Source organism: Callospermophilus lateralis, chromosome 4 (genome assembly GCF_048772815.1).
Source record: "Callospermophilus lateralis isolate mCalLat2 chromosome 4, mCalLat2.hap1, whole genome shotgun sequence".
NCBI lineage: Eukaryota > Metazoa > Chordata > Mammalia > Rodentia > Sciuridae > Callospermophilus > Callospermophilus lateralis.
The window spans coordinates 161,702,738-161,772,088 of record NC_135308.1 but is presented as its reverse complement, the minus strand read 5'-3'; the positions used below and the strand labels follow the sequence as shown (position 1 = coordinate 161,772,088).

Sequence of the window (69,351 nt, the reverse complement as noted above, 5' to 3'; positions counted from 1 at the left end):
GTCTCCACCACCGTCCCAGCCCCCTCCCACGAACACCCAGTAACAACCCTTTGGTTCCTGATTCTCGTCCCATTCCTACCCCCGCCCCTGACAGCAGTGTAGGTGGCAGTGGACTCAGGCCCGGAGCGCCACCAAAAGACTCCACAGTCTCTCGGGGTGGCAGGACCCCGGACGAGGCGGGATTCAGCCCTTCACTGGCGGCCGTTGGCCACTGGTGATTGGAATAACTGGAGAAAGCAGAAAGCTAAGTTCTCGGAAACCCATCCTCCGGGACAGCGCTCTCTACCCGCAGCCCCCTGGGACGACCACGGATAGCGGCCGCACACCCTCCGCGACAGAGGGAGGGTTAGGGTTAGGGAGGTCAGAGACCCTGGGGATGGCGTCGGCCCCGACTGACCCAGATGTAATGAACAGCGCCTTTCCCCTGAGCCGCCCAGACAGGACCATGGGACTGCATACAGCTGGAGGCAGGCAGATCGGAACCTGCCCATTTGGCCCGGGTCTACAGAGTTCATCAGGGTTAGGAGGGATGTCCAGGCGGCTGTTAGAGAGGCTGCTGGAGGCCTTTAGACATTCCACCCCCCTCAATCCAGAAACGGAGGAAAACCAGCGGTAGTAGTGATGCCTTTGTAAAGCAGTCAGCGCCAGACATTAGAAGAAAGTTACAGAAGCTGGGCGATTTGGAAGGGGAAACCTTGCAGGACTTGCTGGCCACAGCCCAGAAAGTGTACAACAAGCGGGACTGGCCAGAAGACAAGTGAAGGTGACGGGGGAGATGAGTCCTGGTAACAGCAATAAGCGGCAGCGACACCCTCCCCCCACCAAAGGACCGCCAGAGGGTAAGAGGAGCCCTGCGGGAGGAAGGCAGGATCTGCAAAAGAATCAGAGTGCCTATTGCAAGGGAATAGGTCTAGGGGCCAAGGAGAGGGGAGGCGCCTTTGCCCCATTCTAAGCATGAACAACCCAGATAGTGACTAGGAGAATTGGGGTTCGGCTCCCCTCCTCGAACCCAGGGTAACTCTTAAGGTGGAGGGGACTCTGATAGACCTTCTAGTGGACGCTGGAGCTCAGCATTCCGTCCTGTTGAAACTCCAAGGAAAGGTACCAGGAAAGACATCCTGGGTACAGGCAGCTACTGGAATGAGCCAATATTCATGGACTACCCGAAGGACAGTGGACCTAGGCATGGGCAGGGTATCCCACCCGTTCATGGTGATTCCAGAATGCCCCCACCCCTTGTTGGGAATAGACTTACTTACCAAAATGCCCCATCCAGGTATTAGCTCTTGCCCTGGAGGATGAATACTGGCTTCACCAGCAGCTGGTGCCCATTAATGAAAACATACATTACTGGCTGCAGTCCTACCCTGAGGGGCTGGCAAAGCACAGGCCTGCAATCTTCATTGAGTTAGAACCTGCGCAGACCCAGTCGGGGTTTGACATTACCCAGTGTCCACGGAAGCCGGAGTGGGGATAATACCCCTCATCCGGTGTCTGTTGGAATTGGGGGTGCTGAGACCCTGGCAGTCGGCCTGGAACACTCCTTTGCTGCCAGTCCGCAAGCCCCGGTCAGATGACTGTCGGCCAGTACAAGACCTGAAGGAAGTAAACAAGAGGGTGATGGACATCCACCCAACTGTCCCCAACCCACACACCCTCCTGAATGCACTTCCACCAGAATGGCAGTGGTACCCTGTCCTGGACCTGAAGGATGCGTTCTTCAGCCTGCCCCGGCACCCAAAAGCCAGAAATTGTCTGCCTTTGAGTGGACAGAGGTTGAGAAAGGCATCCGCCGACAACCAATCTGGACAAGACTCCCCCAAGGATTCAAGGACTCTCCAACCATCTTCGATGAGGCGCTGCATGAGGACTTGGTGAGTTCAGAACAGAACACCCTGACTTCACCCTTTTGCAGTATGTTGATGACTTGCTGATTGCCACCAAGACCAGAGAGGAATGCATGCCGGGGCCTAAGGCCTTACTCAGAGCCTGGGAGGCCTGGGTTATCGTGCTTCAGCTAAAAAGGCCCAAATCTGGAAGCCAGAGGTAACTTACCTGAGCTACTTGATAAAGGAAGGACAATGGTGGCTCACGCAAGCTAGAAAAGAGACTGTGCTAAAAATTCCGAGGCCTTGGGGCTGGGGATGTGGTTGGGGCTGGGGATGTGGCTCAAGCGGTAGCGCGCTCGCCTGGCATGCGTGCGGCCCGGGTTCGATCCTCAGCACCACATACAAACAAAGATGTTGTGTCCGCCGAGAACTAAAAAAAAAATAAATATTAAAAAATTCTCTCTCTTTCTCCCTCCCCCACTCTCTGTCTCTCCCACTCTCTCTTAAAAAAAAAAAAAAATTCCGAGGCCCCAGACCCCGCGTCAGGTGAGGGAATTCCTGGGGTCGGCAGGTTTCTGTAGGTCGTGGGTCCCTAGCTTTGCTGAGCTTGCCAAGCCCCTCTGTGAAGCCACTAAGAAGGGCAACAGTTTCAGTTGAACATGGATCAGTCTTTTAACCAAATTAAGACTGCCTTGCTGTCAGCCCCTGCCCTTGGACTCCCTGATGTCACTAAGCCCTTTCTCCTGTACATTGCGGAGCACAAGGGGGTTGCCAAGGGAGTCCTGACCCAGTATCTGGGCCCATGGAAGAGGCCGGTGGTGTAACTGTCGAAGAGGCTAATCCTGTGGGGGCCGGATGCCCACCTTGTCTGAGGATGATTGCAGCCACCTCCCTGATGGTGAAAGACGCAGATGAGCTGACAGGGGACAAGAACTGTACGTCACCACACCCCACACAGTTCAAGGGGTGCTGAGGCAGTCACTGGGTCGACGGCTCAGCAACACCAGACCTCCTCACTTCCAGGGTTTGCTACTTGACCCTCTCAGAATCAATTTCCAGACACCCTCAGCACTCAACTCCTCCACCCTGTTACCGGACCCAGACTTGGAGACACCTCTGCATGATTGCGCAGGAATTTTGGCTCAGGCTCGCGGCATTCGGCATTTGAGAGGACCTTAAGGATCAGCCTTTACCTGATGCTGACCTCTTGTTGTCCAGGTGATAAGCCTGGAGCTTATTGACCTCTGTGGTTCACGGATGGAAGCAGCTTTATCTGAGCTGGTCAGTGGTATGCGGGTGCAGCGGTAGTGACTGAGACTCAGGTGATCTGGGCTCAGCCTGTACTAGCTGGGACTTCCACCCAGAGAGCCCAGTTAGTGACACTGACCTAAGCATTAACGCTGGGTAAGGACAAGAAGCTGACTGTGTACACTGACAGCCGCTCTGCATTTGCCACGGCCCACATACATGGAGCCATCTGTAAGGAAAGGGGGATCCTGACTGCAGAAGGGCAGGCTATTAAAAACAAAGAAGAAATACTAGCCCTAATTATTGCCCTGTGGCTGCCAAAGAAATGAGCCATTGTCCACTGTCCAGGGCATCAGAATCCCAAAGACCCTGTAGCCAGAGGTAAAAACCTGACTGACAAGACAGCCTGGGAAGTTGCCCTTCACAGGGATCCTGTCTTAGTAACCAACCTTCCAGACCCAGGACCCAGACAGCTACCAGACCATCCCCAATATACTAAAGAAGACCTGGACTGGATTCATAAATTACCCAAGAATGGTACCGGGTGGTGGAAGACCGAGTCACACTGCCTGAAAGAATGGGAGAACAGCTATTGCTAAAAATGCACCAGACCACTCACATGGGCACTAAAAGATGCAAGACCTGGTAAGACACACCAAAATAAAGATTAAAGATGCAAATTCTAAGATTGATCGGATTGTAGCTAGTTGCAAAGCCTGCCAGCTGAGAAATGCAACCCAGGACAGAGAGGTGATGAGCCTGGAGCTTATTGGGAAGTGGATTTCACTGAGGTAAAACCAGGAAAATATGGTTATAAATATCTGTTAGTTTTTATAGATACTTTTTCAGGATGGGTTGAAGCATTTCCCACCAAGCATGAGACAGCACTGATGGTGGCAAAGAAGCTACTAGAAGACATGCTGCCCAGGTATGGCCTCCCAGTAATGATAGAGTCAGACAGTGGACCAGCTTTTGTTTCCAAGGTAATTCAGAGTTTGGCTAATGTTTTGGGGACCAATTGGAAACTACATTGCGCATATAGACCCCAAAGTTCAGGACATGTAGAGAGGATGAATAGACTCTAAAAGAGACCCTAACTGAATTGTCCATGGAGACTGGCAGTGACTGGGTGGCTCTCCTTCCCTATGCCCTGTGTAGAGTGCAGAACTCTCCTTACAAAATAGGACTTCTCCCTTTTGGAATAGCGCCCCCTTTGATTCCCAATTTACAGTCTGACTGACTTGCTGAATTTGATGATTACCAGCTTTTGCAATCCCTCAGGGCCCTGCGGCAGGCCCACCAAGATGTGTGGCCACAACTGAAGGTCCTCTATGAGGCTGGACCACCTCTGGAACCTCACCGCTTCAGGCCAGGAGCCTGGGTGTTCGTGGAGAATTGATCATGTCTATGGCAGTGCCTAACGTTAAGGATTGTCATTTTCTTGATTAAGAACCTAAGAACGGGGGCTGAGGCTGTGGCTCAGTGGTAGAGCACTCGCCTTGTACATGCGAGACCCTGGGTTCGATCCTCAGCACCACATAAAAATATATGAATAAAATAAAGGTATTGTGTCCAACTACAACTAAAAAATAAATATTAAAAATAGAACCTAAGAACCTATAGAATGAAATTGTATGGAGTAATTTGAGTGAATAAAGCGTTGAAAGGGGCAGAAGTGTGTGGACATTCTTTATTTCCCCCCTCGACTGCATATGTTGTGATTTTGCCCCCTCATGACACCTGAAAAGACCAAAGAGTGTTGAGGCCTAAGGCCTGACTGTGAGAACCCAAGCAACCCCCTAGCATCAACCAGTCAGCGTGAGACAGAGAAGATATCTGGAATGCCAGGCGACCCCCCCGTAGTCTCAGTGATTGATAACATGTTAGGAAACCGTGTAGCTGAGAATGTACATTTGCAACTCCTCGCAGCTTAAACCAATCAGTTTAAATGTATCCACCCCTTGTACTAACCAATCACACTTACCCGACTTGTTCCCGCCAAGGAGTGTGCTCATCAATGTTAAGAATTGTTTGATTTTCCCGCGGTAGGGAATGATTTGCTGTGTGATATTAGAGTATCTCCAAAAACCTATAAAATCTCACTGAACAAAGGACCGGGACTCACTCCTCAGAACCGCTGCATCAGAAAGGGTTGTGAGTCCAGGCTCGAGTTGCAATAAAGACTCTTTTGTGCTTGCATCAGATTCAGCTCCTGGAAGTTTTTCAGGGTCCCTAAAATCCAGCATTACACCAGCCCTATTTATTTATTTATTTTGGTATCAGGGGCACTCGACCACTGAGCCACACCCCCAGCCCTGTTTTGTATTTTATTTAGAGACAGGGTCTCAGTGAGTTACTTAGCACCTCACTTTTGCTGAGGCTGGCTTTGAACTTGTGATCCTCCTACCTCAGCCTCCTGAGCCACTGGGATCACAGGCGTGGCCACCATGCCCTGCCCTTTTCATTCTTTCATTCTGAGACCCGGCTAAACTGCTGAAGCTGGCCTCACACTTGAGAGCCTCCTCCTTCAGTCGCTGTACCTGGCCTCTTCTTTTCTAAGAGGAGCTAAGCCCAGAGACAGGGCTAATGCCTGCCTAAGTCAGAGGCAATGCAGGGACAGAGAGTTAGTGCCTGGGCCTCAGGAGAGAGAAAACAAGAGGCAGACCCAGGACAGGCACTGCCGAGGGCCTCAGAGGAACTTGAGGCGGCTCTGGTGTGATGTGGGACAGATGAGGCTGGACCCCCCCCCCCCCGGGATTATCAGGAAGCACGTTTATTTAAGCTGCAGCCGTCCACAGGGGATGGTGCCTACACCTCTGGACCTTGGGTCTGGAAATCCTTTTAAATTTATGCCCAGTGGTGGGGTTTGTATTCTAGTGGGTGGTTACATGGCAGGTACCATTTGTCCCATATTCTTAGGCTACACAGAGGCTTCACAGGTTTTTACCTCAAACACAGAACAGTAATTTTTGTACAGCGACACGCTCAACAGCAGACCTAGGTTTTACAGGAAAGTGAAGCCTGGCCTCAGCTGAAAACCACTCGGAACTGTCTGCAAACTCCGGTGAAACCCTGTTGAGACTCTTTGTAAAATCTTGCTGATAAGAACCTTAATTGTGTGGAATGTCCCTGCAAAACTTAATTAGGACTCTTTTTTTTAACATCTTTATTTATTTTTATTTTTTTTAGAGAGAGAGAGAGAGAGAATTTTTTAATATTTATTTTTTAGTTTTCGGCGGACACAACATCTTTGTTTGTATGTGGTGCTGAGGATCGAACCCGGGCTGCACGCATGCCAGGCGAGCGCGCTACCGCTTGAGCCACATCCCCAGCCTAGGACTCTTTGATGGAGAAGGGGTTCCTGGTAGCTGCATCAGAAAGCACTAGATTTCCACTGGAAGAGAAAGGTGAATTCAGGGGCTGGGGATAGAATGCTCAGTGGGTAGAGTGCTTGCCTTACATGCACAAGGCCCTGGGTTCAATCTCAGGTGAAAAACCAGCCTCTACCTCAGAGCAAAGCCTGTCCAAGGAAGGAGGCATGATCCTTGTCCTTGGAAAGACCCACAGAACACTCCTAGGCACATACCCACCCTGCTGAGTTGTTTATCTACAAATAACAGGAGAGATCTGAGGAGCCAGGTGGGTCCCTGACTCAATCAGGCTAGGTGAGGACCCATAGCAACTCCCGAGCAACCATCTCTCAACATGAGACAGGGAAAGTACCTGGGATGCCAGATGACCCTCCCAGTAGTTTATGGTGGTTGATAACATGTTGGGAAACCATGTAGTTCAGCACGTACACCCCTCTTGGCTTAAACCAGTCAGTTCAAATGAATCCCCCTCTTGTACTAACCAATCATCCCTACCCAACTTGTTCCCGCCAGTGAATGTGCTAATCATGTTTTAGAGTTGTTTTATGATTTTCCCGCGGTGTGTGATGATTTGCTAAGAGATGCTATGATGTATGTGGGGCTCCCTGCCTTCCTCAAAGAATGTATAAAACTGCTGCAAACCCTGGGCTCGGGGCCTCTCAGCATCACCAGTTGCTCTGTGTGCGCAGGGAGGACGGAGCTAGCTCGCAAGAAACACCTCTTTGCTGCTTACATCGATCTTGGTCTCTGGTGGTCTTTGGGGGGTCCCGAATTCGAGCATAACACCTGCCTTGGTTCTGGACCTGGTCACTGCCGTCTGAATGAGTGTGCATCTGCTGGACGTAAAGCCACCTGCCCAGAGATGGGATGAAGGCCCTTGGTCCCTCCCACTGGCCCTGCATCTCAGGGAAGGGGCTGGGGTCAGGGTGCCATCTGAGCCCAGGATGAGGCCCTGACCACACCTTTGTTGGTATTTGAATCTCTCTTGGCAAACCGCCCAGGATCCAGCTGCAGACACCAGCCATTGTGTTAAGTCTCTTCTGTGAGGCACATGTTAAGTCCTGCCATGTGCCAGAGAGCAGGTGGCCTCTGCCCTGGCAGAGCTCCCTGAGCAAGCTGGGCACTGTGGTGAGCTGAGGCAGGGAGGACTGCTGGACCCTGAGCCGCCCTAGGGAGCCCCAACCTCTTTATGAAGTGCCATCCATGGTCACACTGGTCACTGCCTGTGGCCCCAGGAGCCAAGCAAGACTCTCAGAGGTCCAGCTGTGCAAGCTGACATTAAATACCAGCCACTGAGCTCTGCACCTGGTGTTTCTGTAAAGGTCAGGCGAGCGTCAGAGGAAGAGACCACCAAGAGACTATCTCATGCAACAGCAAAGGGTTTATTGACCAGCGTGCTGGGGCTCAGAGCTCACTTGAATAGAGCAAAGAAAGAGAGAGAGAGCCCTGAGAACAGCTTAAGCAGAGCTTATATACTTTTCTTGGAGAGGGCAGGGAGAGAAGTTACATTCTGCAGTTTGGCAGTTGGGGACAGCACATTCTGGGAACAAGATTAGCGAACAGTTTGCAGTTGGGGGCAGCACATTTTGGGAACAAGATTAGCAAACAGTTCTTAAGATTTCAACAGTGTTTTGTTAAGCATACAGAAAAACAGAGTGACAAGTACCTGTTTTATTAACCTTTCATTTCCATCTCTCAGTGACAGGGGGACATCTCAGTGGGAATGAAGTCCCTGGATTGTCTTAAAACACGACTGTTACTTAGGCACAAGTCACACCCTGGATGGGGGCTTCTCATTTCCAATTCTATAGTGTTTCTCCCCAGGACCCTGTGGGCCTCTGGGCAGAAACCGTCCACGTATGGGCCAGTCCCCCTCTGTCCTGGCTCCAGGCCACTCCATGCCTAAGCAGTGCTTCCAGGCATTGTGACCTCAGAATGCCCCCAGGTTTCCCTGCAGCCCTGGCTGAGGACCACTGTGGAATTCCCCCCAGAACTCAGTTCTCATCTCAGCCTCCTCTGAGTATCATCCAGGGCGTGGAGCCCTGTGGAAAGGACTTTCTATTTCCTCCCTTTTGTTTGAAGTCGGGGTCTGGCTGAATGCAGTGACGCTGCCTGTATTCCCCATAGGGAGCCCAGTCACCTTAACCCTCTGTGGGCACGTGATGGGCCCCTCATGCCTCCTTGGTCTGAGGGAAGTCCCTCCACTGACCCCAGACAGCCTGTCCCCCAGCAGGCCCAGTGGCCATCCCCAGGACCAGGTCCATTCCACCAGCTTGGCTGGCCCAGGGCCTGCTCAGGGCTCTGCTGTGTGGAGGGCTTCAGGAATCAAGAGGCACTAGGTGACCAGTGGATTTTCTGAGCCATTGTTCACCAAGACCCGCCTCCACACAGGGCTGGGCTCCGTGTGAGGTGGGCCAAGTGTGGAGGGAATGTGCCAGTCCCCATTCTTGCAGTGTCCCAAGGCTTGGGGACGGTGAAGACTGCTGGGCCCTGCTGCAGCCAGGGATGGGTGGAAGCAGCCTGAAGCCAGATGTGCAGGCGGCAGCTGGCCTGTGAAGGGAGCAGGCCTCGCAGGCAGCCTCCTGGGCACGGCCTGCTGCCCTCTGGTGGGGTGCACTGCCTGGCATGAGCACCAAGGTGCCAGCCCAGGGTCACAGCTGCATTGGTGAAGAGAGGCTGCAGCCACATGCCTGTGTCAGAGGCTCAGCCAGGTCCCTGTCCTCGGATGGTCTGTGGGAGATGCTGTAGTATGAACCTCGCCCAAGAGGCCCCTTCCCATCCCATTTCCTCCTTCAGGGAAGTCTAAGATCAGCTGCCCCAGGTCCCTGCCACCGCGGAGAAGTCATGGCCACACCGAGACCCTACAGCGGGTCTCCTCCATCAGTCACCCTGTGCCATCGCCACTCCAGCACCAGCTCTTCCGCTGGAGGCCTGCCCTTCAGGGTCCCACTCATCCCTGCAGGCATCTCCCTTGTCTCCTTCATGTCCCTGAAGCCTTTAGTGGCTTTTTTTTTTTTTTTTTGTAGTTGTAGATGCACAGAATGTCTTTATGTATTTGTATGTGGTGCTGAGAATGGAACCCAGTGCCTCACGCGTGCTAGGCAAGCGCTCCGCCCCTGAGCCACAGCCATAGTCCCCTTTGTGGCTTATTTACATGTGCATTTTATTTAGATGGGAAGCAGGTCACTGTCTGCACCACACCCCCCAGAACCTGTGAGGGCCTGGCACAATAGCACCCCAGTGTGGAACTGCCTGCACATCCGTCGGGCAAGGTCAGTGTCCCCAATTCCTGCACAGAGAAGCAGCCAGGGCCACCGCCTTCAGCAAAAGCAGCTTCCAGTCTCCTTGGAAGAGCTCCTGGCTCCTCAGGGAAAAGGCGCAGGCGCCCCAGCCAAGTCCCTCCAGTTCAGGAGGAAGCCAGTGCGGGGCAGTTGTCAGGGGCTGGCCTTGCCATGCGGACTCCAGCGGATTCCCATTCCCTGGGTGTCCACATCCACACTGGGCGAGTCCTGGGCGCACTGCCAAGTCTCTACCCTTGCGGGGACAGGCGTGCCCTGGCTGGAACTGTAGGCAGATGCTGCGGTGCAGGTGCAGGATCTGGGGAACAGGGCTCATCTGGGGAAGCTCTGAGGCTCTGCAGAGGAGGCCCCACACAACCGGTGGGGGTTGGAGGGGCCCGGGGGTGCCGTCAGGGGCTTCTGCTGGATGGGCTTGCAGGGGTGTGCAGGGAGGCACTCCAGCCCTGGGCAGGAGGGGACAGAAGGGGCCTGGAGCGGAGGAGGGTGTCTGGGAGCACTGCTGGAGAGCAGGGCCCTGGAGGGCCGCGGTCTGGCTCAGTGCAGCCTGGGAATGTTAGTAGGAGTGGAAAGGTGGACACAGCCCGAGTGGAAGGGGACCCTGGTAGAGCCTGGACCAGGGACTATGGCAGGTACCTAGTCCAAATAGTGGGAAGCTGCCCCCAACCCTTGGCCCAGGCCCTACTTGCCCACAGAGCTCTCCTGGTGCAGCACCCCCAGGAAGTGGACACAGGTGGAGAGATGACCGACATCCCCACTGTGAGGCCTGGAGAGCCCCCAAAATTATCCCAACAGTGCATCTCAGGCAGCACTAGGGAGGGGGACAGATTCTGAGCACCTGAGACAGCAGTGGGGTCCTCAGGAACATGGAGGAGGCAAGGATAAGGCCACCCCTCCTCCTGCCACCAAGCTCAGCCTCCAGGGAAAGAGGGGCCCAAGATGATGCCACAGAGCCCCGGACAGGACCAGAAAGACCAGAAACTGGCTGGAAACCAACATTTTATTGAACTCTGTCTCCTCTACCCTTCAGAAATCTAGGCCAATAGATTCCGCTGTGGTCATCACAGACAGGGGTGTGACCAGCACTCCCCCCGCTGCCTACCAGACACAGCCTGCATGCCAGGAAGGCTTCCTCCGGGACAGGCTGCCCCCGAGAGGGCCAGGGTCAGGAGGAGAGCAGGCCAGCCAGGCCGCCAAATGGGCAGTTACCTGGTAACCACCCCAGAGGTCTGGTAAGTTCATTTCTTACAAAAACAACAGAAACTCCAGTACAAAACCTCAGCAGTGTCCCAGCACTATCTTGAGTTTAAATATAAAAAAGGACAGAACCCACAGGGGCCAGCCACCTCCAGGATGGGTTCAAAGGGCGAGGGCCAGCCCCGCCCCGCGCAGGCCTCACTGGAGCCGCAGGTACAGGGCCCTGCTCAGCCACAGGCCCAGCAGCAGCAGCACGGGCAGCAGCTCCCGGCAGGCCCGGGCAGGAGGCACCTGGGGACCGAGAGAGGACAGTGAGGGCCCAAGAAGGTAGGGGACCTCACCTCAGAAAGTGGGCGGCTAGGACAGGGTGAGATCAGACAGGGCAGGCGTTCAGCAGGGACAGGGGAGCAAGGAAGTGGCCCTGAGTCAGGGCAGAGATGGGGCAGCATCTGCCAGAGGACAGCTCTCCTGGCAGAGGGGCAGGAGCACAGTCCTGTCAGCCGGGCCCAAGGTTCCCGGGGCTGCTGGGCCCGGGGAGGTGTGGAAACAGGTGAAACCTAAGGCGACGGGGAGGGGGCGCCTGCAGCACACCAGGGGTGCGTCCAGGGGGCTCCAGGCCACTCCCACGGGCAGAGGGCCAGCTGCGCCTGCAGCCTCTTGGCTCTTACCCGGGTGCTGGGTGCCGCGGGTCTCCAGAACCACATGTTCTCCTTGAGGCTGGCGAGGCCCTGGGTCAAGCTTCTGAGCACACCCGTGACTCTCGCCTGGCTGTAGCTGAGAGCAAGGCTGTAAGACACGGGGAGCGAAGCAGGCTTCAGGGACTCCGTCCCTGTGGAGGGCCTGTCCCCTCCCCACCCCACTGACACCCGGACTCCCCCTGGCACCTCTGTGAAGGACAGTGTCCGTCTCCCCACAGCTATTTCTGGTTCATAGATTTGTTCAGATCTCCTAGTTCCTCCCACCTGCCGGCTAGTGCTCTGCTTGGCTGGTCGCAGGGAACCCAAACCTGGGCCCTGCAGGCCCTCGGCCAGTTACTGCCCCACTTGTCCTCCCCAGGGAGCCGGCCGAAGAGCCAGGCCTGGGTGCACATGCAGCCTGCCCTGGCCTGCAACTCAGGACTCTGGATGAAGACCAACGGGGGGCGGGGTTCTGCGTGGTGCTCTGCCAGGCCGGGAGAGGCAGGGGCAGGTCAGAGAGAGCCAGGGGCCCCTGGGCAGGCAGGGAAGCCGAGGGTTTGGGGTCTGCTTAGGAGTGTCAAGGCCATTTCCTTCCAGAACTTGGGGTCCAGCCGTGTGTAAGGTTCTGGGCCTCTACCTGCCTGTCCAGGGTCCCTCCCCAGGTGAAGTCCTGGGCAAGACATGGGCTGCTTACCTGTGCATGGCCATCCCAGGCAGCTGTGCCAGTTGGAGGCCCCGAAAACACAGATCCATCTCATCCCCAATGCAGGCCAGTCGCAGGGCCACCTGGTTACTGTGGAGAGGGAACAGGTGGGCAGGGTGTGGTACTGGAGTAGCCCAGAGCAAGGCAAGAGCAGGGGTCAGATTTGGGACCAGCAGCAAACTTTCCTGCGTCCCTCCATCTACAGGCAGACTCTGAAGTCACACCATTTTAAAATCCACCTCCAGGGGTGGGTGGCCAGTGTCAGTAAGTGGGGTGCCCAGGGGGCCTGCTCCCGCCCTCCAATCCTGCGCCATCTGCAGGGAGCCTCCAGCACCCAAGAATGCTGAACACCCAGAATGTCAGTACCCACTCTGAGTGTCCCGGGAAAGTCCCAGCAGGGCGCAGCTCATGGGCTTTGGTGAGTAATAGTGGCCAGCATGGATGGACAGGTTTGGGGGTGCCTTGAGACCCCCTCAATTGCTGAGGCTGGCTTCCCACAGGGACTTCAACTTACCCTCCTCCTGAGACTAGGGGCTCAGAGACCTCTCCCCTGGTCCCCAATGCTGAAACCACCCCTATACCATTGTCCCTCTCAAAATGAAGGAGCTAATAGTCCCCTGCCTGGGCCCTCCACTCTCTAAACCAAATTCTGGACTGAAATAGTGCAGGCAGGTGCAAGCCTGCGTCATGCATGTGCACTGCTCAGACTAACAACCAGTCCCCTTCCAGGTGCACCCTTCTCCCCAGGCTTGGCCCACATCCCACCCTGGTGACTCGGGAGCTCTGCCCGGAAGTCCCAGGCAGATCCACCTAACCCTGGCCACCTGCACCACCTGACGACCTGTCTAACGTCCCCCAGTCTGTTCTCCTGGAGGGCGAGCTCCCACTTCTGTCCTGCTAACGTGATGCATCTGAGAAGCAGGATCCCTAAGGTCAGGATCTTGAGGACTAATAAGAACCTTGGAGCAAGAGGAAACATCCAGAACCCTGGAGCTGAACTCCTGCCTGTGCGCTGGCAGTGGCTGTCCTCCAGCTTGGGGGAGGTGACTGAGGGCTGAGCCTCAGTGCCTCTTCAGTTCCTGGGAGGTAAGGCTGCAGCGCCCCCTGCTGGGGGAGCCCATGAGCCTGGCAGATGCGGACGCTGGACCCAGCTGGGCTGGCAAGGCTGGTCCTGAGACCCTGGAGGCCGTGTCAGTCCCAGGAGAGCCCCTCTTCCAGCCTCAGTGGTTCCTTAACAAATCACTGCCCTAACTGCCAGGGCTGGGGGCTGCTCGGCTGGGGCACCTTGGGATGGCTGGCAGGTCCAGCAGGCCTCCTGGCCAGCTCCCTAAGATGAAACGCTTGAGCTCTCTCGTGGCCAGCGCCACAGTCCACCGTGGGACCTGGAACATGCTGGGTGCCAAAGGGTCCTCCTGTGGGTGGGGATGAGCACCGGGGACCTCAGTGGCGGCAGGGTGCAGACATCACTCACTACCTAGGGAGCGTCCTCTCTGGACCTGCCTGGAGGCCCTCTGCAGAGGGTGCCTGCCTCACAGGTGCCTGCTCTTCCAACCCATCCCCAAAGGTCACCGACCAGTGGGCCCTTGGGACCTACCTGCCCTGAACCACGGGGTGCAGGCGTCCCCCGAGACCGAGGACCTCCTCTCCCGCGGGAAGGGTCATGCAGGAAGCACCTGCAGCCAGCAGGGGTCCAGGTCTGTACCGGAGGAGGCTCCTGGAGACGGGTCTTGCCTCTGACATCTCTTCTCTGGGGAAGGAGACGGAGTGTCACTGACCCCTGGAACTGCGAGGGCTCGGAGCCCCAGGTCCCAAAGCAGGCTCTCTGGCCTACTGAGGGCTTTGAGCCCCAGGCCTGGAGCCTCGGGGCAGCCGCAGAGGCCTAGTGTCTGGCCTCCTGCCTCCTCCTGCCCCCTAGTGAGCCACAGGAACTTGAGTTCCTTTTCCAAGGGGGGTCATGGAAATCAGAGCGCCCTCCCCCAAAGCAGCCCTAAGACCTGGGAAGGTGGCTCTGTCCCCTAAAGACCTCAGGTCTGCGAGGAAGGACTGCCACGCAGAGCCTGCTAGGTCTCCTGGATCGGCTGCCATGAGAGCACAGAGACTGTACCCTGTGTCCACCCCTGCTCTGCCCGGCTGTCCAGCCACAGGCCCACGCGTAAACATGGAGTTTCCTGTGGGTTCTTGGCTTTGACTTTCGCTTTGGGTGCTGGGGGTTGGCCCAGGCCCAGGCATGTCAGGTAAGTGCCCCGGAGCTGCAGAGCCAGCCCTCCCTGGGGCTTGGGTCTTCGTGTCTGAAGGTCCCGTGTCATTTGTCTCAACCTCGATTAGACCAATACACGCCGCCGTCCTACTGACCGGACTTCTGTTAGGAGGGCAGGCTGTGGTGAGGACCACAGGGGAGGAAAAGGGTCCTGCCTTTCTGCCCCTGCTGGACTCCCTCCCAGGCCTCCTCCCCCTACCCTTCTGATCTGCTAAGGTCACCATCAGCCTCCCCCAGCAGCAGTTCCCACAGCTGGAAAACCCAGGCGCCTGCTGTCACTCTGTTGGGATGGACACCTACTTTTTGAAGTCTGCTGTTTCTCTGAGCAATAAAAGCAAATGAACGCAGGGACCCTGCCCTGGCTTCCGGGCCTTTTCTTCCACTACTGGGTCCTCTGAGTTGCTCAGTGCCTCGTCTTTGCTGAGACTGATATTGAACTCGTGATCCTCCTGCCTCAGCCTCCTGAGCCGCTGGGATAACAGGCGTGTACCGTGGCGCACAGCTCCAGGCCTTCTCTAAACCAGTCCTCACATGAAGTTTCACAACCTCCTCCCAGCTCCCCTGGCAGAGCTGCTGTTCAGCTCTTGGCCTGCTCAGCCCTTGGCCTGCTCAAGCACTCCCACTCCCCCTAGTGGCCTCGCACACGCACTCCCCCAGGCCACCACAACTCTGCAGGGCCTCCCTCTGCAGCATCCGTCCCTTGTAGCCAGTGCTGGCCCCGTGACCCAGCCTGGCCACTGCGAAGTGGGAGGTAGGGCTTGAAAGAAAGGGAGCAAACCCAGCCAGGGCAGCTCCGGGCTCTGCTGCTTGAACACAGGAGCGAGGGCTGGCGCTGCAGCAGTCAGCCCAGGAGAGCAGAACAGGAGGTAGAGAAAGCAGAGCCTGCGGCCTTGTGGAGCAGCTGCAAGAGTGACAGTCACTGTCAGCCCCTCTATGCCCAAGACAAAAATTGCAGTATTGGGTGGGTGCTTGAGTGGCGCTCCCTGGGCAGTCGGGAGGAGGGGGTAAAGGAATCCCTTTCAAGCACTCTGAGGAGCTGGTATCCACCATGACCTTCCTGCAGATCAAACTTTATCCAAAATGTTTTAGATTTGGGATTTTTTTTTCTTTCAGATTTGGAACATTTGCACATATGTAAGGAGGTATCTTGGAGCTAGCACCCGAGGCAAATCAAGAAATTGGTTCATTTCTCATGTGTACCTTATGCACATAGGCTGAAGTTAATTTTACACAAAATGTTGTTCATGGGGCAAAGCTTGTGTGTGCTGACTTGTGGAGTCACACTGGTGCCCAAGGGTTGAGTTTTGGAGCATTCTGGATTTCAAATTCTCAGACTGCAGATGCTCATCCTGTTATTTTCTTACAATAACAAAAATAATTAATTAATTCCTCACATCTGCTGGCCCTAGAGAGCTCACAGAGCACCTTCTCACTCTCTCCTTTGATTTTTTGGTTCAAGGAAGAACTGGAGATTGGAAAAGTTCATGACTCAGAGCGGGGTGTGGTGGTGCTCACCTTTAACCCCAGAAATTTGGGAGGCTGAGGCAGGAGGATCACAAGTTTGAGGCCAGCCTAGCAAGATCATCTCAAAATAAGAAAGGGCTGAGGATGTAACTCAAGAACAGAGCACCCTGGGTTCAATCCCCAGTACACACACACACACACACACACACACACACACACACATACACATACACCACATACACACACACAGAGTTCATGACTCAGCTAAGAAGGGATAGAGCTCTAGTCTCCTGCCCCCTATGCCAGATGGATTGATGTTCCTCAGACTGCAGGTTCCATGCACAGGGCAACTGGACCCCTGGACCCCTGGACCCCTGGACCCCTGGGGATGCCTGAGGCCAAACACAAAGAGTGCTCCCTCCTTGCTCTGGGCGACATAGGGAAGGGAGAAGCTGGAACAGCAGCACTCACTGGGCAGGGGTCAGAGCAGAGCCCTAAGTCTGGGCCCCTCTGGGTGTCTCAGGACTGATCTAGACAGTGACTCTCAACAGGCAGCCCAGGAGAGGGCAGCACGTGGTGACAGCAGCGCCACGGACAGGCTCAGGGTGTGGCGTGTCTTAGGCCTTGAGAGGGAAACCCTATCATCGTTCTTCCTTTTAGGACTGGAGAAACACAACAATCCCCCCCACCCCCGCAGGGGTGGGGGTGCACACCAGTCAGCCAGGCTGCTCAGGAGGCCGGGGTAGGAGGATCACAAGTGCAAAGCCAGCCTCAGCAACTCAGCGAGGCCCTAAGCAACTGAGGGAGACCCTGTCTCAAAACAAAAAGATGAAAAGGGGCTGGGGATGTGGCTCGGTGGTTAAACACCCCCGGGTTTCATCCCTGGTACCAAAAAAAAAAAAAAAAAAAAAGAAAAGAAAACAGAGCAGAAATGCCCAGAATTTCTGTCAATAGAGACGGTGTTTCCCAAGAGGAAGATAGAGAGGAGCTTCCACCTGACCCGGGGGGAGTCTGACATGCAGCAGGAGCCGGCTGGAGGCGACAGGCGCACGGCACACAGCTGCCACAGAGGGCCCCGCACTGGCACCTGCACCTGTCAGGCAACACCTTCGCCTGCGGCCGAGGTCAGGTTTGCCAGGTCCCTCAGCGCCAGGGCAGGGCCACACCTGCAGAGCACACCTGCAGGCCAGGCGTTGACAGTCACTGGGTTGGAGCAGCCCCCAGACCCTCGGGCAGGAGCTGGGAGGGTCCCCAGTGGCCTCTGTATGCCCAACACAGGCTCTGTCCCAGGTGCACACCGCTAGAGCTCGGCCAGTCGAAACCAGCGAGGGACACGGAGACCATCTGCAGGGCAAAGGTGTCCAACAACGCTCTAGAAAGCGCTTGGGGGGACAAAGCGGCCGAGGCTTGAAGCCACTCTCGGGGACCAGATGGCCAGAGACGCCCTTCAACACTGTTTCATTCAGATCTTGCACCTCTGCACAGGATGTGGCAAAACCCCTTTCCCAGGCCGAACTTGGACTTCACAGAAGCCGCCCACGACACTGGCCGGCAGCCCAGAGGCCCCTTTGGATGAGGACACCATCCTTGGCCCCTGGCCCCCTGGGGATGCCTGAGGCCAAACGCAGGCCGCTCTGTCCATTCTCCCTACTGTGGGCTCCTTCAAAAGGCGGGAGAGGGGAGGGGCTGCCACGCTCACACCAAAGGCAGGAGGGGACAGGTCCGGAGCTCTGGTCACCCAGCGTGGCCTGCAGGACTCCAGCTTCAGCAGGCGAGTGGGAAAAATGACACCACAAGTGACAGGCCAGGGGTCCTCGCCCCCAGGCCACCTCGAACAGGTTCACAGACAGGAGCACTAATGCAGGGAACCAAGGAGAGCCACGGGCACCCGCTGACGGCACCGTGAAGTCGGCGGCCACTGACTCAAGATCTGGGCACAAAAGTCAACAGGCTCCCACACGCCAACCCGAAAATGAGACATCTCCACCAGGAGGACGGAGAAACAGGTTCTAGGTTGGAGATTAATCTATTGAGGACGCATAAAACTTTTTAGGCAGAAAAATGTAAAAGCCTATTAAAGGACATGAAAGGCCCAGATACACAGAGGTGGACCGAGATGGTCTGGGTAGGACGGTGAGAAGCACAGAGAGTACACATGTGTTCAGTGGCCTTTAAGGAATATGTCCAGAGCCCCGGCTGCCCCCCAAGCTCCAGGCGGAAGGGGGGGTGACCATGCAAATGGCCATTTCCCTGGGAAAACAGCTTCAGCCCTCATTTGCATTGGCCTCCCCCCAGCCTCCAGAAACCTCCAAGTGACTCCAGAGGCCTGCTGTCCCCTGCTGCCCCCCTGCTCCCTCCCCAGGATACATGTTCCTGGAGACCCTAAGTCCCAGCCTCTTCCCTGCCCTGTGGGCAAGCACCACAGTAGTCAGTCCCATGCTGGACACATGGCCTTGGCCTTGACCTTGACCCACTGTCCTATCATCCCCCTACTCAGCAGACATCCCCAGACCCCCTCCAGCACCTGATGGGAGGATGTCCAGCCACTGGGGTCTGCTGTTGTCAGGAGTCCACGGAGAGCAGGTAGGTCTGCCAGGGGCGGCCACCCACAGCCCCAGGGGGCGGATCTGTCCTGTGCAGCGCCCACTGTCTGCCTTCCTTCTGAGGGGGCCTGTGACAGCCACCCGTCTCACCTTGGGCTAACATCCCAATCCCACCCCTCAGCCCTCCTGTCCTGGGCCCGTTTCCCTATCTATTGCTAAATGGGGATGACGGTGCTCAAATCCTGGCTGGGGTCTGAGCACCCGCTATGGTCAGGCAAGGAGTGAGAAAGAAGCCGCGGCTATGAATTAGCTCATTAAATACCCAATAGAGGGCCTTACCCACCACCTTTTGCAATTCAGGATATTGAACCCAGAGGCACTTCGCCACTGAGCTACATCCCCAGCACTTTTTATTTCTTATTTATAGACAGGGTCTCCCTAAGTTGCCCAGGCTGGCCTCAAACTTTAGATTCTCCTGCCTCAGCCTCCCAAGTAGATGGGATCACGGGTGAGCGCCATGGCATGTGACAGAATCCCTGTCAGTGGGCCCGATTCAGAGCCAGTGACTAACAGGAAGTATCACTTGAATCTTTGGCCCCCAGTTCAGTTTCGCGCAGAGCAGACTTGTGTTGTTGAGTGAATAAAGGAGAGCATAGCCTTCCCAGGGGACCCAGAGTGAGGTCACAATATCTGCAGATCCAGGAAACTTGACTAAGTTTTAGCACCTGGGTTTTTTTTTCTCCCCCAGAAAATTTGCAAATGAGTAGTTGAAAACTCTTCTTTGGTGAAAGAAGACACACCTGCCCAGGTCCCCACCCAGGCTGCCGCCCATACTGAGCCTCCTACAAACAAAGTCCACCTCCAGTTGAGAGCCCCATTTTACCCAAGGAGGCGAGGCTCGAATCCAATGGGCGCAGATCAGAGGGCCACACCCACAGCCTCGAGGGTACCAGGGGGCTGGAGGGGCGGGGAGGGCAGGCTCCCGACAAAGCAGCCTGCACACCAGCTCTGCCACTGGCTCATCTCCCTCCCCGCAGCGAGTGCAGATCTGTCCTGGGCAGCCCCCAGCAGGTGTTCGGGGATGAGCTCTGGTGGAGACCCCAGAGGACACCCACCAGTTCCATCAAAGCCCAGAGGAGGACCTGCTGCTTCCCACCTCACAGATCCAGAAACTGAGAGCAGAAGGGCGCAGCCTGGGACCCCGGTCCCTGTTCTTCTCCATCAGAGCTCCCTGCAAAACCCCTCCAAGCCTGGCCCTGGACCATGAGGCTGCGGTGCCACAAAGTGCCTGAGAGGAGCTCAACTCAAGCAGACAGACAGACAGACCTGAGCCACCCCTACCCCACGCACCTCCTATAAACAAACGGCACTGCCTCTAGGACTGCTGAGAGGAAGACACACTGTCACCCCCTCTGCCACCTGGCTCCTTAAAACCTGGGTGACTTGGAAGGGGATGGGAGGACCCCCACGTAGCCAGGGTCCCAAGCTCCAGAGTGAACAGGCGGTCAACCTGACAACCAGTAGCCCAAGTCGCGCTCTGCCTCACACACTCTGGTTCCTAGGAAGGTGTCCTGTATCCCATTCACACCCGGCACGTACCTAGCAGCCCTGAGAAAGGGCTGTGCCCAGGCCGTGGAGGGAGATGGCGAGACAGCCCCAGGGGCAGAGCAGAGGGCAGCACAGGCTGCTTCTACTTGTGCAGAGGACTCCATCAGGCCCTCCTATAAGCAAAGCCAGGATGCACGGCCCATCTCTCAAAACAGGAAGAGGAGGGACATTGAATTTTTACCATATCTGCTTTTGTGATCTTGACTTTTTAGGAATGCACGTGGCTGGCTACTGGACACAAAAAAATATTTGTTAATGGCTTGAATTCATCTCCAACAGAGCTGTCTGCCTGGAAGGTTTATTTTAGGGAACAAAGGCCAGTCCCCCTCCCGCCCCACTGGAGTCTCCTCTAGCAGGCACCTGCAGGTGTCCTCTGCAGCCTGTCTGGGAGGGGACAGGGTTCACAGATAGAGAAAAGGAAGGAAGAGAGGAAGGGAGGAGAGAAAGGCAGTTCTGTGCCAGGGGTAGGCCTCATTCAGGAACTTGCAAGTGGTGGTTGGGAGGGGCCCTGGGAGGTGCAGCCATCTGGCCTGGCCACCCTGCAGCCTCCCTGGACCCCCGCAGTGGGGATGCTCAGGGACACCCTGTTTCCTTTCAACTTCCAACTCCAGTTTCCAGTCCTCTCCAGAAGAGGTCCACCCTGTGTCGGGATGGGGGACTCGGGAGGGCCACGCCATCACGCCACCCCCAAAGCATCTTGGCCCAGCGACGTGGCTTGGACCCAGCCTTGACCCCCCCAAAGTCTCCTCCTGAGCCCCGACATGCTACCGTGTGCACTGAATTCAAGGCACAGTGACGCCTCTGATGCACACGAGATGGGGCTCAGGCACTCGGGCTCTGGCCTAATTGTCCTGTGCCCTGGCTGCCTCCTCTGTGACCTGGACCTTCTGAGGTGGCCATGGCAGCCGGAGGGAAGACACAAACACGAGCGAAACCCGAAACGGACACCAAGCAAATCAGCAAATCAGTGTGGGCGCATCTTCCCCTGAGGCTGAGGGGCTGGGAGGGGAAGGCCGGGGCCTCAGGGAGGCCAGGTGCACAAGGCCATGTCTCTCACTGGTCACGTGAGTCCTCCGTATAAGAAGGGAAAGGCGTGGGAGAAAGATCTGGAAGGAAACGGTGAGTGGTTCCCTTCTGAAAGGACCTGAGGTGGGTTCTTGGTGGGAAGCCATTAGTTCTGCCCAGGGACAACCAGGACAGCTGGACCCGTGGGCCAGCACAACCCTGTGATTTAAGACAAATTCCCCAGCCCAGTTGGGTGCCTCCTCCTTCATTTACTGAAACAAGAGCCTAGTGAGATGATATTCTGTGTCCTTCCTGCTCCAGCCTCTAGGAAAATGGCCCAGTGGGGCCCGGGTGTCGCCCAGAAGGGCACTCACCCAGCTTGTGCAGGCCCGCGGGTCCCCCCGGGTTGTAGAGGAAATATACCAAATTCATGATCATCTTGACGAGTTTGAAGTGACCCCAGGAAAGGGGAACTCTGCTTTTCTACCCCCCTCAGAGATGGGCAGTAGGACTTGGCAGAGGACCCCACCTGGGTCTGCAGTTTTAAGTTTCGAGAGCAGCTTCTGAAATGTTGGGGTCAGGGAGTGAGGACTGTCCTGGGTCTCACCCCAGCCCCCTGCACACCTTTACCTCCCAGCCCCTTTAAATCTATTTCGTTTTACATTTTTGGTGCTGGGGATTGAACCCAGGGGCTCTTCCCACTGAGCCACATCCCCAGCCCTCTCTCGTCTTTCCCCATATTTTTAATTGGTGCATGACAGTTGTCCATCAATAGTGGGCCAGGCGCAGTGGCGCACACCTGTAATGCCACACCCCACAGGGATCAGGGGCCCTGCTGGTACCTGAGTGGCCAGAAGTCTCTTCGTCCCTGCATCAGGCTCTTAGCCTGGGTGGCCCCATTGAATGCCTACCTGTCTGTCTGCCCAGCAGTGGGACCCTGCCCCGCCCTGCAGAACAAGGACTTGGCAGAGGGAGACAGTTCTCTGCAAAGCAGCAAGAGTGAGGGAGGGAACTGAGGATATAGCTCAGTTGATAGAGTGGCTGGGACTGGGGGTAGCGTAGCTCGCCTGGCATGCGTGCGGCCCGGGTTCGATCCTCAGCACCACGTACAAACAAAGATGTTGTGTCCACCGAAAACTAAAAAAATAAATATTAAAAAAAGAAAGAAAAAAAAAAAAAAGAATGAGGGAGGGGACCGAACGTGCCAGCTCACAGGGACAGGAACTCCCGCGTGGGTCCCTGGATGGACACACGCCCCGATACATGTCCCGCCTCAGGCTCACCTTCTGTGAAGGGCAGGAGGGAGCGCCCCCTGGCAAATGCAGCTCGAGGAGCACCCATGGCAGGCAGCCAATGTCCCAGAACAGCGAGGTCAACGTCCTCATGGCCTGGACAGGGGCCACTTTAGTCTCCTCCAAACCCAGCAGCTGGCTTTGCCCTCACACACCGAATGTCACCTATTTTTTTGCAGTACCAGGGATTGAACCCAGGTGTTCTCATACAACCAAGCTACAACCCAGCCCCTCTAAATCTATTTTATATTTTATATTTTTGGTGCTGGGGATTGAACCCAGGGGCACTTCCCACTGAGCTACATTCCCAGCCCTTTCTATTTTTCCCCCATATTTTTAATTGGTACATTATAGTTTATATTAATAGTGAGCCAGGTGCAGTGGCACACACCTGTAATCCCAGCAACTTGGGAGGCTGAGGCAGGAGGATCACAGTTTCAGTAACTTAGTGAGGCCCTGTCTCTAAAAAAACAAAAACAAAAACATAATAGTAGTGGGATCCACTGTTAAATATTCACACCTATTGCAACATGACATTATAGTTTGGCCAATATCATTACCCATATTTCCCCTTTCCTCTACTGATCTTCTTTCAGTTTTTTATGAGATTCCCACACCTTTCTTTTCTCCTCTCTGAAATCCACACAGGGGAGAAAACATACAACTCTTCACTTTCTGAGTTTGGCTTATTTTGAGTAACACAATATTCAAGTTCCATTTTCCTACAAATGACATAAGTTACTTCTTCTTTGTGGCTGAGTAAAACTCCATTGTGTATATATCCACATTTTCTTCATCCATTATCCACTGATGGACACCCAGGCTGGTCCTACAGTTGTGACCTGTGCTGCTATAAACACAGGTGTGCACGTGTCACTATAGCATGTGTTGACTTTAATTCTTTAGGATAAATACGGAAGGGCAGGATAGCCCAGCCCTTAAAAAAAAAAAAAAAAAAATATATATATATATATATATATATATATATATATATATATATATTTTGTGTATATATATATATATATATATATATACACACACACACACACACACACACACCAGGGATTGCACTCAACCACTGAGCCACACTCCCAGCCCTATTTTGTATTTTATTTAGAGACAGGGTCTCACTGTGTTGCTTAGCACCTCACTTTTGCTGAGGCTGGGTTTAAACTCTCGATTCTCCTGCCTCAGCCTCCTGAGCTGCTGGGATTACAGGTGTCTGCCACTGTGCCTGGCTCAGCTCTTTTTTTTATCTTGAGACAAGGTCTTATTAAGTTGCTGAGGTTGGCCTCAAACTTGCAATCCTTCTGTCTCAGCCTCTGGAGCAGCTGGGATTATAGGCACATGCCACCACTCAGGTGCCACCAACAGGCAGCAAATGTCCTCGTTTGTGTGGGGGGAATCATCCGGCATTCTCAATCTGACTATTCCCATCACAGGGCCCCTCTACCAACCCCGCAGACTCAGTCCTCCCCTGCACTTCCTCTCTGTCTGGGTGTCAAATTTTCTCTCATCCCCAGAAAAACAGGTTTGCCCTGCAGGGCCCAGAGGGTGTTTTGTATTGTCACATCCTAATATTGACACTAGGAAAATCAGCTGCCCGATCCTCTCAGGGCCCGCCCTGTCCCCGGCCACCTTGCCTGCCCCTCTCCTGCCTGCCGTAGGGCCAACCAGGAGCTTGCACTACAGACTCATTGGCCCACACTCTGTGTTTCTCCAGACCCAGCCCCAGCCAACCAGTGGCAGGACAAAGGAGAGGCGAGGAAGCGGCCACTCAGGTCCAGTCCAGACCCACTGCTGGCCTCCTGGTGGCCACCAACAGTAAAACCCGAGCGCCATTGGGGACTTCCTCAAAACCGCTCAGAATTGTTCTGGCCAGAGAAAAACAGTGGGAATCTCGTGGGATCCAGTTAAGTCCGCTGCAGGGGAAGCAAGAAGCCATTAACTGTCCACAAATTTCAATTTCACTAACAGGATGCTTTCCAGGGAGAGGGGAGAACACCGCCGGCCACAGCAGGGTCGGCTTCAAGCACACCGGGCCTCCAGCCCCCCACCGCCACTCACTGCCTGGAGAGGGACTGTCAGGGATTGTCCCTGGCTTCTCTGGCAGCTCAGTGGATCCAGAGGTCCCGTCACATTTGTACCCACCAACCCGGGGAGCTAGCAGACTCGCAGCCCCCGACCTGCTCCAGGACTCATCACAGGGGTCCAGGCCCTCAGAGACAGTAAAACAAGGCCTGTGGACAGAGGTGCTGGGAGGGGAGGCTGCCCCTGGACACAGGGCAGTCAGGGAGGACTGCTCACAGGAGGTGGCAACCGGGCAGAGAGAGCAAAGAGTGAGGAGCCAGCACCCACAGGGACTGGGGAAGTGGGCCACTCCAGGGATCTGTCTTAAGCCTCACACTATCCCGTGGGAGGACACGGGATCGACTGAGGCTGGGGGTGAAGCTCAGTGGTCCACACTTGCCTGGCAGCACGAGGCCCTGGGTTCAGTCCCGGCTCTGAGGGGGGAAATCAACTAGAACCACATCTTAGAAGTTTGGTTAAATGGGTTTGTCACCGGGAAAAGCACACTCTGAACTTTCAGGCGTAAGCTGAGAGCCCTGGAAGCCGCCCCCCAGCTGTGTGAGGCATCAAGCCAACTCAAGGGGCAGATGGAGAACTGGGCAGATCCAACCCACCAGGCTCTGCAGAAGCCACAGCTGAGGTCCTGAGGGTGACGGTGCTGTGGCTGGATTCAATGAGTGTCCCCCAAAGCCTTCAGGCACCTAAATTCCGTTCCATCCTGAGCTGGTAAAGGGCAGAAACTTGGTCTGAGCCTGGTGTTAAGAGGCGGGGCCTGGGAGGTGACATGGTTAGGGTAGTCAGGGTGGCACCCCATGACCGAATCCCAGAGAGAGAAACCAGAAGAGATATTGATGGCCACTTGGGGGTCTCGGCACTGGTTGTCCTCAGGAGCCTGCCGGCACGGCGGCCATCCCAGATGCAGCTCTCTACCACATAGCCCCACAACTGGAGCCCAAACAAACCTCTTCTTGATAACAATGCCTTTATTTTTATTCACTTATTTTCATGTGGTGCTAAGGATGGAACCCAGAGCCTCACCCGTGCTAGGCCAGCGCTCTCCCACTGAGCCGCCACCCAGGCCCTCTTCTTGATAACTTTGACCCCGGATACTGCAACATTAGAAACAGAAAACTTAAAGGCAGATGGGAGGCCCCCAAAACCTGGAGAACGGAGTGTTAGAGGTGAAGACACTGAGGAGGTGCAGGCCTGGAGGAAGGGGCCTGGCAGAGGACTCACCTATCTCTCAGCTGCCTCAGGTGACTCTTCAGGGAACACCTGCAAAACAGCCTGTCAACAGCAGGAATCAGCCACTGAGAACCAGGGCCATGCCCCAATTCAGTGGAAGCTACCAGCAGCCACAGTTGGGCAGGAATCTCAGGTACCCATTTTACAGAATCAACAAACTGAGGCTCAGAGAGGTGGATGGCCTGTCCAAGGTCACCCAACTGAGAAGTGGCTGCATGGTCTCCAAAAGAGGGCTCTGGACTTTTTAGCTGAAAGGCGCAGGACCTGTGCTTCCTGGGACCTAAGCCTCAGTCTCTCCAGCTGTGAACTGAGGCCTGCTCCGTGAAGTTTAAGCATATGGCCCTTTTAGCCCAGGGTCCCTTCTAGAGAGCTGGTGTCCCTGACTAGGGCAGGAACAGTGTTGCAGCAGCATCAGCAACAACAATGTCCCGCCGCAGGGGGTGGCTCCTACTAGCGCCAACTGCAGCAGCAACCAACGGTTTACTACGCGTTCTGCATCCCCGGGGGCCAGACCCACCGCAGAAAGTGAGACAGGCCCTGAAGCCCCGGCGCAGGTTAGGGCGGGTCACCAGAGGGGGCGGCGGGGCCTCAAGCTCCGACGCCGCAGCTACTCGGGATCAACCGTACGTGGCCTGCGCCCTGCCGGGTGGAGCCAACCGGGCCCGCGGGGCACTGCGCAGGTGGCAGCCGGCGACAGCGCCTGGCTCCTCGTGCAAGTTCCTGTTCCGGATTTTCCCCGGCCCTTCCTCAGGTGCACGGGGCCCAGGATCCCGGCGGGGACAGGCGCCCGACGCCATCTTCCCTCTTTTCGTGGACAGAGCTGTGTCGTCTGGGCCCGGGGCTGGCGGTGCCCCACCGAGCTCAGGACTCGGTCTGCATACGACGAAGGTCGGAGCTCCGAGGCCACGCAAGAGGGCGGCGCGAGGGTGACCGGCAATGTGCCTCTGGGCGGAGCGCACAGGAGCCACCCATTGCACGAGTGCGCAGGCTGTGGCACGCGGGGCTGCGGCTGGCACGACGCGGGGTGGGGACCTGGAGCCCCCAGCGAGACAGGGGACTTTTAGAGCCGGGGTCTTCAGACGTCCTCCCTCAAGGGACTCCAGACTCCCTCGGGACGGGGAGGGACTTAGGTCCGGGTCCCCGACCTCGCAGCCGTGCGCCCTGGTCAGCGGCCTGTGCGCTCACCTGCCGGGCTGTGGGCGCTGAGCGGCGGGCTGTGGCCGGGCTCTGGGCTCCAACTTACCTCGCGACAGCAGCAGCGGCTGGGAGGGCGGTGGCAGTGTGCGGCCGGTGGCTGCTGCTGTGTGTCGCGCGGGACCTGCTAGGCGACCCCGCCCCTTCGGCCCCGCCCCTCCTGCCCCGCCTGCCCCGAGCCCCGAGCCGGGAGTCAGACTCACCCGAATGCGGAGCCGGTACCAGAGCATCTGCCGCCTGCTCACGTGCCCCGCCCTGCCCATCAGCGAGTGCGCTCCGCCGGTGCCCGGGTGCGCTCCCTGCGCCCAGCACCGGCCGTTGGACGTGCGCGCCCGGGAGCTTGAGTGGAGGGATCCGCCGGCCCCAGACAATCCAAACTCTAATGAGCCTCGCTCGGTCCTCTCAAGACTCCATCAGCCCTTTTGTACCGGGGATTGAACCCGATGGAGCTCCACCACTGAGCCACATCCTTAGCCCTTTTTAATATTTTATTTAGAGTCAGGGTCTCGCTGAGTTGCTTAAGGGTCTCACTAAATTGCAGAGACTGGCTTTGAACTACCATCCTCCTGCCTCAGCCTCCAGAGTCGCTGGGATTACAGGTGTGCTCCACCGCGCCTGGCTAGCCCTGGGCTTTTTTCATGCCCATTTTACCCACGTGGAAAGAGGCTCCGCGAGGACCGAATGGCTTTCAAAAATCCGTGTCTTTAGGCTGGTACTTGTGGGAATTCGAGTTTTTTAAACCCGTAGTGAAAAGTCAAAACCGTTTCTCGCTCCTTAGAAGCAGCAAACGCAGCGCCAAGCGCCCAGCTGCGTGGCCCTCCGCACCGAGGGGGGCCTGCTCACCCTGGCTGGGCCGGGGGGCGCAGGGAGGGCACGGGCAGATAGCCCACGTGGAGGCCGCTGAGAGACCCTGGAGGGAGTTCGAGGCCGGGTGGGCGGGGTGGTCTCCCATCCCAACCCGCAGCAGGGGCGTTTTGCGGGTAGAGAAGGAGGAAGTAACCACCTCTGAGAACTGGGCTTGTTTATGGGTCCCTCTCTGGCCAGGGCCCTGGAGGAGGGGTCCACAAGGGCTCCCCTCCCCTTGTCCTTTGCCGCTCTTTCTTCTGTCCCTGGAGAGAGAACAGTGTCGCCTACTTGGGCCTCAGTGTTCTCATCTGAGAAATGGTCCTGCAGGGCCATGGGGGGATCAGGAGAGAAGTTTAGTAAACTCAGGCTGTAGGTAACCAGCAGGGGCCCTCCTGCCACAGGGCGTCTTCGGCCTCTTTTCCAGGATCTCCTTTTCCAGGACCTGGGAATTACATCAACTCCAGGCCAGAAGCCCAGCTCTCCCAGAAATGTATTAATAGGCACAGGCGCCTTTCCCTCAGGAGTGAGGAGCCCCGGGGAGGGGGTGGGTGATGATACAGGGTCTCATGGGCCTGAACCCCTCATGGTGAAAGAATCCTCCACACAAGACAATTATTGCAAAAGGCTGTGTGCTTATATAGATCTAAGGAGAGAAGGCAGGGCTTAGATAAATGGCGGGCCACCTGTTTATTGGCAAGTTCTTCCAGATATCAGTTCTGGATCCCAGGAATTAGTTCTTATTGGGGCTAAGGTTCCCCGCCAGAGAGATTTGAAATTGGCGCCGGCAGGAGAGTTCACACCGCGGGAACTTTTTGCGCCAGTGAAAAAAGGGGAAAGTAGGAAGAGAAGGTCCTTAGGCGCCATGTTGGGGTTTTTTTCTCTGGGGTGCGGCTGCCGTTATACTTTTCCCAACACAAAGGATGCTGGTGGAGGGTCTGGGGCTCAAGGCATCTCCCAGGGCTGTTGTCAGAATGAAAGCATATGAAGCCTTCTGGGTGGTATATGGCACATAGTAGGTGGTCAATAAATACTACAGATAATATTGTAGGAGTTCGTTATGAACTAGTGAGGAATTTAACATGGCTACCAAAGAAATCATCTCTGATCTGTTCCTATAATGATAAACAATCCATATATATAGATCCAGAAGAAAATACACAGCAGCAAAATGAGCACATAGTCATCTCTAGGCAGAAGGATGAGGCTTTAGGGTTTTTTGTTTTTTTTCTTATTGTCTTTTTCTTTTTTCCTGTACTGGGGATTGAACCCAGGATGCTGTATCATTGAGCTACATTCCCAGGCCCTTTTATTTCTAAACAGGGTCTCTCTATGTTACTTAGGGCCTCACTTAAGTTGCTAAGGCTGGTCTGGAACTTGTGATCCTCCTTCCTCAGACTGCTCAATTGCAGGGATTAGGGCTGTGTGCTAGCTTTGTTTTTTAGTTTGAGGGGTGTCTTTGCTAATTTGCTGAGGCTGGCTTGGAATTTGCCATCCTCCTGCCTCTGCCTGTTGAGTCACTGGGACTATAGGCACTGACACCAGCCCAGGGACAATGGCCAATGCCTACCTTTTTAAAAAATATTTTTAATTGTAGATGGACACAATACCTTTATTTTGTTTATGGTGTTTTTTTAATGTGGTGCTGGGGGTGGAACCCAGTGCCTCCCACATGCCAGACACAGCCCCCTAATGCCTGCCTTAAGGCAGAGGCCATGCAGGGCCAGAAAGTGACTGGGCCTCGGAAGGGAGAAAACCAGAGGCCGACTTGGGAGCCTTGAGGATGTTCAGGGAGGCCGGGCAGTTGAGGAGACCTGAGGGAGACGCTGGGTTTCCACTGAACAGGAAGGTGAAGTTGGGTACTGGGGAGCCTGGGAAGGGCGTGCAGCAGAAGAGGGACTGGTTGTTCACGAGCTGGACTCCAGCATCGTGGGCAGTGTTGGAGGGGAATGGTGTCCATGTTCTCTGACCATCCAGGGCTGAAAGGGAGCATTGACTGTCCCCTGAAAAGGGGCATTGCAGCCCCTGTCCAGCAGGTGAGAAACTGGCCAGGAGCATGTCTGTCCCTTGGCATCCTGCACATCTGGCCAATGCTGGCCTCTCTGTGGGCAGCTGTGGTGCAACCTCTGGAATTTTCTGACATTTCCATTTAGCAGCAGGGAGGCAGGGCTGGGAGGCCAGCAGAGCTGTGGGGGTCGGGGTGCACACAGCCACATGGGGTGGGGGCAAAGCCGGTCTCTGAACCTGAGCTGGCTTCAACTCCTGTCCCCTGGCCTCGAGAAATGGGGATGGTCGTCCCCAGCTCAAAGGGTGCGAAGGCGACAGACACCAGGCCAGTATGGCAGTCAGTGCACGGGTCCGGCCTCCTCCTTCCCTGTCTTGCTTTCTTTCTCCGCAGCACCTTCTGTTCTCTTCTGTACTCACTCACCTGTTTGGTGTCTGAACCCCTGCCCCCGCAGAGCCTTGGCCAGGTTTGTCTCCTTTCATGTTTATACAGTAGGTGCCCAATAAATGGCTAGTGGGATGGAGATGTGGCTCACTCACAGTGGAGCCCTTGCCCAGCATGTGTGAGGTCATGGGTAGTATCCCCCGCCCCCCAAAACTCCAGTGAAGACTGCATCCAAGCTGAGCCTCGAGGGCCACCTCTGTTGTAGGCTGATTTCGTTCCTGGTCCCTACTCGGTTCTCTTGATACTCAGAATTTCCCCTTGAAAGACATCTAGAAGTTACTTCTGGGCCTGGGTCTGGGGGTATAGCAGGGAGGCAGAGCCCTGTGTGCGTGAAGCCCTGGCGTCCATCCCCATCACTAAAGGGAACAGAAGCTTCGGCCATTGCCTCTCAGAGGTGCCTGTTCACACAGCTGCCTGGGGCTGAGCTGAGCTGGGGACACTCCCAGGGACACTCCCAGGGAACTCAGGGGTCCATAGCTCTTGGAGTGGGGCATCACAGTGCTCGCAGCGGGGAGGGTTGAACTTCTTGTGCCCGCTGGGTTCTGATTCAGAGATGGGACCAGACCAGCACTGCCTGGCCGAGGGAGGCGGACTCCACAGAGCCGTGCAGTGTGGTCTCGAGGCCACGCCCACAGGTCATGCTTGGCCTCTCTGTTCTCCCAGAGAGCTGTGGGAAAGACGGAGGTGGAGTGAAGGGAGACCATTGTCTGGGGCCTGATGTCCAGTGGGGGTTCTGCAGGAGCTGGTGGAGGGGGACACGGTAGAGTCTCCCTAAGTGGCCAAGGCTGGCCTTGAAGTTGCAATCCTCCTGCCCCAGCCTCCTGAATAGTGAGGATTACAGATGGGCAGGTGCCACTGTGCCTAGCAAAGATTACTTTTGGAATTCAAGGCTGGTTCCTAGATGGTTCAGTAACTTTGTGGAATCCCAGAGAGGTTGGGTTAGTTACCCAACCTTCTTCATTGTCCCAAGGCTGTTGGCCAGAGCTTCTTACAGTGCAGAAGGCCTTCTGTCCCTCTGGCCTCCTGGCCTTCTCCTCCTGTTTCAAACCACCAGAAATAAGTAGGGTCCATGGCCACTCCCTGGGTCCCTCATGGCCTCAGAGAGCACAGACGTGGTGTAGGTGCCCATGCATGACAGAGAGCTGCTGGCCTAGACCAGCTCCACCAAGAGCAGGGACAGAGGTGTCTGAGAGCAGATGGCCAGGCCTGCTGAGAGTGGGTGCAGGAGATGGTGGACAATGAGTCGCCTTGGAGGCCACCACCCAGCGGGCGAGAAGTGCTGCATGCACTCAGCCACCACCATCCCCCGCGCTCACACCTCCCAGCTCCCCACCAGGCCCCTATGTCCTCCCAGCTGCTAAAGAGCTCAGAGTCGCCCTTGACTCATTCACCTTTTGCTGACCTGTGGGTCAGATCAGGACTTTGTTTGTTTGTTTGTGGTGCTGGGGATTGAACCCCGGGATTTTTTTTTTTTTTTTTTAGTTTTCGGTGGACACAACATCTTTATTTTATTTTATTCTTTTTTTTTTTTTTTTTTTAAGAGAGAGAGAGAGAGAGAGAGAGAGAGAGAGAGAGAGAGAGAATTTTTAGTATTTATTTTTTAGTTATCGGCGGATACAACATCTTTGTTTGTATGTGGTGCTAAGGATCAAACCCGGGCCGCACGCATGCCAGGCGAGCGCGCTACCGCTTGAGCCACATCCCCAGCCCCGAACCCTGGGCTTTGTGCATGCGAGGTCAGCACTCTACCAATTGAGCTATGTCCCCAGCTCCTCTTTTTTTAAAAAAAATATTTATTTTTTAGCTGTAGTTGGACATAACATCTTTATTTTATTTATTTATTTATTTTTTATGTAGTGCTGAGGATTCAACCCAGGGCCTTGCATGTGCCAGGCAAGCGCTCTGCCGCTGAGGCACAATCCCAGCCCAAATTTCTCATTTTTCTGAGTGCACATGTTGCAGAGTCATATTGGCCATGCAGTCACATATATACATATAGTAATAATGTCTGTTTCATTCTACTATCTCTCCTATCCCCAGATCTCCTCCCCTCCTCTCCCATCACTTCCCTCTACCTACTCTAAGGTAATGCTTTTCTTCCCTAGTGCCCTCCCCCCACTGCCTTATTGTGAATTAGCATCCGCATATGAGAGAAAACATTCAGCCTTTGGTTTTGTGGGATTAGCCTATTTCACTTAGGATGATATTCTCCAACTCCATCCATTTAATGGCAAATGCCATAATTGCACTCTTCTTTAAAGCTGAGTAATATTCCATGGAGTATATATACCACATTTTCTTTATCCATTCATCTGTTGAGGGCTAGCTAGGTTGTGAACCTCTAGATCTTGGCAGCTCATGTCGTGGATAAAATGAACATGGATACTCCCAACTTCCCGTGGGTTCCCGTCCTGAGGAAACCCATGTGTGCTGAAACCCAATGCCTGGAGCACCCAAAATAACCTAATCCAGCTCGGCCTGTCAGGAGAGGGAGAACAGCCTCCATCCGCCAGGCAATGGGGGACATCAGCTCCTGAAGCCTTGCTAGGGCCTTGGACAGCAGGCTGTGGATGTCCCAGCAGAGCCTGCTGCTGTCCCCTGCCAGGAGCAGGCTTAAGACCCCAGGTTACGGCTCAAGTCAGGTCTGGCAGGAGGCACCAGGCCCTTAGGGCGCGGGCAGGAAGGAGCCCTAGTCCTGCAGAACCTCCTCCTGCCCAGAAATAACAGCCCCTGACAACCACTCAGCAACAGCAGATTCCCTGGGACAGAAGAGCCCCAGGCTCCTGAGGTTCCGCACCAACAGGCCCCAGGCATGGGCTGGCCACCCCTCCAGGGAAGGGCCTGCCCTGGCCAGGCTGCCCCAGGATCCTCAGCCCTGGGGAAGCAGGCCTTGTGCCCTTCTGCCCTCCTGCTCCCCAAGCAGAGGACCCCACAAGATACCTGTTTCACAAGGAGTAGGTTTCCCTCCTGGCACCCTGTCTCATGCTCACCCACCTTAGGAAGTAGGCCCTGCTGTTCCCATGTTAGAGCAGGGGCCACGTGGTGACTGTGAGGTCCCATGAGCCAGGGCGGGCAGGGTCTCCATCTCAGACCCACCTCATGCTCCCCGCCCCCCCACCCTGGAGGAACGAGGGGGGCCAGGGCAGTTTCAGATTTTTCTACTCATAGGAAATATTTCTTCATTCCAACGACGTTTTTTTTGCTACTCTGTCCTTGAAATCACCAAAGAAATCAAGGAACAGCGTCGCTGCCCAGCCCTCTAGGCCGGGCTGCATGGCTAGGCACCAGGTGGGCATGTGTGTGGCGGACAGGTGTGTGGTGGCATTGTCCCTTCTGTGCTGGGGTCACACACGTGTGCTGCCTCTCAGGAGGGCATCCGGGAACTTCTCAAAACTAAAAATGTGCACATTCTTTGTCCCAGATGTGTCACTTAAGGACATTGTGGTAGGCGGAGTCAAGCCAGCAAAGGTGGGGACATCAGAGAGTCCACGCCAGGGTCTGCCACAGACAAAGCCAGGCTGGCACTTGGCCTCTGAGGAAGAGAGCGGCCCACCAAGCTGGCTTCGTGGTGCCCCTCTGTCCCTGTCTGGCTGAGCTGAGCACCTGCCGAGTCCACGTGGCCCTGTGGCGAGTTGGGCGTCCTGGCCAATCTCCCGACCTCTGGGAGCTCCAGGTCCCTTCTCTGCCCAACAGAGGTGACATGGCCACACACACAGGCTTGGTGACAATGTGCTCTGTCTCCCCTCTTGTCCTCTGGGGCCAGAACTCTCACACTCTCCTGACCAGGGCCACCTGTCCTGCAGCTGATGGCTGGTGCCACTCGCAGACGGAAGGCGAAAAGATGTGCGGGTCTGGAGGGGGCGAGGTCTGTCACAGGCCAGGTCCAAGATATACCTAGCCTAGTTCTCTCTTTAGATCAGAAGCCAGCTTGTCACAAGTTATGAAGGATTCATTTCTGTTTTCTGTAAAAATATCAGGATGTCTGTATGGCCTGGCCATTAGTCGATGTTGTAAAGCTGATTGGAATGCCTGCCCGTGCCCTGAACTCACCCATGTCCGGTTTTCCCTGACCAGATAACAACCCTTTCCTAAACCCTAGTGACGCCTCATAAATTCTGGCCAGATAACGACCCTCTCTGAGTCTCTAAGACCTCCATAAATTCTGATGTCGGGGCCAGCAAAAATGTAAACTTGTGCTATGCTCCTCAGAGTTTTGTTACCTGTAACCCCCCTTGGTGTAACTTTTTAGGCTATAAAACTGGGCTGCAAGGAAGCTTTGCCAGTGTCCTTGGCTCCCACGATTTTGATGGGCAAGGCAGCCAGGCCGGTCGAAATAATAAGCTTGCTTTAATTTGATTTTAATTGGAGACAGTGGTCTTTTCTTGCGTGGTGGTCTAACACACACGTGCCTCACGTGGTTGTCCGGCTGCCGTCTGTCTCCTCCCCAGCACTGCAAGGTCAGGCATGTGGCCCCTTAGCAATGGAGACCAAGACGGAGCAGCTCAGTCTGGTGAACAGGAAATGGGGTTCGGACCTTTTCTTGAAAGAGAGCCTGGCTGCATCCCAGGAGGGACCACGGGGCTGGGAGGAGCCTGGTGTCCCAGCCACGGGCTCCTGACAGGGAACTGTTTCTCCCCCGTCTTTAGTGCCCATGGCCAGGCCTGTGCCCATCTCTGGGACACAGAGACCAGCAGCCCTGGCAGGAAGAGAGGGTAGAGGGGCAGGCAGGTGACGGCCAACCCAGGAGATGGGCTCAGTGTCCAGCTCCCTGATCTGCATCCCACGTCCCCGCTCCATTATCTCCAGCAGCCACAGCCCGCCTGCCTCCGCCCCACACGGAAGAGAAAACATCAAATGTGGAGGCCCCTCCCTTGCGCCTGGGCTCAAGTCCCCTCTGGCACCTGCTGGAGGAAGGGAAAAGAGGTTGCTTCCTACCCTGACTGGGTTGTGCCGTGGGGCCAGCTGCTGGGTCTTGGGGAGACCTACTCCACCTCCCTCCTGTCCCCAGCACTGTGCTGCCAGTGACAAGGGGGACAGATTTCCCAGGAGCCAGAGCTTTGTCTGGTCGAGAAGGTCCAGGTTTCCCCTCTCCTGGCAACAGCTCCTCCCATCCCCACTGAATTCTGTCCGGGACCCCTGCTGTGGGGTCATCCCCTCACAGGCAGGTGGTCTCTTTTATAATGAAGAATGGGAACAATAGGAGCTGCCCTCTGCTGGGCTCAGAGCTGAGCCCTGTTCTGCAGAGGAAGGTCCTGGGGACAGGCTCCCTGCTGTGGGCCCCAGCTGTGGGGCAGCTCTGCAGGATTAATCCACTGGTATGGATTCACTGGGTTTCACTATAGGCCGGTGGGGGTGGCTGGAGGAGGTGAATCCCAGGCTCCCGGCCCCTGGGGATTGTATTTTGTCCCTGGTGAGCGGGGCTCTCTCTGCCCTCTGTCACCTAGTTCTGGGCTGCTTTCTTTCACCATGGGGTTCGGGCCCCACCGCAGGCCCAGAGCAGTGGAGGCAGCCCATGATGGCTGACCCGCGGTACTGGGGATTCAAAGCAGGCCGTCTCACCTGCTAGGCCAGTGCTCGACCTCTGAGCTGCATCCACAACCCTTAAAGGAAATTGGGGAGGACTGGGAATTGAACCAAGGTGCCTCTTACCACTGAGCTACACAGACCCTCTCCCCAGCCCTTTTTATTCATTATTTTTGATGTAGGACAGAAGAGACTGGGCACCAAGGAATCTTCAGGAAGCGGGTTTATTGGCTGCAGGGCCAGAGGGGCTACCTCCTAAAATTCTCTGAAAATTCTTCTAACTTTATATCCAGTGGGGGGTGAGGGGTGGAGGTTTCCATTTTTGTAGTAGTCTACTGAACAGTAACACACACGCACACGCGCGCACACACACACACACACACACACACAATTTTTTGAGTTCATAGAAAGTATTCTTTTTTTTTTTTTGGTCCTTTTTTTAAGATTAGTCAGAGGTTTTACAAGTTTCACCACAAAAGCATCAAGTGTGTGAGGTGAAACTTAGCTTTTTCAAGAGAAAGCAACTCAGAACTCACAGAGAATAGGAAGTCCTAAACCACATTGAGTTCCTGACAGAAATTTTTGCTGATATTCTATTAATAAGAAAAATCTTGGTGATGGTCTTTGGAGAAGCTCAATAAAGATTCTTGGTGGAGGAGGGGGCACCATTACCTTTTGAGGCAGGATCTCCCTAAATTGCCCAGGCTGGCTTCAAATGTGCAATCCTTCTGCAGCAGCCTCCTGCGTTGCTCGGATTACAGGCATGAGCCACCTTGCCCAGCTGCACTGCATCTTTTTTTTTTTTAAAGAGAGAGTGAGAGAGGAGAAAGAGAGAGAGAATTTTTTAATATTTATTTTTTTTTAGTTATCGGCAGCGGACACAACATCTTTGTTTGTATGTGGTGCTGAGAATCGAACCCGGGCCGCACGCATGCCAGGTGAGCGCACTACCGCTTGAGCCACATCCCCAGCCCCACTGCATCTTTTTCTTACTGATCTGTGGAAGCTCTTGCTACGTTGTGTGTGGTTGGTCTCATTATGCTGCCCAGGCTGGTCTCGAGCTCCTGGGTTCAGGTGATCTTCCTGCTTCAACCTCCAGAGTTGCTGGGACTTCTGCTTGTTACGATCTTGGCGGCAATGAGAAGCCTTGGGAGATTTCTTTTTTTTCTTTTTTTTTAATATTTATTTTTTAGTTCTAGGTGGACACAATATCTTTATTTTGTGCTTTTTTCTTAATGTGGTTGCTGAGAATCGAACCCAGTGCCTCACACTGTTATACTCGAATTCGGGACCCCCAAAAGACCACCAGAGACCAAGATCGATGTAAGCAGCAAAGAGGTGTTTATTGTGAGCTAGCTCTGTCCTCCCTGCGCACACACAGCAACTGGTGATGCTGAGAGTCCCCGAGCCCAGGGTTTGCAGCAGTTTTATACATTCTTTGGAGAAGGCAGGGACCCCACATACATCATAGCATCTCTTAGCAAATCATCACACATCACGGGAAAATCATAAAACAACTCTTAAAACATGATTAGCACATTCACTGGCGGGAACAAGTTGGGTAGGGGTGATTGGTTAGTACAAGAGGGGGATTCATTTTAACTGACTGGTTTAAGCCAAGAGGGGTGTTCATGATGAACTACATGGTTTCCCAACACCATAAATTCCTGGGAGGGTCATCTGGCGTCCCAGGTATTTCCCTGTCTCATGCTGATTGGTGGCTCTAGGGGATTGCTATGGGTCCCCACCTAGCCTGACTGAGTCAGGGACACCTGGCGCAGCAGATCTCTCCTGTTATTTGTAGATAAACAACTTAGCAGGGGTGGAATGTGCCTAGGAGTGCTCTGTGGGTCTTTCCCAAAGCCAAAGGTCATGTCCCTTCCTTGGACAGGCTTTGCTCTGAGGTAGAGGCTGGTTTTTCAACACCTGCCAGGCGAGCGTGCTACCACTTGAGCCACATCCCCTGCCCCTGGAGATTTCTTTTTCAGTGCTGGGAATTGAGCCCAGGCCTCATGGGTGCTAGGCAAGTGCTCTGCCACCGAGCTGTACACCCAGCTGGAAGATTATTTTAAAAATTAGATTTGCAGGGTAGGATTCGCACTGAGAAGAGTCCACCAGTTTCCTGTCATTTGCTCTTGGGGCTGCTGAGCTCCTGCTCCTTCTCCATATTGGCCAGAACTTTCCCTGCGTTCAGCATTCCCTAGGTTTCCCCCCACAGAGCCTTCCTGTCCCTTGCCTCCAGGTGTTAGACAGCCTTTGAACTGGCCTTGTATGCTGCAGGGCCCAAGGAACTGGTAAAACGTGTTTTAACACCTTCCTAGTTGCTATTCACAAGGGATTTAAAGATCTTTTCTGCACTCCTGAGAAATGGAGATCATTATTCCCATTTCTGTTGAAGAAACTGTAATTAAGAGACTGAGATACACCCATGCAGAAACTGCTAGAATGTATCAGAACAGGCATATAAATAAACCCTGTTGATTCTCTGCTCTCACGTTGCCTCTAAAATGCCCTTTTATAGCAGAGGGATGTCTGGGAAACATGCTTTTGATGTATAACAAATTTAATCATCTATTTTTGTGGTATTGGAGATTGGCTCCAAGGCTGCTGGACCACAGAGCTACATCCTTGCTACCGCTGTTGACCGGTGACGAGCCCTTGGTCCCCTGAAAGCTGAAGTATAACACCAGAGAAGCACACGGAGGCAAGTGGAGAGTGGAAAGTGGAAGCTTTATTAAGGACAGTAGAAAAGACTTCTCCCCGAGAAAGAAGGGGACCCAAGGAAGGGGGAGGGTGTCCCTTTTCTATAGCTAAGATCTTGTTTCAGCTTTCCCACACTCATGTCTTTTGTTTCCCTTTACCTTGCAGTGATAGAATGCAGGTGGGAAGGCCCAAAAGGTGGGAGGTAGGTGGGCTGGAGGAGTAATCTGGGCAGGAAGGGCCTGGGGTGGCTTTTGATTAGCATTTCCTTGTCTGCTGGGAGCTGCTTCATTAACAGTTCCTTAGGATGGGCTCAGGGACCTTGGGGACAGGAACATTTCAATTTCCCCCAAAGCTGCTCTGTTTTCCTGGACTCCTTCCTCAACAGTGGCCTCCATTTTCTTGCTAGACTACCTACCTATCTGTAAATCTGGCTTTATCCTCAGCACTGGATTGTGGGCCTGCACCACCGCCCCTGCCCCCACCCGGGTCATGCATTTTTATTATGAATCAAATACAAGTATTTGAGTAACCCCAATGTGCTGTGCTAAGCACATTACTTCCCACCCCCCAACAGCCTTCAACCTAGGTGTTATTATCATCAGTTTACACAGAAGGAAACTGAGAACCAGAGAAGTGAGGTGACTTGCCTGAATGAAGCCACACACTTGGTTTTGGGAGTTGAGATTGAGATAATTCAGGTTTCAGTTTTAAATTCCCTACTGGGCCAGGCTGCTGCTGTCGCTATTTATTTTGCACTCAACCACTGAGACACATCCCCAGCCCTATTTTGTATTTTACTTAAAGGCAGGGTCTGACTGAGTTGCTTAGGGCCTCACTAAATTGCTGAGGCTGGCTTTGAACTTGCAGTCTCTGGTCTCAGCCTCCTGAGCCCCAAGATGATTGGAGTGCACCTGACTGCTTCCTTCCAACAGAGGGGATTTTGGAATGCACACAGTTACTTTTAGGAATGCTTCACAGATGAGGTGACCTTTGAGGGGCCTCTTACTGTTGTATGGTCAATCCTAGTGTTGTAGGGACAGACAAGGCAAGGAGCCAAAGACAGCAGGAAACAGTTTTATTAGACTGCAGCCAGGTTCAGAGGGCACAGCTTTTTCGTAATCAATCCCCTGAACCCCTAGTTTAGGTAGTTTTGGAATTTTATACCCAGCACAGATGGGGAGGGGCTAGAAGTCCACATAAAAGCATTTTTTTTTTTTTTTTTTTTTTAGAAAGAGAGAGAGAGAGAATTTTTTAATATTTATTTTTTAGTTATCGGCAGACACAACATCTTTGGTGAGGATCGAACCCGGGCCACACGCATGCCAGGCGAGCGCGCTACCTCTTGAGCCACATCCCCAGTCCTAAAAGGAATTTTTTTTTTTTTTTTAAGAGAGAGTGAGAGAGAGAGAGGGGGAGAGAGAGAATTTTTTTTTAATATTTATTTTTTTCGGCGGAGACAACATCTTTGTTTGTATGTGGTGCTGAGGGTCGAACCCCTGCCGCACACATGCCAAGTGAGCGGGCTACCGCTTGAGCCACACCCCCAGCCCATAACTTCTTTTAGCTTAGAAATGTAGACATCTCTGTGAAGCCCAGATCAAGGCCAGAAGCCTGGTTTACACATTTCTACAAACTACTATACTGGATATGTTTGTGAAAAACCAGTAACGGGGTGTCCAGCACCTCCAGTGCCCATTTTTTCCAGGCTAGCAGTCAAGTAAAATAGGATGACACGAAAATAGGAAGTTTATCTACATTGAACTCTTTTGTGGAGACTCTTTTGCTGACAGTCCCCAAATCAGCCATGGTAAAGATTCTGGAGAAGGTCAGTTAAGACTTTTTGTGGAGGAGAGGGTGCTATTGCACTAGAGGTAGGTGCTACCCCAGCACTAATTTTCCAGGCTGGGCACCTGAATGCTGGGGGAGGTCAAGGCCATGTGGCCAGGGCTGGTCATCTTCCTCCTCTGCCTCCCACTAGCTGGGCTCAGCGCCCAGACCCTTCTCAGCCTATTCCCAGGCCTCTGGGTTGCAAGAGTGGACCAAGGCGCATTTCCTGGGATCTAAGCTGCCCACGCAAGGAGGTCCAGCAGCCTTGCCTGACCCGGAAGTAGTTGCTGAGCTTGCTGCAGCGTCTTGCGTTGCCAGGGCGCCGCCCCGGAAGTGAAGCGCAGGCGGCCCAAGCGCCAAGCTGCGGCGGGAGGCGTCCTCCTGCGGGCGCGCAGCGGGTGAGGCGGGGCCAAGGCCGCCCTTGGGCGCGGTCCCAGCTGCCAACACCCAGGGCTGGCCCGCGCCTAGGCCGCCGCCTCTGGGCGCCGCGGCGCGGCCGGGCGCGTGCGCGCGTGCGCGGGCCTCCCTTCGCCTCTGCGGCCCCGGCCGTGCGGTTGGGTGCGGCTCGTCCGACCCGCATTCTGCAGGACCGTCGCCCCCGCCGCCGCGCCGCCGGCCTCCCGAGTTCCTGCGACCTGCCTGTGCCTTCCGATTTCTGTAATTGCATCTTATTCTTGTCCCCCCAGGCTGTCGTGGTCCCTGTCCGTCGCCGTCGGTCTGCAGCCTGCCTCGTTCTTGCAGGGAGCATTGGCAGCACTTGTGTGGAGGGGACGGGAGCCTGTTGTCCCCTTCCTGCCCGTTTTTCTGTGGGTGGGGGACCGGACCACGACGTTTCCCTCCCTGTTCCCAGGGCGGGGCAGGGTTGGTCCTCCGCCGGGCGGAGTGGCGGGGCGTGTGGGAGTCACCTGGCTTCCAGTCCTAACCCTTTTTGGACTTCGGGAGCAGGTTCTTTGTTTGGGAAACATTAATGAGCAGGTTACAGTGCTGGCTGGTGGCAGTTAGGAAAGATAGGTCCTGCTGTCCCCTTGCTGTGCAGCGTGACGCCATCACCCAGTGGGGGCGTGGAGGGGCACGGTGACACACAGCTGTGGACACCCTGTCGGTGTGTGACCATCATTCACATCGTTATTTACTATTCAAGATGGCTCTTCTCTCCCCTTCAGAGAAAGCTTGTCGGACCGTTTTCTAATGGCTGGGCCCAGGAGGGCGAAATGATTCTCAGGACTGTAAGTTCCCCTGCTTGCTCTTCTTGGTGGTCGGCTTGGCTTTTTAACTGCCTGCTGGCAAAGCGGCTGACCTCCTGGGGTCGTAGGCTCGCAGTGACAGCAGCTGTCCCTCAGGTCCCAAGGTTCCACTCCACCCCATCCTTTCAGGGCATGCTGTAATAACACTGTGTCTGTGACTGGTTGATTCTTTTTTTTTTTCCCCTTTACACTGGAGATGGAACTCAGGGCCACTTTACCACTGAGCCACATCTTCAGTCCTTTCAATTTTTTAAATTTTGAGACAGGGGCTCACTAAGTTGCTGAGGGTCTTGCCAAATTGCTTAGGCTGAACTCAAGCTTGCAACCCTCCTGCCTCGGCCTCCTGAGTTGCTAGGATTACATGTGTGTGTCACTGTGCCCAGCTTTATGGGTGATTCTTTCCTTTTTTTTTTTTTTTTTAAACACCATGCCTTTATTTTTATGTGGTGCTGAGAATCAAACCCGGGTCCTGCCCATGCTAGGCCAGCGCTCGACCTCTGAGCCACACTCCCAGTCCTATGGGTGATTCTTTACTGGTCTCCCTCTCTTAAGAACTAGCAGCTGCTGTAGAGTTGGACTTCACCTAATTCACGGGTTTGCACAAACAGCACTTGTTTGATCGTGTGCAGAGGGAATTCATTTATTTTTTGTTAATTCTTCAAATGTTTATTTAGTACCTGCTGTTGCTAGACACTGTTCTGAATGCTGGGGATTCAGTAGAAGGTAAGGCTCTCATGACGGTGATGTGTCTGTTGAAAAAGGATAATCACCAAATACCTGAAAAATAGACCGATTAACTTCCAATTTGCGCATGTATAGAATCACCCAACAGCTCAAGACAGCTTCTTGTCCTAAAGAGTCAATCAGCACATCATTGTGTGACGCTTACAGATCTGTCTTCCTTCATTTCTTCCTTCTGTCTGTGCTTTGGATGGAACCCATGGCCCGGCACATAATAGACAAGCACTCCACTGCAGAGCTACACACCCAACCCTAAGAATCTGTTTCTAAAAAGTGATTCCAGTCCTTGAGCCATGCCTTGAGTAGCTCTGGACTAAGCTAAGCTATGGAGAAAGTACAGTCCCACTTATTGATGGTTTTAATACGTGTGTTTAGTTGTGGTCTGAAAATATAAAAATAGAAAATTCCAGAATAAACAACTTATAAGTTCTAAATTATATGCTGTTTTGATTATTGTGATGAAATCTGTCACACTTGGTTCAATGTATCCATCCTGTATATGTCACCTGCTCGGTAGTTACTTGGTATCCATCTTGGTTATCAGGTTAACTTTTTTGTTTTTTTAAATGTGGGGGCTCTCACTATGTTGCCCAGGTTGGCATCTCACTCCTGGGCTCAAGCAGTCCTCCTGCCTCAGCCTCCCAAGTATCTGGCTGCAGGCGTGAGCCACTGCACCCAGTTGTCAGTGGTTCTTGAGGTATGGCGATGCTTGTGTTCAAGTCACCCTTATTTCACTTAATAATGGTCTCAAAGTACCCGAATGGCGATGCTGGCTGTTTAGGTACGCCACAGGAAAGCTAGGGGTGCTTCCTACAAGTGAAAAGGTGAGAGTTCATCCAGGTATATGTGTATAGGAAAAAACAGTATAGGGTTTGGTACTGTGTTTGGTTTCAGGTGTCCACTGGGTGTCTTGAAATGGTCCACGGTGACTACTGTCAAGTGACAATGTGGTAGTTTTGGATGGATCCAGATTGGGTGGTCAGGGAAGGCCACTCGTGAGAGGTGCCCTTTGGGAAGGGGCAGCTCTAAGGGACGAGCGAAGCCTTCAGACAGGATGCCATGTGGTGGGTGTCGGAGCGGAAGAGCAGCCAGGGGCTCTAGAGGGGCCACTGGGAGACAGGTTGAGGGAGACGGGCCTGAGAGGACGGGCCTGGGTGGTGCACGGCAGGCAGCCTTGTGGGTTGCAGTGGTAACCGCGTCCTCCCGGCCACGGTGGGGCTTTGTTGGCGACTTGCTAAAGCACTTTGCCATCACGGGGCGTAAGCATGTTCTGTGTGTCTCATCTCCCTGGGTCTGGAATGTCCCCGTTGGCTTTTTGTCTTGGTGACAGACCTGGTACCCGCTCAGTGCTTAGCAGGTGGATGAGAAGCTGGACTGCAGTAGCCCTGAGCCCAGGCTACCTCGGGAACCCTGTGCTCCACCTTAGGAAGTCCTAACCCCAGTGGGCCCAGGAGGGCACCCTCACCGTCTTCCGAAAGTAACCAGTAGCTCTTTGGTTCCCAGGTGGCTCTGTGGTTGGTACAGCTCAGGTGGTGGCAGCCCCAGCCACAGTCTTGGGCTCGGTCCGCCTGAAGGTCAGGGCGCCACTTCGTTTTCCTTGGTCATTTTCATGGTTTTGGCTGGGAGCGTCTCCCGCAGGCTTCGGATTCAGATGCTGAATCCCTGGGAACCAGTGGACGCTGAGCGGGTCAAGTTCATGATGCAATGCCTCTGCCCTCTTCCTTCTACCCAGCAATTGGAGAAAGTGATAATGAAACAATCTAATAGCAGTTTTTTATTTACTCTTCTAAGGAAAAGGACTTCGTATTTCTAAGTGGGGAAGGAGCCAATCTCCTTCTGCAGTGTGGTGACGGCCAGTGGCTTCATTTGTCGGTTCTGCAGGAAATTTCTGAACCCTTCACTGTGCCTGGCCTTGTCCGGGTGCTGATGTGCAGAGTTGCCCCACAGGGGTCTGACTGGGGAGGAACATGTAACTAAAGTCACCATGGGTATGGGGGTGGGAGACAGAGTCGATGCAGCCCCTATTCCACTTTTTACTCTCTTGCTGTAGTCTGTGCTGATGCTGTAACAAAATACCTGAGACCAGATAATTTATAAAAAATAGAAGTTTAGGGCTGGGGGTGTATCAGTGGTAGAGCACATGCTTAGCATGCACAGGGCCTGGGTTCCAGCCCCAGGACCCAGAAAACACATTTGTTTGGCTTAGGATTCTAGGTCAGGATCAGGACATCTGGCCAGGACTGTGTGTCATGTCATAATGTGGCAGAGGGCTTCACATGGTGAGACGGCAAACTTGCTGGCCACTGATGCCATCTTGGGAACTGTACCCTGGTGACCTCACATGTTCCTATTTACGTCCAAGACCCCTCCTCCAGATAGCATATGGATTGGGGGTCAGGTTCCAACGCAGACTCCTGAGGGGACCTCCCGGCCACAGCGGTTCCAGCTCCCTCCTCTGCCCTCGGCCACCAGGCCCTGATGGTCTGCCAGCAGCGTCTCTGGGCAACCTTGACCCCGGCGAGGAGGCCGGAGCGGCTCCTGGTGCTCACTCGGTGAACAGGACCCGTCCCCTGGACGTCCCTGGCTGGTGCGGTCTTGCTTTGTTCATAACTTGCTTGGCCATCTCGGCTTCCGTGCCGCCGCGGCTGGACGTTTCACCCAGGGTCAACTCTGTTCTAGGTGAAGCCAGCGGCCAGAGTCAGTGAAGCCGAGAACCTGGGTGACCCAGTGGCTCCTGAGGGACCTATGGTAGGTGTGGCCTGACCTGTTCCCAGCAGGGACTGTCCACCTGGTGGGGCAGGGGCTGGACGGGGCGGGGCCCTGGGGCTGAGGCAGCCCTGGCCTGGGGGCTCCCCTTCCTGTGAGCAAAGTGAGGCTGGGAACTCCCCTCTGTGGGTTTGGGGACTGTGACCTGCCCAGGCTGTCAGCAGGCGGCTCTCTCATCTCCAGGTGCGAGGCCGTGACCGGAGGGGGGCCGTCCGTGGGACTTTGTTTGGGGTTTTTTTAGTATTTCTTGGTTGTCAGTGGACCTTTATTTTACGTATCTATACGTGGTGCTGAGAATGGAGCCCCGGCCTCACGGGCTAGGGAAGCGCCAGGGGAAGTGAGCTACAACTCCAGCCCAGACTTGGCTTTTGTACTGCGAATCTAACCTAGGGGCACGTTGCTCCTGAGCTACGTTTCCAGTCTTGCTAAACTGCTGAGGCTGGCCTCCAACTTTCCATCCTCTTGTCCCAGCCTCCCAAGTTGCTGGGATCACACATGTGCACCCTGTGCCTGTCAGAGACTGGGTTTCAGTCCTGCCCTGTGACTGAGGCGGGGTACTGACGGCCTGGTTGTGGTAGGGCTGGGGAGTGAGTCTCCCATAGTCAGAGGACAGAGGGGAGCAGGATTCGCCTGGGGTTCAGGGCTGTGGGGCAGACTTCAAATAGTGAAATGTAGAATTTCCTCGGTCACTGGCATTGACATGTCCCTGAGGCGTGGGGACAGGCCACAGCTGGCAGGAATTTGGCTCTTAGGGCGCTCTGCCGTCTTCAGCGCAGTGACTGCCTATGCTCTTTGTGTATCGTGACCAACACCAGTGGTGGCCGTCCATAGGGCACCTTACTCTGCAGAAAGCAGCAACTGGCCATCAGCATCACCTTGCTGGAGGCCAAGTGCGTGGAGGGCCACAGTGGGCCGTGTGAAGGGCAGGGTCGCCCTGGGTCTGGTTCCCCTGCAGGCTCCTAACCTCTGGCCTTCAGCCCCCTGCACTGACCATCTAGAGGGGGTTTTGTTTGTTTGCAGAACTAAGGATTGGACCCAGGCCTGGAGCATGGTAGGCAAGCGTTCTACCACTGAGCCACGTCCCCAGCCGTTTTTATTTTTGTTTTGAGACAGGGGCTCACTAGGTGGCTGAGGCTGGCCAGGAACTTGTGAACCTTCTGCCTGGGCCTCCCAAATTGCTGGGATTGTAGCCACTGTACCCAGCTGATATTGAGTATTTCTCAAGTGCCTTCCTCGTGCCAGGTATTGTTCATTTATTCAGCTCTCGCTATAGCCCCAGGACGTGGGTAGATACTGTTCTTATCCATTTTACAAATGAGGAAATAAAAGTTCAGAGAGGTTAAGTCATATGCTCAGGGTCACACAGCCAGTGAGTGGTGGGGCTGGGCCTCACATCCCAGCTGCACAGTCCAGAATCCCACCACAGTGCCCCCTCCCTGACCCTACCATCCTGGCCAGAGGATGGGCAGCCATTGTGTCAGTGCCACCTTTTACCCACCCATCTCTTCTGCCCCATCGTCACTCGGCCTGGAGTGGAGCAGGTGCTGCTCATGAAGCCTGGCGGTTGCCTGCTCTGCACTCGTCGCCCTCTTCACGTGAAACCCTACGTGCAGGGGCGAAGAGCAGGCCTCTCGGGAGCCGGTGGGAGCCTGGCACTCCGCGCAGCTCGAGCGCGTGAAGTCACTTTTTGAAGGAGGAAGCTGAGGCCTGGAGCCGTCAGAGGCCTGGCTCAGCCGCCCAGGGAAGCTGTGGCCAGTCGGTCTGTCTGAGCTGAGTCCCCGTCATGAGCCAGGCATGGAGCCAGCCCGGGCATGCGGTGGTGAGGAGAGCCGGCTCCCGACCTGCAGGGGGACAGCAGTCGCAGAACAGATCTGTGGGGTGCTGCCTGTGTGCCTGGCCGGGAGGCTCTGCAGAGGGAGTGACCGATCTGTGCTGGCGGATGAGTGGGAGGGGGCAGCTGGGCAGGGGGCAAGGGGAGAGGGCGCCAGGGGGACGAGAGAGGGGGCAGAGAGGACCAGTGGGGCAGCTGGGCACAGTAGCCGCAGCGACTCAGGAGGTGGAGGCAGGAATATTTGACTTAGCAAGACCCTGTCTCAAAATCAAAATGAGAAAGGGCTGGGGAACCAGGCACGGTGGTGCACCCCTGCAATCCCAGGGCTCAGGAGGCCGAGGCAGGAGGATCGTGAGTTCAGAAAGCCTCAGCAAAAGTAAGGCCCTAAGCCACTCAGTGAGACCCTAACCACTCGTGAGACCTTAAGCAGCTCAGTGAGACCCTTCTCTAAATAAAATATGAAACAGGGCTGGGGACGTGGCTCGGTGGTCCACTGTCCCTGAGTTCAATCCCCAGTCCCCCCCTCAATAAAACAAGGAAAAAGGGCTAGGGACGTGGCTCAGTGGTAAAGCACTGGGTTCAGCCCCCAGTACTGCCTGCCCCCCACTCCCCCGCCCTTTCCAAAACTGAAAACAAAACAAAACCCTAAAAGCAAAGTCAAGAGATCAGGGACAGGGAGGGGAAGGACAGGTGGTCCAGATGTACCTGGAGGTGCAGGTAAGAGCCTGGGGTCTGGGTTTCAAGTACTCTGGAGGCCACTGGTCATTCGCTGGAGTGGAGTGGTCAGATACCCCGGAAGGTCACTGCGGTTGTCGAGGGTGACTGGAGGGGGCAGGGCCTTGAGGGGAGATCGGTGCTGGGCGGGCGCCCTCCACTCCCCTCAGGAGTCAGCTCGCGGTGCCCTCCTGGGGCCAGTCTCCCCCCGCCGGGCAGGGCTGCCCTCCTCCTGCCCGCCAGCCCCTCGCGCCTCTGGCTTGGTTCTTGTTTGGGTGCCCTGGGTGATGGGGTCACCTTTACCGCCCACCAGGCCAGGGCCTGCCTCCTGTGCTGGCCTCGGGGCTGGTGGACAGCATCCCTGCCGCTCACCTAGATGGCAGAAGTCCCCTTCCCCTGCTGTGACACCAGAATGCCCCAGACATTGCCTGGGGGTGGGATTGCCCTTGGCTGGAGACCGCTGGGGTGGGCAGGAGCTGGCCTTGGGTCTGGAGGAGCCTCTGCTCTGAGGGAGGCTGCCTGGCCAAGGTTCAGAGCCCTGATGACTTGGTCTCTTCCAGGATTATGGCAGGAAAAGTGAAATGGGTCACTGATATTGAGAAGTCGGTGCTGATCAATAACTTTGAGAAGAGAGGGTGGGTCCAAGTGACCGAGAATGAGGACTGGAACTTTTACTGGTGAGTACAGCCAGCTGGGTTTGGGGTCTCTGGAGCCTCTGAGGGTGACCCCCTCCTGCCCGGCACCGGGGAGGACCGTGTTTCCAGAGCCAGTGGCTCCGCGCCCGTCTCCCTCCTGAGCACCGGGGGCTGGTTCCTCTCTTCCCACTCACCTGGGCACCGCTCACTTCCTAGGCCCGAGGCGTTGGGCATGAGCACGTGGGAGGAGTCCTGGTGACGTCTGGCAGGGCACAGGCTGGGTCATCAGCCCTGGCAGACCACAGTGGAGAAGGATTCCGCTAGGAGAAGAGAAGCCACGTGTGGGCGTTGGCTCCAGTGGCCAGGGTCCTGTAGATGCCTCTCCCTGCTTGTTGAATAGGTCCCATGTCCTCCTCCACCCTCCTTCCTCTTGTTCCTCCTGTGGTGGCCACAGTGGGGGCCTGGTCTGCTCCTCCCTCAGGGTTGACCATCATCTCTGAATGGGCCTCCTGACCAGGGGTCGGCCTCCACCCTCTGACAGCGTCACACACCAGAATGCAAACCAGGTCACACACTCTGCCCTCCCGGTCACCTGCAGCTGCCCAGAGCAGTGCAGTGATTCTCGGAGGAGTGGGCCCGGTGGGCGAGCAGGGGTCTCACCTTACACCTGTCCCCACCTCAGACCCGCTGGCCCAGTGCTGACCTGAGGGATGGTCCTCCCTCCCTCAGCCACTGTCCTTCTCCCCGCTGCCCCCAGCTCCTCACCGTTCCCCTGCAGTGACCTTGCTCACCCAAGCTGTGCCCCCACCCCTGTGCACACGCGCACACACACCTGGCGAACCTCAGCCCATCGTTCACAAGTGCCCATCCAGACTCTGGAGCCCGATTCTCCCTCTGTTCACACCTCGCTCCGCCTCTCTGTGTGTGGCCACCCTCTGCATGTGGATGGTGGCCAGAGCTTGGTGTCTCTTCTGAGGCCGCCTTTGCCTCTCTGAGGCTCACAGTTTGCCTTATCTGGTGGCAGGACCGCGGGCGTCCTGGGATTGGTGTCCCCACCTGTGCCCTCTTTACATGGCTCTGAGACCCTTGAGAGAGCGAGGATCCTGCCTGGCTGTGCCAGAGTCCCCAGGGGCTGGCAGGGGCCTGGGCACCGAGCGGGCCCGCGGTCAGCTTCTGTATCCAGAGTCAGTGAGCGATGACTGGGCGTTGCTTCTGACCACAGTGCCGGTTACCTGTTACCTGCACGTCCAGTCACAGCCAGATTTCGTCCAGGAATGTGGCGTGCCGACTGGGGAGCGCTCTGGGGTGCTTCGGCACCTGGGTTCACTCTGCCAGGTAAAGTGCAGAACCGTCTGCCCCATGGACCCTTAGGTTCTGCCTCTGCGGACTCAACTGACCCTGGGTCAAAAATATTTGGAAAAGAAAATTGCAGCAGTACCAAACATTCACTTTTTCTTCTTGTAATTATTCCCTAAATGATAGAGTATAACTATGTACACGGGTTGCCTTCGCATGTTCATAGTTATACTCATTGGAAGTAATCTAGAGGTGATTTAAAGTGGGGGGTGCAAAGGCCCTGTGCAAACATAGCACCCTTTTTTCTAGGGGACCTGAGCACCCTCATAAGTCTTTTTTTTTTTTAAAGACAGAGTGAGAGAGGAGAGAGAGAGAGAGAAAATTTTTTAATATTTATTTTTTAGTTATCGGCGGACACAACATCTTTGTTTGTACGTGGTGCTGAGAATCGAACCCGGGCCACATGCATGCCAGGCAAGCGCGCTACCACTTGAGCCACATCCCCAGCCCCACCCTCATAAGTCTTGGGACAGCTCCCTGCAGATGCCGAGGGGCAGCTCTAATTCCCAGAGCCTTGTTTAATTGGTGCTCCGAAAGGAAATTGGTGCTCTGAGTTGGACAGTGACTTGTAACTTTCCGTTCCAAGTGTGTTGCCCTGGGCCACCCAGCTCTCTCTGAATTCACCCACGGCTCTCACCAGGTCTTGGGTGCTCAAGCGCCTCCTTCTCCATGTGGAATAGAAACATTCCGCTGGGGTCTCCTTACGCTGCCCAGGCTGGCCCCCAACTCCTGTGCTCACGCCAGCCTTCCGCATCAGCGCTGGGCTAGCTAGACCACAGGTGTGATGCCACCGTGGGCTTCCAGCTGTTCCTAACAGCAGAAAGCACAAGAGAGGCCCAGCCAGAGACGCAGGGTGAGAGCTGCAGCCATTGGTTTAACTTCATCTTTTTTAAAATTTTTTAGTTTTTTGTAGTTGAGCACACAGTATCTGCCCCTGAGCCCCAGCCCAGCCCTAACTTGACCTTTACTCCTGGGTGCTACCAGCAATTTCGGAGTCGGTCAGGGTCACAGTAGAACCACTCCCGCAGCGTGGGAAAGGTCAAGTACTTCAGCTGAATGGTCATGGCTCAATTATAGTGCAGTTGGAAGCTTCTAACAATCAGTAAGACAAGCGTAGTAAGGACTGTCATTGGGGCTGGGAGGACAGCCCGTGTGCCTGCGGAAAGCCGCCGGGTTACTCAGTCCGAGTGCTCAGCTGGGCCCTGCCCTGGTTCCTAAGAGGCCAGTGGAATGGCCCTGGGCCTAAGTCACTTTGGGTGAAAGGCACCGCAGTGGCCGGGCCCCAGGGAGCTGCTGGCCGCACACCTGGAGGGGTGCGGGGCCCAGCTGTGATCTTGAAGACTGGCCAGTGAAGGGAACAAGTCGCGCAGGATTTCCTCTCGTGAACGAGCTGCTCTTAGGGTACCTGGCTGTGGATGAGGGGATCTTGTAGGACTGTTGCTGCTGGTAACCACGGAGCAGGGGGAGATAGAGGGCGGCCACGGAAAGAGAAATGTGGTTTCTCTCGTAGTCTTTATGTTCAGCTGATAATATTCTCTACATATTGGATTAAATAGATGTATTAGGACGGCTTTTTCTCACCTGTTTTTTCTGGGGAGGTAGCGGGGATTGAACTCAGGGGCACTTAACCACTGAGCCATGTCCCAGTCCTTTTTGTATTTTATTTAGAGACAGGGTCTCGCTGAGTTGCTTAGCACTTCACTAAGTTGCTGAGGCTGGCTTTGAACTTGCGGTCCTCCTGCCTCAGCCTCCTGAGTCGCGGGGATCACAGGCATTGCCACTGTGCCCAGCTCTTGTAACATTTTTTAAAACTTGCCTGTTAGTTTAGTTGTGCAAGAGATGGAGCTGCTGGACAGTGGGGACAGTGCTGGCCAGTGGGGCTTGCCCATCACTGACATCCCAGAAGGAGACCCCAAGCCTCACGTTTCCGCTGACCGTGTACACGCCACGTGGGAGGCAGCCCAGCCAAAAGATCTGCTCATCAGCCCTCGAGGCTGGCTGGCAGTTCCTAGGAGGTCAGGGGCGGGGGACATGTGAATGAGGAGCCTGGGTGAATCCCACTGGACAAGGACCGGTGTCTTCGACAAAGGAGTTGCGTGGAAGAGAAAGAGAAAGAAGGAAGAGAGAGGACAAGGACTAGAAGAGAAGTAAGGGCCCAGGCTGGTGGCCAGGCCGTGTCCCAGTCACTTGGGAGGCTGAGGCAGGAGGATCACAAGTTCAAGGCCAGCATGGGCAACTTAGTGAGGCTCTGTGTCAAAATAAAAAAAAAAGGGGGGGGGTGTGGGTTGTCGCTCCATGGTGGAGCCTGGCACGTGCAAGGCCTTGGGTTCATCCCCAGCACCACAGGGAGTGGTGATAAAATGTGAAGGCATCTCTTTCTACCATCGCCCCTTCCTCTGTGAGCCTTCCAAGAGTATGAAGTGCTAACTCAGGGCCCTCAGATAGCCCTGTGATTTCATTTTTTAATTTTTGGTACTGGGGATTGGAATGGTGGTGCTTAGTGATGGGGTCTCCCTGAGTTGCTTAGGGCTTCACTAAATTGCTGAGACTGGCTTTGAACTTGCAGTCCTCCTGCCTCAGCTTCCTGAGCTGCGGGGATTTCAGGTGTGTGTCCCTGTGCCTGACCAACCCCTGTGATTTTGCCTTTAAGGTCAATGATCTTTCTGAATCTGGGTGCAGATACTGGGTGAGTGAGGTTCTCTAGAGTCTGAAAGGGGTCAAACTGCACTTATTGGCAATGTTGTCACTGTTCCGTGAACATTTATTAGGCTCCTACCTCGGCAGAATCAAAGCAGCTCCTGCCTCACAGTCAGGTCCCGTCTGGGGCACAAGGGGTGGCGGCCAGGGCTCCGCGGGGCTGTGGGGACTGGCGGCTTTAGCCCTCTGAGCTCTGTTTCAGGATGAGCGTGCAGACCATCCGGAATGTGTTCAGCGTGGAGACCGGGTACCGGCTCTCAGACGACCAGATCGTCAACCACTTCCCCAACCACTACGAGCTCACCCGCAAGGATCTGATGGTGAAGAACATCAAGAGATACCGGAAGGAGCTGGAGAAGGACGGGAGCCCCCTGGCCGAGAAGGACGAGAACGGGAAATACCTCTACCTGGGTGGGCACCTTCCGCTGGCTGCTGGTCGTCAGTAGCTGAGTTTCTCATCGGGAGGGACCCTGAGGTGGGGTGCTGGCTCAGCTGGGAGACCGGGTCTGTGGCTCCTCTGTCCCCTCGGGTGGGTTGGGCCACGGATGGCTGGAGGGTGTGCTCGGTGCCCCTGCACAGGAGACACCTGCCTGCCTGCTGGGGTGGGCCCCCGCTCCTCCAGCCGCAGGAGGACGCTGTGTCCCTGCCCCACCTGGTGATGGAGGCGGCTGCGGGATGGTCAACTGTCCCTTCACGTCCCGGGCCGCGGTTTCCTCATCTGCCGAGTGGGATTGCGAGCTGTAAAGTCGGGACACTCGGGGCCCAGTGAGGGGAACTGGGCCTGCACAGGACTCCAGTGGCCGAGTCCTCGTCGTGTGAGGCCCCGGTGGTGGGGACCGGGTGGGGCCGGGGGACGGCAAGTGCTAGAGGCAGTGGCTTCCCGTTTTGGGCCCGTGGGCTGCCACTCACGGCACTGGGCTTCCCCTTCCAGACTTCGTGCCAGTCACCTACATGCTGCCCGCGGACTACAACCTGTTCGTGGAGGAGTTCCGGAAGAGCCCGTCCAGCACCTGGATCATGAAGCCTTGCGGCAAAGCCCAGGGCAAGGGCATCTTCCTCATCAACAAGCTCTCGCAGATCAAGAAGTGGTCCCGGGACAGCAAGACGTCCACGTGCGTGCGCAGCGCCCCGTCGCGGGCTGGGCTCTAGTTAGCAACGGCCGGCATCCTCAGTCCCTGGGCCGTGAGCGGGCTGACCCTTGTCTGCTTTCCAGCTGTGTATCACTTGTGGTGTGTGACCTAGCAGGGCCTGTGGCTGTGATAGTGACAACCAGACTCTCCCTGGGGTGACTGGTCCCCAGGTTGGTGGGAGGCCAGCTGGGGCACAGGAGCCAGGCGTGGAGGCTCGCGCCTCAGACCTCGGGTTTGAATCCCACTCTCGCTAGCTGAATGTTTTTTGGTATTTTCTCCTTTAGTTTGGTTTGGTGCTTAGAGTCGAACTCAGGGTGCACCACCGCAGAGCCACATCCCCAGCCCTTTTTATTTTTTATTTTGAGACAAGGTCTCCCTAAGTTGCTGAGGCTGGCGTCAAACTTGGGGTCCTCCCACTTCTGCCTCCTAAGGCATGGGACTGCAGGTGTGCCACCATGCCCAGCAGTGCCTGCTTCTGTACCTAGTTTAAACTCGGGGCACTAATGACACCACTGCCTTGGGAGTGGGATGAGTCACGGGTGGAGCCTGGGGCAGTGCAGCGAGCGTGGAGCCAGAGGCTGGCAGGGTTCTTGTGCTGGTTGTAGGTCAAGTCCAGATTCTTCCTGAGTGGCAGGCTCCTCTCTGCCCTTGGGGTGTCCTCAGCGGCTCTCAAGTGCCCGGGGGCCCCTGGAGCAAGGCCTGGTGTGATCCTTTCCCAGTGGGTTGATGTCTCACGTATCAAGAGATCCCAGGGAAGTTTGGCGGGGGACTCGTGTGTAGTGCACTTAAATCTGACCGCACCTTTCTGTTCCCCAGGCCGGCTCCTCAGGGGCTTCCAGGGGCTGTGCTGCAGTCCTGGCACTGTCTCCCTGAATCCCTGTCACCCCAGTGTCTCCTGATGAACCAGGATCTCTCTCTGGGAGGCAGGGGCTGGTGACCAACTGAATGTACCTTTGCTCTTTGCTGACAAGATTTCAGCCGGGCGCAGTGGCACACCCGTGTTATCCCAGCGGCTCAGGAGGCCAAGGCAGGAGGATCTCAAATTCAAAGTCAGCCTCAGCCATGGCGAGGCTCTAAGCAACTCAGTGAGACCCTGTCTCTAAATACATACAAAATAGGGCTGGGATGTGGCTCAGTGGTCGAGTGCCCCTGAGTTCAATCCCTGGTACCAGGAAAGAAAAAAAAAAACAAAACCAAAGAATTTAGTACTTTCAGAACAGTTTTGGACCCACTGCTAAGCTGAACAGAAGACAGGGCTGGGGTGGTGGCTCAGGGGTAAAGCACTTGCCTCACACCTGTGAGGCCCTGGGTTCGGTCCTCAGCACCACATAAATAAATAAAATAAAGGTATTGTGTCAACTACAATGAGACAATTAAAAAAACAGCTGAACAGAAGATCCAGCTTTCCAACCCCCCCCCCCACACACACACACACACACATAGCCCTGGGTGCTCAGCCGCTCCTGCCCCTCCCCCCAGCCTCTGGCAGCCTCTGGTCTTTGTGCTGTCCCCTTGCCTTTTCCCTAGTGCCACCGAGGAGGAATCCCGCCACATCTAGCCTTTCACCTCGGCTTCAGTTGTGAGCAGCGTGCATTAAGCTTTCTCATCAGTGCATAATGGGCATCTACGTCTTCTCCTGGCTCGATTCTTTCTTTGTCCCACTGATTAATATCCCGTTATCTGCATGGACCACAGATTATTTACCCCTCGCTTGCTGAAGGACATCTTGGTTGCTTCCTGGTCTGGGGGAGTTATGAACAAGCTAAGGTCCAGGGGCAGGGTTTGCAGGGACATGAGTTCTCAGCTCCTCTGGGGAGACGCCGAGGGGTCTGATTGGTAGACCTTGTGGCAGAGGGTGTTTAGTTTCTTTAGAAAGTTCCTGATGAGCTGGATATGGTGGCACACACCTGTGATCCTAGCAATTCAGGAGGCTGACGGAGGAGGATCACAAGGTCAAGGCCAGCCTCAGCAACTCAGCAAGACTATCAAAATCAAAAAAAAAAAGGGAGGGAGATGGAGCTCAGTGCCAGAGCACCCTGGGTTCAATCCCCAGTGCCCAAGCACAGCCTCCAAAGCGGCTGCCCCACTTTGCACTGCCAGCCGTGAGTGCAGACCCGTTGCTCCGTGTCCTGGTGGGCGCTTGGTGTGACCATTCACAGGTGGTTTACCGTGCCCTCCTGATGGCGTCTGAGGTGGAGCGTCTCTTCCTGTGCGTGATCGCCACCATGTGCCTATCTGTGCTGAGACCTTTAAGGTCTTGACCCATCTCTAATGGTTGATATTGTTGGGTTGTAGTGTTCTTTGTATTTGGGGATAACCGTCCTTTATCAGATATGTCTTTTGAGCATATTTCCTCCCAGTTTGTGGGAGTTATATTTTCTTTTTTTTTTTAATATTTATTTTTTAGTTTTCGGTGGACACAACATCTTTATTTTATTTCTTTTATGTGGTGCTGAGGATCGAACCCAGTGCCCTGCACATGCCAGGCGAGCGCGCCACCGCTTGAGCCACATCCCCAGCCCCTATATTTTCTTTTTTTTTTTTTAATATTTATTTTTTAGCTGTAGTTGGACACAGTATCTTTATTTTATGCATTTATTTTTATGTGGTGCTGAGGATCGAACCCAGGGCTTCACACGTGCTAGGCGAGTGCTCTACCGCTGAGCCACAACCCCAGCCCCGTCTTTATATTTTCTTGACGGTGTGTTTTACAGAAATTTTGTTTTCCAGGACTGGGGATTAAACTCGGGGCTTTAGCTACACAAATGCTTTACCACTGAGCTGTTTCTAGCCCAGAAATTTCTAAGTCTAACGAGGCTGGGTCCATCAGTTCACTCTTCAATGGGTCATGCCAATACCGTCTTTTACCCTCTCGGTGCGCAGGTTCGTGTCTCAGTCCACCAAGGAGGCCTACGTGATCTCGCTGTACATCAGCAACCCCTTGCTCATCGGCGGGAGGAAGTTTGACCTACGCCTGTATGTTCTGGTGTCCACCTACCGCCCGCTGCGCTGTTACATGTAAGAGCCAGGCCTTGCCTCTTGCTGCTGTGCATCTTAGCCTGACTTGGCCTCCTGCTTAGCACCATTGTGAGGCGGGGGATTTAGTAAAACAGTGGGTGCTCAGGTGGGTGCTGGGAAAATAAGAGCCACTGGTCTCGATGCCACTGTGAGTCCCACAAATGAGGGCAGCTCCTTTAAATGTTAAAGCAAAAGCCGTTCCTTTTAGTCCTCAGAGTCTGAGTCAGTTGAACTCCCCCCAGGTATAAGCTGGGGTTTTGCCGGTTTTGCACCGTGAAGTACACCCCGAGCACCAGCGAGCTGGACAACATGTTCGTCCACCTCACCAACGTGGCCATCCAGAAGCACGGGGTGAGTGTCCTTCTGCTCTTGCTGCGTGGGCTGCTTTCCTGTGTCCGCAGGAGAGGACAGGTGGCTCAGGGGTGGTGTGGAGGATGCATCCTGGCCCGAGGCCCTGGCGCCAGGGGATGGGGGCCAAGTGCTTGTTTGGGGGAAGACAAGGGGGAGCTCTGGGAGAGAGGAGGCCACAGGTGCAGGTCCCCTTTCTAGTTCTGTGACCTTGGACAAGCACGTTCAACCTTAAGCCTTACTTAGTTTGTCCAACAATAAAAGGAAATAATAGTATTAAGAGGCTCCTTCTGCTGCGATGAGGTCGTCGCGTCTCATAGATCTGTCTGACGTTAGAATATAGGTTAGAAAATGCACCAAAATTAGTAGAGGAAGCCGGACACGGTGGCACTCAGTGCGCCTGTCATCCCAGCAGATCAGGAGGCTGAGGCAGGAGGATCGCAAGTTCAAAGCCAGCCTCAGCAATGGCGAGGCACTAAGCAACTCAGTGAGACTCTAAATAAAATGCAAAATAGAGCTGGGGATGTGGCTCAGTGGTCGAGTGCTCCTGGGTTCAGTCCCTGGTACCAAAAATAAAAAATAAAAAGTAAAATGGGGGAGGAGGGATTGGGGTGGTGGCTCAGTGGTAGAGCGCTCGCCTAGAGGCACTGGGTTCAATCCTTAGCACCACATAAAAATAAAATAAAGGTATTGTGTCCACCTACAACTAAAAAAATTTTTAAATATTTCTTAAAAATAAGGGAGGAGTGGGGAGTGAAATCAAACTCCATGCCTGCATGATCTTGTCAAAATGCATTCAGCTACAGGGGTAAGGCACCCCTGGGTTCAATCCCCAGTGCCACACACAAAAATGCCACACTCCACCTTGCCCGCTGAGCATCGTGGCTCTGAGCCCTCCTGATGGCTGGTGGGGTTTGGTTTCACAGTTCTCAACCTCTTGCTTTGAAAATGAAACCCCAGACTCATTACCTCCTGATGCTTTTGTGTCACCAGTGTAAGAGGGAAGCCCCTGGCTGGGGGACCAGCATCAGCCACTGGTCCCCAAAGCCAGTCCTAGGGAGGAGCCGTAGTGGTGAGGTCAGGGAGGGAGCTTTGTGGTGGGTGTGGCTACGCCAGGAAGAACAGAGAGGTCTTGGGCCTGGGCTCTGTCTCCAGGGGCTGCTCTAGGCCAAGGGGAGCTAGGCTTGGGGTCTGCAGAGCTGGCACAGCAGGCCGTCCTGCTCCATCGGCTCAGGATCCACCGTAAGAGCTTTGTTGGCACCGAGAAGGTCACTGGTGTTTGGGGGTGAGGCTTCTAGTTTTCCTCATGAAGTGTTTATGGGTCAGACCTGCGTCCCTGGAATCCAGGTGACCGCAGGAGAGATGACTCAGGGGGCTCAGAGGGGAAAGAAAGTCCCCATGGCCAGGCAGAGCCGGAGGCACAGTGGGGTCAGCTAGGTCAGTGACGGGGCCTCCTTCAAATGCCAGTGGTATGGAGAGAATGGATCGGCAGGGATGGGGGGACAGGTGGAGGCCCCCCCAGCCCGGACGAAAGCTTGGACACATGGCAGCCGCTCTGAGCCCATCACCCTGCTCATGAATCCAGGCCGCATTGGTGACATCGCAGGCTTGTTAGAGAATTGCATGTGCGGAGTTTTTTCTTTCTTTTTTCTTTTTTTAGTTGTAGATAGGCACAATGCCTTTATTTTTATTTATTTCTATGTGGTGCTAAGGATGGAACCCAACCTCACCTGCGTGTGAGGCAGGTGCTCTGCCACTGAGCTACACCCCCAGCCCTGCTTATTTGTTCATTTTTTTATTTTGAGACAGGGCCTTGCTAAGTGATGTTGGCCCCGAACTTGCAGTCCTCCTGCCTCAGCCTCCCACGTCACTAGGATCACAGGCATGTGCTGTGCGCCCGGCCACGCATGGTGTTTTTGAGTGTAGGGCCTAGCACACTTGTGTCTTGGCCTGGCTTTTCCAGGTGAGAGACTGAGGCAGAGCTCTGCGGGCAGGAGGTGTGGGGCTCATCCTCAGGAGCAGGGAGGTGGGCAAGGCCAGGACACTGCGAGGGGAGTTGACGCAGCTGCAACAGAGGCGCCAGCTGGCACCAGGTGGCGCTGTGGAGCTGGGTGCCCACCTAGCTGTGCAGGAGCAGGGACAGGGCCCACGCTGGCATCCACCAGGCCCTGCCAGGCATGACCTTGCATGAGGCAGCTTCCTGGAGGGTCTCTGCTGGGGCAGGAGTGCCCTGGTCTTGAAGGGGGCCTGGGTGGCCCTCCACAACATGGGCTGTGAGGTCGGTTATGAGAATACTGTAGCGCTAGACTTTAGGAGGCGCGGAGCTCTGCCAGTCAGGGAACTCATCTGCCCACACCCAAAAGGCACTCGAATGACCTTGGAGGGACGAGAGAGCAGGTGGCTGGGTTCCTCAGGTGCATTGCTGGAAGGTGCCCTGTCCCCGTTTTCTGTCACTAGGAGGACTACAACCACATCCATGGGGGCAAGTGGACCGTGAGCAACCTGCGGCTGTACCTGGAGAGCACCCGCGGCAAGGAGGTGACCAGCAAGCTGTTTGACGAGATCCACTGGATCATCGTGCAGTCCCTGAAGGCCGTGGCGGTGAGTGCCAGGTTCAGGGACCAGGTGGGCACCGGGATGAAGGCCCTCAGGAGTTGGCCGTGCTCACCACCGGACTGCTCTTGTTGTTTTGCTAAAAATACCCGTGTTCACGTCCTCACTGTCTGCGAGTCAGCCAGAGGCGGAGGTGGCTTCAGGAAGGCAGAGGCCCCTCTGGCTGTCGCTGCTCAGTGAGCTGGGTCCAGCTTCCCACGTGTGGCCGCAGGCCCTGCATCCTCTGCGGCAGCCCAGGCGCCCCGACACCATCATCGGCTCCCCCTGTGCCCGCTGCTCCGGGTGAACTTTTCTGTGGGAAGCGAGTGATGGAGGTGGACCCTCCTGTCCGGCTCCAGTCTCCGCTGCTCCATGAACATTTAGAGCTGACTTGCTCCTCCTCCGCTCTTCTGTTTGCTGCTCGTGTTGCTCTGAAGCAGGCGCGCACCTGCCCTGAGGGGGAGAGGAAGAGTACTTAGAGCCCCTCGTGCTGGCCCTCACGTTCCGGGTTCGGGGCTTCACAGATGGTGTCTCTGAGGTGTCTGATCACCCCGACTTGACGCACGAGAAAATGGGGGCTCGAGCCCTAGAGCTAGGAAGCGGAGGGCCTGGCACTGGCTCAAGGCCCGGCAGTCCTCCACCTCACCAGTGAGGGTCGGGAGGCACCAGCCCACTGCCGAGGCCCTCACCAGAGACTGGGTCCTCCACCTGGTCTTGCTGCTGAGCTGGCCTCTGACGGGCCCTCCCCACTCAGGTGTGGGAGGACATGTAGCCATGGAGTGTGGTTGGAGGGTGCCAGCCACATCCTAGTCTTTTTTTTTTTTTTTTTTTAGAGAGAGAATTTTAATATTTTTTTTTAGTTATCAGCAGACACGATATCTTTGTGTGTGGTGCTGAGGATCGAATCCAGGCTGCACGCATGCCAGGCGAGCGCGCTACCGCTTGAGCCACATCCCCAGCCCCTCACATCCTAGTCTTTTAAGAAAGGTACTTTATAAATCTTCAGAAGTGGGGCTGGGGTTGTGGCTCGCATATTCTGCCCACCTACAACTAAAAAACATAGTAAAGAAAAATCTTCAGAAGCTTAAGAAATCAAGTTGAAGAGCCAAAGAACCACAGCCAGACTGCAGCACGCGGCCCGCAGACCCAGGGCCTGGGGAGGAGCCCTGCCGCGAGCGCAGGTGTGTGAAGTCGCTGTGCTCAGAGGCTTGGGCTGAGCGTGGGGTGCGTCTGCAACCCTCCATTGGAGACCCGGGTGGAGACCTTGGTGGAGACCTCCATGGAGACCCCCAGGGAGACCTCCTGGAGTGTGGGCCGCCCCCTCCTGCCTGTGCGGCTGGAAAGGCACGTCACAGGAGTCACCTGAAGAAGGCCTGAGACGGGAAAAGGTGACCTGGGGCCTTTCCAGGTCTAGAGTGATGCGGGCTTCATCATTGGTTTGTGTTGACAATTCGGAGGAGAAAAACCCAGGAGCTGAGTCATTGCTGGCACTCGTCTTGGGGACCCAGTTCCACACCTTCCTGCTTCATTGTCAGAAGCCTGTCCCTCTGGCTCGGTGGCAGGTCGTGAGGGGGTGCCAGCTCAGCTGTGCTTTAAGCCTCGTACCTGCCTGTTCTGAGTCTGAGACTTGCATAGTGAGCTGAGCCAGACACCAGTGTCACGGGGCTTGTGAACAGTGCCCCGAGGTCAGCTTTCTGACCCAGAGGAGTTAGGTGCTATTATTTATTTTTAATATGTATTTTTCAATTGTAGTTGGATACAGTACCTTTATTTTATTTATTTATCTTTACGTGGTGCTGAGGATCGAACCCAGGACCTCGCACATGCTAGGTGAGTGCTCTACCGCTGAGCCACAGCCCCAGCCGAGGTGCCATTATTTGTCTATTTATTTTCCCCTGGTGCCAGCGACTGAACTCAGGGTGGTTCTACCACCGAGCCACACCCGGGCCTTTTTTAGTTTTTGGTTTGGGTTCAGGGTCTTGCCGAGTTGCTGAGGCTGGCCTTGGCTTTAGGGTCCTCCTGGCTGGGATCACAGGAATAATCCGGGTGCGTCCAGGCCAAGCCGCCCTCTCAGTTGCTTCCAGCCACTGCAGACCCCCTGGAGTGGTGGGGCTTTGAGGAAAGCTGGCTGGCTGACCAAGAAAGACTGCTGATGTCAGGATTCCCCAGGAAGCCACCCACTGCCGCCCAGCTGCCCTCCCCTCAGTGAGTGAGGAGGGGTCCCAGGCTGGGTCCCCTGAGACTTTCCACTGAAATCGAGGGTCTTGTTTAGCAGAGCCCTTGCCACCAAGGGATGGAAAGGCCTCGCCTGCTTGTCTCTGGGGCTCACTGATGGGTGCACAAGAGTCCCCGAAGGGCGTGTGAGACTGCTGACCCTGGGCCACTTCCAGTGGGTGGTGTCCAGGGGGAGGACCCAGGAATCTGCACAGTGAGCAAGGAGCTGGGTTGGTTTGTTTTGTTTGTACTTAATCACTGAGCACCCCCCCCGCCTTTTTTTTTTTTTTTTTTTTTTTGTAGACAGGGTCTCACTAAGTTGCTTAGGGCCTTGCTAAGTTGCTGCTTCTGGCCTTGAATTTGTGATCCTCCTGCCTCAGCCTCCCAATTTGCTGGGATTCCAGGCGAGCGCCACGCCCAGCTGGGTTGTTTCTAACATTCTTGGAGTAGTTTAGGTGAGGGATGTGGAAGTAGAGTGGGACTGATTGTCACAAGGACCCTGAGAAACTGAAAACTGGCCTTGGCTTTAGTGGACTGACTCATCACCGGAAGCAGAGCTTCATAGTGCGACACTCAGGTGGCACAGGGCTGGGAGGAAGTGGAAGTCTCTGGTGGCAGCGTGTGTCTGTGCAGGCTGTGTGGGCCTTCTCCCCAGTGCCCAGGCTGGACTTGGGTGGCTCAGGACAGTCTCACACTGGCGGACATTCAGGGCTGACCGTGGGGAGCCTCTGGCCAGCAGGATGTGGAGACAGTTACTGCTTCCCTGGTCCCTGTTGGGTGGAGGCAGGTTCCATCTCTAAGCCCTGGGAACAAAGGGAAGAGCCTAGTCACAGGTAACCAGGACCGCGGGAGGCCTGAGGTGTGACACCAGCTGGGTAACTGCTCTCTCTTCCCCGCAGCCTGTGATGAACAATGACAAGCACTGCTTCGAGTGCTACGGCTACGACATCATCATCGACGACAAGCTGAAGCCCTGGCTGATCGAGGTAACTGCGGGGGCATTGGGACGCCTGCACTGGGCTCACCTCACGCAGCCCGCCCTCAGGCTGCCCAGCATGCACCCAGCAGCCCTGGCCAGCGTTCCCCAGGCTGGGCAGGAGGACTGGGACAGAGGCTCGGGTTGGGCAGCCAGGAGTGCACCCCGGGACTCTTCTCTCCCCTGAGCCCCATCTGGGAGTGCAGTGGGGCTGGGGTCCCTCTCCAGATGAGCGAGGAGCTTAGTAACTGGGACCCTCAAGCCTTGGGAGCTTCGAGGCTGGTGGTGCTCCAGCAGCCCTGCACCCTGTCCCTTGAGTCCTTGTGGGGGCCGCTCCTCTCCAGGGAGGGGGCTCCAAACTGTGAAGTGCTGTGTCAACAGGAGCCTGCTGTCCAGAGGTCAGGGAAGCTCTCGCTCTTCCTGGGCCTGTAGGAAGGCAGTCTGGAAGTGGGTTGATCTGTCTGTTCCCAGGAGAAGGGAGGACTCATGGGGGCTGTGCCAGGGTTACAGGGGTAAGTGCACCCTGCTGTGCAGAGGGCCCTGTCCTCGTGACAGGCCACGCTGCACAGCAGGCCTGAGCTTCCTGCTCACCTTGCCCAGGTGCTGCAGGTGAGCCAAAGTCGGCTCTGAGTGCACTGTGGGAGCGAAAGCATCTCGCTCTGCGCTCTGCGGGTTCTTGGCCACGTTTCGCTCAGCGAGTCTCCTCACCATGCTCCTGTGGAGGTAGAGCTCAGGCCGAGGCCCAGTGGCCCTTCAGGCCAAGGCCCAGTGGCCCTTCAGGCCAAGAAGCCCTGGGTCCTCCCGAGTCGTAGGGTGGGGCTGAGGGTTAGAAAGTCAGAGACCCCCCCAGCGGCTGCTGGAAGAGCCCAGATTCCTGCTGTGTTCCGGGGGTTTCCAGGGACCTCACTTGCTCTGCTGCCAAAGCTCTGTGTGTTGTGGGGGGTGTGGGGGTAGGTGTATAACGTGTGCTTTTTTCCTGCATCTTAAACGGAGTATCTTGAATTGGAGCCAAGCTTTCCTTGATGAGCTAGGATCCTAAATGTAGCCATTTTTCTGTTTCATATATATGTGTGGCACTGGGATTTGAACCCAGGGGTGCTCTACCATTGAGCCACACCCCCAGCCCTTTTTAATTTCTTTTTCTTTTTTTGAGACAGAGAGTTGCCCAGATTGACCTCAAGCTTACAACTCTCCTGCCTCAGACTCCCTTGTAGCGGGAATTATAGGCATGTACCACCATATCCAGCTTGACCATTATTTATTTCTTTTCTTTTCTTTTTTTTTTTTCAATTCTTTAGCTTTCAGCAGACACAACATCTTTGTTTGTATGTGGTGCTGAGGATTGAACCTGGGCCGCACGCATGCCAGGCGAGCGCTACCACTTGAGCCACATCCCCAGCCCATGATTTTTATTATTTATTTCTTTGTACTAGGAATTGAAGCCAGGGGCACTCAACCACTGAGCCACATCTCTAGCCTTTTTTAAAATATATTTTATTTAGAGTCAGGGTCTTGCTAAGTTGCTTAGGGCCTTGCTTTTCCTGAGGCTGGCTTTGAACTCGAGATCCTCCTGCCTCAGCCTCTAGAGCTCTGGGATTACAGGCGTGTGCCACCGCGCCCACCTTATTTTTAATTTTTTTTTTTTAATTGGGGACTGAACCCAGGGGCACTTAAAACACTGAGCCACATTCCCAGTCCCATTTATTTTTGGAGACAGTGTCTTACTGGGACTGTGGTTGGGGCTCAGTGGTAGAGCACTTAGCTGGTATGTGAGACAGGGTCTTATTAAGTTGCTCAGGGCCTCACTAAGTTGCTGAGGCTGCTTTGAACTTTTGATCCTCCTGCCTCAGCCTCCTGAGCCACTGGGATTACAGGCATGCACCTTTGTCCCCAGCCTACAGTGGTAATTTTAAAGGCAGCTGAGATCCTAGGATTCCTGATACCCCCTGCCAGCCGCACAGGTCCTGTGCCCCTCCAGCCTGTGACCTCCTTGAGGGAGTGGGCCAGCTGCTCTCTGACTGGGAGAAACCTGACTCATCACAGGTCTGCTGCCTCTGTCCCCCAGGGCCTGGGGGCTAACCAAGGTCGTTAGGAATAAAATAGGAGTAAATAGGCTGTGAGCTGAAGCTGGGTCTCTCCAGGGGTGAATGTCTGCACTTCACCTGTGGGGTTTGGGGCTTGCCTCAGTGCTCAGAGGCTTTGGGGGACCCGCTGCCGTGTGTCAGTGGGTCCTCACTTGAGTCAGAGTGCTGCTTCCTGGTGAGGTGTGGCTCTTTTATGAAAAAGGAAGGCCTTTACCTCAAACCCCACGCTGCTGTGTGGTCAGGGTCCTCTGGGCCACTGGCCTGGTTCTGGGTGGCTTTTGGTACTTAGGACATAGCAGAGTGTGATTTGAGGTGACATAAAGTTATATTTATGCTGACCCCAGGGTCTTATGGGTGTGATAGCTGATTTGAGGATTCTAATCCTAATCAGTTCTGCTTTATCTGACAGCTAATAAAATTAGATCACAAAATGTTCCCCGTACAAGACGGGAACATTAAATAATGTTAGGAAAGCGTCATAAAGTCATATTCAGTCACGATGGCCACCTAAACCGGGTGGCAGCCACGTTCTCTCCTGCGGGCCCGGAGGAACTAGGGCACGATGCAGACTGTGGTTTTCCTCTCTTAGGTAAACGCGTCCCCATCCCTCACCTCCAGCACTGCCAACGATCGGATCCTTAAGTACAACCTCATCAACGACACCCTCAACATCGCCGTCCCCAACGGCGAAATCCCAGACTGCAAATGGAACAAGTCCCCTCCAAAGGAAGTTCTTGGGAATTACGAAATTCTGTAAGTCGCGTATGGCCCTGCAGTTGTCCCGTGAGGCGTGCCAAGGCCCCGCGTGGGTGTTGGAGGCAGAGTGTGTCATTCGCGATGCCGCGGCAGGGCTCACAGCAGAGCAGGAAAGCTAGGCCGGTTGTTCTGCTCAGGCACTGGGGGCTCTGGGACAGCTGGGAGTCTGGTGGACCTGGCACTGGTCCCCTCAGGGCTGCGTGATGCTGAGGAGCTCCTGTCCATGGGCACCTCGTAAACTGGAGCAAGGAGCCTGTCCTGCAGCTGGGGGGAGCTGCCTCTCGTGGCCGACCTCCGAGGCCTCGCTGTGCCCTCCCAGCCCCTGAGGAGAGGAGTCCCACTGAAGTGTGGTCCCCTCGTGCTGTGACGTGAAAAGATGGACCCAGCGCTGCAGAGAGGTGGCTGAGGATGGATGGAGTGTCTAGAAGCACAGCAGAAGTTTGGGGAGGGGGTCAGACTGGGCCCTGGCCAGGGCCGCTTTGGATTGGCAGCGTGGGAGCCACAGGTGGTGTGAGGTGATAGATGTCCGCTGCAGGGCCCCCCACGGGCTCAGATCTGTGGCTCTGCATGGAGCTGTAGGGGGGGACAATGTGAAGGGAGGTCTGCCAGGAGCACCAGGGCCTAGGGGGACCCCTCAGTCCTGCTCAGGGTGGAGGGAGGCTGGTGGGTTGGGAACACATGGGTGGGCTCTGTGCCCCTCCAGCCTGTGACCTCCTTGAGGGGATGGGCCAGCTGCTCCATGTCCAGGCCGAGGAGCAGAGGTAAGGCCCCTGCTTTTAGTTGTAGAGAAGAAGAGGGTCACCCATCGGTTGAGCCACCCTCTTCCCCCGGCTATGAGGTGGCACAGGCTCCCGTGTGGAGGCAGGTCCTAGCTCCTGCCCAGGACCTGCAGGTGTCCCGTTATGGCCCGGCTGCTGAGCAGGGCCGGTGCAGAGTGGAGAGAAGGGCTCTGTGGCAAGAGGGCTTCTGTCCTCAACGCCCACCCTGTCCCCGCGCCAGGCCCTGTGCTGCGTGTTGCCAGTGCTCACGGTCACCCTTCAGGGTGAAGAGCGGGAGGCTGGCAGCATAGGTTCATGTGCCAGGGTCACACTGGGGCTGCCCAGAAACAGGTGTTCCTGCTGCCCCCAGATTGTCCCCTGCCTGGCACCACAACGCCAGCCTTGTGCATCTGCCCCCCAGAGTCTGTCTCAGCTGCCAGCTCTGGTTTCATAGCCTTTAAAAACACCCCTTGCACCACAAAAAAAAAAAAAAAAATACTATTTAGAACCCACACAGTAGCCAGGTGCGGCGGCACACACCTGAAATCCCCGTGACGTGACGTGACGTGACGGGGAAGGCTGAGGTAGGGAGGTCGCAAGTTCAAGCCCAGCCTCAGCAATTGAGCAGACCCTGCCTCAAACCAAAACATAAAAAGTAGCTCAGGGGCAGAGTGCAAGATCCTGGACTCCATCCTGTACCTCAGAACAAACAAACAAACAAACAATGGTAACTGTTCTGCCTGTCAAAACCCAGAAGAGAGGCTTTTGAATAGGAAGGGCCATAGACACCGTCTGGCTCTGTCTGGGTTCCGTTTGCTCCCCAGGTGCCACAGCACTGGGGGGACAGCGCCTGGTCCCAGCCGCTCGCCAGCCAGGTGTGCTCAGTTGCTGTGGTTTTCAGGCCGCGTGGCACAGGCTTCCGTCCTCATGGGCCGAGTGCGGTCCTGTCCACTCCTTCAGCAGTTCTGCCCACCCGCCTTGCCAGGTGCTAGGGGTGGCCAGGAGACACAGGAAGCGTCACTGCAGCCCTCAGTCAGTGATGCAGACGCCCAGCAAGCCATAGGGTGGCAGCCTGTGGATGGGGTGTCTGGGGGCCCTAGCCGTCTCCAGGGACAGGGGCGCTGGCCCTGTGCAGAGGGGCTCCCTTACCAGGCTGGGAGGAGAGGAGCACCAGGTGGAGTGTCCTGCTGTCCTACCCCAGCGCAGAGTGGACCCTGTGGAGTCTGCCATGTGGGGAGCAGGGGTGCCCAGGCCTCTCCCTCCCTGCACATCCGCCCCGTCTGCCACCAGGAGCACACCACTCTTCCACCCAAGGGTTTCTGAGGCAGACCCCCTGCACCCGCGGATTCTGGTTCTGGGAATGACCCTGAGGCAGAAGCACGCCCTTGGCCAGGAGCCCACAGAATGCAGCCTGCAGCAGGCCGGCCCCCTTGGCCCTTTTTGGGTGGTGCAGAGTCCGCAGATGACCGAGGGTCCGCGGGCAGGATGCACTTAACCGCAAGTGGCGGCAGGGGGAAGCTCTGCATTAGGGATACGGAGTCCTGGGTGTCACCCCAGCTCTGCCATGGCCTGGGTCTGAGCTAGGGGGTGGTGGGCAGTCATGGGAGGGGTGGGCAGCATCTCTCTACCTGAGGGACCTTGGAGGGCCCCACTGCAGCAGAAGGGCAGGGACTTGCTCTGATGCCGTTTGACTGGCACAGGGCACCCAGGCTCCGTCCAGCTCCTACAGACGCCAGGCGCTTTCCCGCCCCACTCACTCCGCTCGCCCTGGCACCGCCTGTGCTGGTGAGCATTGGAAACCAGGTGACGAGGACCTGGAGGGGCATCATAGGTCCTGCTGGAGGCGTGCGCCTGATCTGGTCCCCTCCTGTCAGCCTCTGGCCCCTACCAGGGGCGCTGGGCGGAGGGTTTGGAGACGCGGGGCCTCCCATCACTGCACAGGGCTAACCTTGGTGTCTCATTTGTGTTCATTGCCAGCATCTGTCTGGGGACCGTTAAAATGTCCACTCAGGGTGGGACAGGGCCCTGTCCTCAGTAGCAGTTGAACCGCGTGGTCCTCAAGGCTGTGGGCCGCTAAAGCTGCCTGTGGGCAGAGGGGCTGGAGCCGGGCGAGGTGGGACTGGGGCCAGGGGTCAGGCCTGCTGCTTCCCGGTGCCGTGTGCAGAGCCCCCTGTGATCCTGGAGGTGGTCTGTTTCCAGGTACGACGAGGAGCTGGCCCAGGGCGACGGGGCCGACCGGGAGCTCAGAAGTCGACCGGGGCAGCCCCTGGGGCCCAGGGCAGGCCGCACAAGAGACTCAGGGCGATCCGTCCTCTCAACCTGGAAGTGACCACCAGCAAGAAGGAAGCCCCGCTGGGACTTGTCAAGACGACCCCCTTCCCAGACCCCACTGAAGGCCTGAGACCTATTTTGGAATTCCCTTTTTCTAGACTCCTCTTTCCTGAGCCTGTAAATAATAAAGCACTTATTTGGAAGGTCAAGGTGTCTGTTTCATGAGGGCAAAAGAAGTGGCATGAATGTGTGGACCAGCCCTTTTGACAAACAGGAAGAGCGCAGCCGGGACTCAGCTGGTTATGACAGTTATGAGGCGGGTGATGTTGCAGCCCTATCCAGAGACTCCAGAGGCTGAGGTCGGAGGACTGCAGGCTGAGGCCAGCCTCAGCAACTCAGGTTAGCAATACCTGTCTCAAAAAACAGAAAGGTCTGGCGGGTGTCGCTCAGTACAAAACCCCACTACAGATGAGTTAGAAGGCCACCCTTATCACCTCCCCGAGTGGCGCTGCGCCCTGGGAGCCCCGGGTCCCGCCACACGGCAGCTTCAGCTTCGTTCGTTTCACCTTTGGAGGCGACGGTCATTTGTAGAGGCCTTGGTCAGGGTGCTCTCAGGAGAGACCTGCTTCTGTCACCCCAGGTTTGGAGGCAAGCACAGACTGTTCCCGCTAATGGCTCCTGTGGCACCAGCTTCTGGGTCCCTGAGCACTGTTGGCAGCCATCAGCAGGGACGGGCCACGTGACATCCATGGAGCCTCCCCGGACTCCAGGGTCTTAAGAGAAACAGGGAAGGACCTGAGCCCACCTGGGAGACTGACGGACGGACGGACGCATCGATGGCTCCGGAGGTGGGAGGGGTTCTTGGTAAGAGCCCTT

At 55.4% G+C, this 69,351-nt stretch overlaps 1 protein-coding gene and 1 pseudogene across 4 annotated transcripts; both read left to right on the top strand.

Moving 5' to 3' along the window:
* The first annotated feature begins 775 nt into the window (after positions 1 to 775).
* On the top strand, positions 776 to 4,476 carry LOC143641650 (uncharacterized; annotated as a pseudogene).
* Positions 4,477 to 40,851: 36,375 nt separating this feature from the next.
* Ttll1 (TTL family tubulin polyglutamylase complex subunit L1) lies at positions 40,852 to 68,671 on the top strand. 4 transcript variants are annotated; one of them, XM_076855429.2, is made up of 13 exons: positions 40,852 to 41,001; positions 41,508 to 41,570; positions 44,692 to 44,916; positions 45,009 to 45,077; positions 48,201 to 48,317; positions 52,531 to 52,739; positions 53,260 to 53,440; positions 56,342 to 56,476; positions 56,719 to 56,827; positions 59,282 to 59,425; positions 62,530 to 62,616; positions 65,280 to 65,443; positions 68,404 to 68,671. In XM_076855429.2, exons 5-13 carry the CDS (start codon positions 48,205 to 48,207, stop codon positions 68,531 to 68,533), a joined length of 1,272 nt encoding a protein of 423 aa, XP_076711544.1. In that variant the 5' UTR covers positions 40,852 to 41,001; positions 41,508 to 41,570; positions 44,692 to 44,916; positions 45,009 to 45,077; positions 48,201 to 48,204; the 3' UTR covers positions 68,534 to 68,671. The 4 variants fall into 4 exon arrangements, with proteins under 4 accessions (XP_076711544.1, XP_076711542.1, XP_076711546.1 ...); XM_076855427.2 differs by lacking the exon at positions 44,692 to 44,916; XM_076855431.2 differs by lacking the exons at positions 44,692 to 44,916; positions 45,009 to 45,077.
* The last annotated feature ends 680 nt before the right edge of the window (positions 68,672 to 69,351 follow it).

What these genes read in the sequence shown, in the direction of transcription:
- Ttll1 (XM_076855431.2), top strand. Translation starts at nt 48,205, where the DNA reads ATGGCAGGAAAAGTGAAATGGGTCACTGATATTGAGAAGTCGGTGCTG. An exon ending in TGGCCATCCAGAAGCACGGG is followed by an intron (nt 56,828 to 59,281) that starts GTGAGTGTCCTT and finishes TTCTGTCACTAG; the next exon opens with GAGGACTACAACCACATCCA. An exon ending in TGAAGCCCTGGCTGATCGAG is followed by an intron (nt 62,617 to 65,279) that starts GTAACTGCGGGG and finishes TTCCTCTCTTAG; the next exon opens with GTAAACGCGTCCCCATCCCT.